General features: G+C 41.7%; 4 protein-coding genes and 1 long non-coding RNA gene across 6 annotated transcripts; 3 read left to right on the top strand and 2 right to left on the bottom strand.

Moving 5' to 3' along the window:
• The first annotated feature begins 419 nt into the window (after positions 1-419).
• On the top strand, positions 420-1,639 carry LOC127754805 (dehydrin Rab16D). The gene is made up of 2 exons (XM_052280395.1): positions 420-733; positions 1,122-1,639. The coding sequence occupies exons 1-2, from the start codon at positions 548-550 to the stop codon at positions 1,389-1,391; spliced, it is 456 nt and encodes a 151-aa protein (XP_052136355.1). The 5' UTR covers positions 420-547; the 3' UTR covers positions 1,392-1,639.
• A 15,187-nt stretch (positions 1,640-16,826) lies between these two features.
• On the top strand, positions 16,827-19,248 carry LOC127754025 (uncharacterized). Of its 2 annotated transcripts, XR_008012743.1 has the most exons (5): positions 16,827-17,525; positions 17,676-17,774; positions 18,237-18,358; positions 18,648-18,984; positions 19,170-19,248. XR_008012743.1 is itself a non-coding variant. In XM_052279477.1 (4 exons), exons 1-4 carry the CDS (start codon positions 16,959-16,961, stop codon positions 18,673-18,675), a joined length of 816 nt encoding a protein of 271 aa, XP_052135437.1. In that variant the 5' UTR covers positions 16,827-16,958; the 3' UTR covers positions 18,676-19,248. The 2 variants fall into 2 exon arrangements, 1 of the variants encoding a protein (XP_052135437.1); XM_052279477.1 differs by having other exon boundaries at positions 18,648-19,248.
• A 7,515-nt stretch (positions 19,249-26,763) lies between these two features.
• LOC127755939 (uncharacterized) lies at positions 26,764-27,372 on the top strand. The gene is made up of 2 exons (XM_052281548.1): positions 26,764-26,894; positions 26,987-27,372. Exons 1-2 carry the CDS (start codon positions 26,804-26,806, stop codon positions 27,193-27,195), a joined length of 300 nt encoding a protein of 99 aa, XP_052137508.1. The 5' UTR covers positions 26,764-26,803; the 3' UTR covers positions 27,196-27,372.
• A 3,653-nt stretch (positions 27,373-31,025) lies between these two features.
• LOC127755701 (uncharacterized) lies at positions 31,026-41,776 on the bottom strand. The gene is made up of 7 exons (XM_052281376.1): positions 41,162-41,776; positions 36,854-37,233; positions 36,009-36,739; positions 35,623-35,852; positions 35,225-35,499; positions 31,248-31,305; positions 31,026-31,160 (listed from the first exon to the last, which is right to left on the bottom strand). The coding sequence occupies exons 1-7, from the start codon at positions 41,774-41,776 to the stop codon at positions 31,026-31,028; spliced, it is 2,424 nt and encodes an 807-aa protein (XP_052137336.1).
• A 25,604-nt stretch (positions 41,777-67,380) lies between these two features.
• On the bottom strand, positions 67,381-70,007 carry LOC127753954 (uncharacterized). Its single transcript, XR_008012733.1, has 2 exons — positions 68,906-70,007; positions 67,381-67,761 (listed from the first exon to the last, which is right to left on the bottom strand). It is a non-coding gene; the product is annotated as an uncharacterized LOC127753954 (long non-coding RNA).
• Between the last annotated feature and the right edge of the window lie 2,082 nt (positions 70,008-72,089).

The raw sequence follows: 72,089 nt of genomic DNA, 5'->3' as shown, positions 1-72,089 counted from the left end.
CAACATGAAGTAAGTATCAACGAAACTAGTGGTTGCAATGCCGTCGACGCTTAGAAAAAGTACTACTAGACGCAGAATAAAGGAGGGAACGTCCGGAAATCCACGTCGCACTCCTGGACACTTGACACAGTGGCAACCATCGTTTCTATTATTGTAATCCAGATCCCACACACTATTAATTACTCGTACATCATATTATCTATCCATTACTTCCGTTGTGTCTCATCCCTTCCAGAGAATTCGCATGCTGGCCGTGTACGTACGTGGCGCCGCGCTGATCGACATGCATCCTCTCGCTGATCATGCTCGATCAGCATTGTTTAGCTTTACGCCCACCTGGATCACAGTGTGCCGTGCTGTCCTCCTCTCTGACATGATCCGGTTGCAATATTTTATCCCTCGCCGGAGCAGCATAAATACCCAGCAAAACCTTGCAGTAATCGGAATCCATTCAGTGCCAATCAGGTAATCAGTGTGAGAGTCTTTTCAAAGCGAAGGAGCAAATTAGCTTTTGTGTTGTAGATCGAGCAGGCTAGGTATAGCGAGAATGGAGTACCAGGGGCAGCATGGTGGCCACGCCAGCAGCCGCGCCGACGAGCACGGCAACCCTGCAGTGACCACCGGACACGCACCCACCGGGATGGGCGCCGGCCACATCCAGGAGCCGGCGAGGGAGGACAAGAAGACCGACGGCGTCCTCCGCCGCTCCGGCAGCTCCAGCTCCAGCTCATCCGTACGTCGTCTTCCTCCCAAGTTTATTGTATTTTTTCGGTTTGATTTCAGAACTGTTCGGATTGTAGCCACTTTTTATCCATTTCAATATTTGATAATGTCAAATTTTGACATATTTTGGTACTACCAAATTTTAGTAATCTTGGCTGTATTTAGTTTAATATCTTACCAAAAGATAATAGAATTTTAATTTAAGAATGAAAAATTCTAAAATTACCAAAGTTTGGCAGGATAGCATTAGCACGAAGGTATTTGGTTTAGTGTCTTTCCAAAATTTAACAATGCTAAAATTTTATATGGTTAAAATTGGTAACAAAGTGAACAAACCTTTCGTACTCATGGTCTGAATAATGAAACATATATACTGCCAATTGCTGACCAATTTGCAGTCTGAGGACGATGGGATGGGAGGAAGGAGGAAGAAGGGGATCAAGGAGAAGATCAAGGAGAAGCTCCCCGGCGGCAACAAGGGCAACAACCAGCAGCAGCAGCAGAAGCACACCACAACAACGACCGGCGGCGCGTACGGGCCGCAGGGCCACGACACCAAGATCGCCACCGGCGCACACGGCGGCACCGCCGCCACCACCGCGGACGCCGGCGGCGAGAAGAAGGGCATCGTGGACAAGATTAAGGAGAAGCTCCCCGGCCAGCACTGATCTGCTGCATGCCATGTGTGTGATCGGTGTTTCGATCCGACGATCGACTTCGATCACAAACAACGAAGGATCTCCCTCCTGAAGAATAATAATATTGTGTGTCCTGTATATCTGTGTGTGTGTTCCGGGTAAACAATAAAGTCGTGATGCAGCCACGGCATGTGTGCGTACGTGTACGTAGCACTGTATGTAAGTGCGCGTGTGGTATATGGCGTGTTGGTTAATTTTCGTATATTATTTGGCTCAAATTATATATTTTAAACATCTATGTGAAATCAGTTTATCGTGACAAACGGGACTACCTATAGATTTATAGTTTCGAATCTAGAACATTTTTCAATCAATGAATGTAGCCTATTTTAAATGAAAAAAAACAATCATGTCAAAAATCATCAATCTAGAGAAAGAAACGGTTGTCAAATTTAGTTTTGTTGACGGAGTGTAAATGAGTGTAACTATAAATTGAAAATATATAATAACACGAATCTTGCTGTAAGATCTCGTAGACGAAAAATTAAGTGATAAAAACGTAGAAATTTATCGCAAGTGAAACAGAAAAACCGCTTACATATTAAGCAGCACCTCCCCGTGATCGTAAAATACTACTCCTTTCTCATAAAAACCAGGACTGAAATGCTTCCTATCCCTCCGTTTCATATTATAGGACTTTCTAGCATTGCCCACATTCACTTTAAATCTCTCATTTATCGAAGAGTCTAAATTAGTCCATAACCGTTACTACCAGATATAATGCGTTTTTAAGTCCCAAAATCAGTAGAAATAAGGTCTTAAAATAGTTTGGACAGTGGTTTTGATTGACATGACGCTTACGTCACAATAACAGGACACTTAAAATCATAAAAAAACAGTGTGACCCACATGTCAATGAGTGTTATGTTAAAAATAAAAAAAATTGCACTGGGGACCCATATCACCCCCTTCCCCTCTTCTCTCCTTTCCTCATAAATCTTTCTTTACTTGTCGTCTACGATGCACTCCGATTCTGTGGCACTGGCGGTATTGGTGGGAGGCAGGGCGTCAGCATGGGAGGGGGGGGAGGGGTTGCTAGTGGCGCACGGTGCCACAGGACGTAGGTGGCGGCGGTGTGGACAAGTGTGTCATCATCGGCGCAGAAGGAGAGTGTTGGCAGCACGGGAGCATTTCCTGTGGCCACGTGCCTCATTCCCATTTCTTCCCCCCGTGCCTGTGTCAGAGTTGTAGGTGGACAACGATGGCGCGGGGGAGCATCTCCTCACTCCCGCTCACCGGCTGGCCAGATCCTTCTCGTGTGCTCAGCCGTCTGATGAGCTTCTCGCCCCGCGCGTCGGGCGCCGACTAAGTCCTCCTCGCATGGATGACTCCTTTCGTCTTTGTCCTAGTGCTGCGGCACGCTGAGCAGGCCATGCTCTCAGAGAAACAATGGTAATAAAATGTGGTCTAAAGTGAGATTTACTCATTTAAAAACAAAACTTCACAAATAGACGTAATACTACTGATTTACATATACAACTTCTAAGAATATTGAATGATATTTGTTCGGTGGTGTGCACAGTGTGTGCAAGTGAAGGCTTCATTGTATAGGATATTTCTATTTGACATTAATAACTCCACAAATTGTTCATAATGTCCTATGATGATCAACATTATCATCATTAATTACTATTACTATTATTATTATTATTATTATTATTATTATTATTATTATTATCATTATTATCATTATTTTCTGAACAATTTAAATTATAGTAGAGTTGTCCTCCTCCCACACTATCGTTGATCCTCCACGGCCCACACTAAGAAAATAACCTTTTCCCTATTGATCACTAAAAAAACCATTGTTTTACGCGAAAATCAATCCTCAGAAAAAATGGATACAAAAAACTGAACCCCATAATTTCCGAACCAATATCCTACAGTATGAAACTAGCCACAACTCATTTTCTCAAGGATTAATCTCAACAACCTGAAGTCATATTTCAATTTGGGTTTTATCCTACTCAGCACGAAGATTTTCTAGCAGTATTGTCTTACTCAATCTCATCTCTGAATTGACTACACGAGTCCTAAACCACCAAATTACAAGATCCCACCGAATAAACCAACTTGCACAATCTTGTCCAAGAAAATGTAAGGCGCTGTCATTTGAGTCAAAATGAGCAGTTGAATCGATGCACTGAACAATAAAACAAATGAGCAGTGAGTGATTAATCACCTCAAACAAATTCAATACCAAGTACACGTTGTTGAGGCAGTGAGCTGGACGGAGTGGCAGAGAACGGCGATGATGCAGATGAGGTGAACGACGACGGCCGCGGCAGCACCAAGGACGGCCGGCCGGCCGGCAATGCCCTCAACGGAGGACCGGCGGCGCCCTAGATCAACAGGATGCCGCAGCCTGGACGGAGGTGGTGGCGGAGGCGGAGCAGGACGACGTCTTCGACCGAAGCAGCTGGGGAACCCGCAGCCCCACACCCTAGAATAGCGGCACCCAGGCGAGGATTCCAAGCGTGGCGTTGTGGCGAGTGGGGAGAAAAAGAAGACGACAGTGTGAGTGTGGAGTGGGAAAAAAAAAGCGCGGATGAAGAAAAAAAATGGCGCGAGGTTGCCGAGATTGGCGCGAGGCTGCTGAGTTTCCCAAAACCTGATTCGGATTGACACCGTTTTTGGGCAAAGAGTTATTTTTAGGTTCACTTTGGGCTATCTGTTGGAGGGCTTCTTTTTTTTTTCAAATTACCAAAATTTGTCTTTTGGGAATCCTTTTGGCCTTCTCTTGGAGATGCTCTTACAACGCACGGGCTTGGCACACTAAGGAGTTTTACATACTAAGGAGAGAGAGCAAAAATCTGAAAACGCTTGGTTAAACGCAAGAGCTACTCCCTCCTTTTCATATATATATATATATATATATATATATATATATATATATATATATATATATATGTTAAATGTGGGCAATATTAAAAAGTCTTATAATATGAAACGGAGGAAGTAGTACATACGTGGCAAATGGCAGATTCCCTCTAGCGCACTATATAAACCAATCACTGAGATAGAGGTAGATGCACTTGAGCACTGTTCTCTTTCTCTTCCTCGGACAAAACCCTCTCTATTCCTGAGCTACCCACTATTTCTCCAGTTCTGTTCACCTGCGCGCACGGGTGACGGGATGAGCAGCAGGCCTTCGGAACTCCATCCGCTTGCGTACCTGTACGGGTAGGCGGGCGATCAAATTTTCATGGAGCGTCTCGGCGTGACTACATTGCGACTCTTCTTTCTCTGCATCGTGATGGCTTCCATTGGAGAGAACAGTGGCATAGCAGGAGCTGGAGGGAACGACGGCGCTTCAGGAGGAGGAGGGAACGGCAGCGCTCCAGGAGATAACACCAATGGAGGCAATACTAATGCCTCAACCTCCTCTGCACCATTTTCCTGGTATATAGCTCTATCTCTAATTGATGTTCTTTCAGTTATTTATATGTTCACCATGCTATCCTCAGGATTACAATCCTATGTGAATGTTGATGATATTTGTGCTTATGTTGCCAAAAGCATGCTATTGTGAATGTCATGTTTATTATCTTGTTATTATGCCGAATTATGGCCAAATTTCCAACATTATCTATTCTGTCTTGATCCAACAAATGCAATGGCGCCTGGCCTGGCAAAGATGGAGGCCTGCTTGAGGCATGACACTGGCTGGCCTAGTGGATAACTATGCCGAAGCCCATTAGCTTAAAAGCAGTGTTTGGAGGCAGCGGTCACCTCCCTCACTACATTTCCCTCTCCCTGATGGCTAGCTTGCCGGGTCAAGCTAACTGGAGGCCGAGGAACACGGGACCGGCCGCCTCCAACCCCACCACCCCACATATCTCTGCTGCCAATTGCCCCCTCAATGTCCACGCCAAGAAGAAGCTCTCAATCGCCTACACCACTCTCAGGGGCCACCACAAGCTCCCCATGCCCAGACCTGGCCACTCGGTGTTCGGGGCCACCATGAGCTTGGGCGTGGTGGCATCTGGCCAGTGTGGCTTGAAGGAGATGATGGATCCGGCAGCAACTTGAGGGAGATCAATGACAACGTCGGTGTCTCTGCTGGGACGGCAGTGGTGAATCCAATATGGTGTTGGTGTTCTTGTTCTGTTGAATGTGTAGCTTTTGTCCATGGCAGCATGATTTTGATCTGTGATGTGGTTGTTCCAGTAGTGTTGATGATATTTGTTGTATAATTGAATGAATGTGAGTAGCTTGTTCTTGGTCTGTGTTGACGGTCGTTAGCGATCAGTTTCGACCGTCAATATTACCAAAATAGAGGAGAACTAGTTATGCTTGCGATGCATATTTGTGTTAGAATAATAATATTCCACTAGTATTTGGTTCACTAACCTTTTCCAGAGAATAACTATAAAGTGGAGAAGAATCAATATCAAATCAGACGATAAATCAATCGGATGATGTCGAGAATCAGACTTGTGTATGAAAGGGCCAAGAACATAGAAATGACACGACCAATTGGGCCAAAATTCACAAGTCTGCGGAGAGGAGAAGTCCAGGAGGCCACCAACCAACTTGTGGGATGGTTGGGCCAGCCTAGGGTCCGGCCAAACCAGGGGGTTTGGCCGAACCAATGGCAGTGCCGATGGATGCAGGGTTTTGGGGGAACGGTGGAGATTCACTCCCTATGGCGGTTGGAGGGTATTTTCGACCATTCCAACCACCATAACCGTCATTACCTGCCTATTTAAGGAGCTCACTCTCTCCATTTCAACACACACCTCAAGCAAAGCTCTTTCATATTCTCTCAAGTTTAGTTTAGTAGTCTTAAGCTAATGGAGTAGGAATAGAGTAGAAATCAGAGTCCGGAAGCCTTCGGAAGAGTTCGGGTATGGCTCTAGTAGCTCTCCTTTCCTCTTTTGTAAGCTTTGTACTTTTGTTAGAATACTCTTCTTTATACATTTATGGTATTGAAATACTTTCCGAGTGTATGAATGCCAACTTTACAGTATGATCATGTTATACTGATTATACCGCTAGCTTATTTGGGAGATGCATCGGTACGAGTATAATGTTTACTTATGCAATTACTCTATGTCATGACGATGATATTAGATTAGTATCTCGTAGTTTATGCGTGGTGTCTAGATTACGGGATATCATTATTTGGGGTTATATGCTGTGGATGAGAGGTGGGCCACTGATGGTGACAGCTCAGTACAGGTATTCCTTCGTGCGTGTATATAGTCCTAAGTTAATTTCTTGGGGAGGGTACTCCTCCGTATTTAGCCCCGGTTGTATGGTCATGACGGGCTGTTGTAAGAAACTTGGCAGGCAGGGGTGGCTTCTCGAAGTACTAGGAGGGCATCAGAAAGAGGGTATTAGCTAGTTAATTAGATAAGTAGAATGTATGTACTATGTATACTAGAAGTATAGGAATATATTCTCTTTCTATTTTCTTTCCACTTAGCTTAGATGTTTTAGTATGAGAATGAGTAGCCCGCTGCTTGTGTGTCAATCTACCCTTTGATTTATCTTAACCCCTGCTTAGACTATGATTATGACAAGTAATATATAAATTATTAGTCCGGTTCTCTCTACTATGATCTTTCCACAGGATTAAACAAATATGATACCCTTCGAATACTCTCGGGTGAAATGCTACAATGGTATATCCGTGCGCTTGCGGATGAACTCTGTAACCATAATATATCAGGAGTATTTCTGCGCCATTGTTGGGAATTATATTTCTAGTAATATCGTTAGGAAATTCCAACAGTCTGTGATGTGTTGGTTCTTATTCTAGATGTCCGGCTGAACTTGCTACATCTGAAGGTCAATTCTTGATTCCAGGTTATTTGTTCCTTAATCCATATCCACTATCATCTTTGCCTAGAAATATTTGTTTGAAAGAATCTTTTCAGAGTTGAGATTATTGAAAAACTATATGAGATCAGCAATGTCACAAGAAAGATTCAATAGCCTAGCCACCATTTTGTATAGAAAAGGCTATGTTGGATCCAATTTATATGCCTATGTTATCAATGATTTTGCATCGAGAAATATAAGCACTATCATAAACCAGAAAATTACCTCACAAATCTCTTTAGCGTACTCATGTTCTTAGCTCTGTTTTTTTTTAGCTATGTGAGTTGTGCCATGCCGGATTAGCTACAGTAGGCCATCAAGGTGTTTGATTGAGAACCTACGCCAAGAAGTGGTATCAAAGCTATATCGATCGTGACATCGGACGTGGCTAGTGGGAGCACAGGGAGTGCCTTCCACTATCCTCATCTGATGACAGTGTACTAGACTAGCAGGGTACTTTTTAGGTGCACGTGATGATGGAAGATAAAGGCATCTTGGAGGCGATCAAACCGGTGGCAAGGTGAATGGTAGGAGGGCGTCGCCGCACAAAGAAGTACAAGTTCCATCTTTTTCAGATGCTCCTAGAGGTTCTCCACATGTAGGTTGCGACCAGGGAGGTTTGGGATTGCCTCAAGAAAAGGTTCATCGGCGCAGACCGAGTGCGCAACATGCGCTTGCAGACATTGAAGAGCAACATTAACAGCCACCGCATGGTTAACATCGAGACCCTTGACCACTATACGAGGAAGCTTATGGCCATGTCAGTGTGCTAGTCCATCTTGGGGGTACCCTGAGTGACACTTCACTAGTGAGGAAGCTATTCGATACCAAGGTGATGATCGGTAGCACCTGAAGATGTTCGAGGAGAACGCACGTGAGAAGAGTATCACCATCGGCATGAGTGCGGACATCCAGGTGCTCCTCACTCTGCCACTCTGGCCCAGTAGGAGGTGTGCTTCAAGAACAACATCCACTTACTATCAACCTGAAAGAAAAAAGCTCCTACAGAAAGTGGGATCCGTGACCAAGGCAGTCGAGGGCGTGGCATGGTCCATGCAAAGGGTGGTGTAGCGACCAACCACGCAAAGATTATGCAGGCTTTTAGGTGGTGGTGGCCGTGGCAAGATCCATATCTGCTATTTTAACTATAATGAATTTGGTCACTACTCTACAAAATGAAGAGCACCCAAGAGGCCAAGAAGAAGGAAGAAGCAAACCTTGCGGGTACAGGGATGTCAAGGTGCCCTGTTGCTGACTGTGTCAGATTAGGCAATGCAAATTGACACGCCGCGTCAAGAAACTATCTTTCTCAATGAGGAGAAACTCAGCCTTGGTTTATCATGGTTGATGCCGTGGGCATAGGTAGGGACACCTGGTTTCTAGCATGAACTTGCTAAGAAAATACACAAGTTTCGACTTATCAAGGCAACTTTAAAAGTACAAACAACAATGATACTAGAAATGCTGCTTTCATAAAAATGTTCCGCAAGCGCACGCAATTAGTGATTTAGCACTTTACCTCGGATTATTCCGGGGTATCATATTTATATTCTCCACACGGACCCATGGATGGCTTATAATGTTACCTTCTTTCTACCTTGCTTGTCTAAGGATGTTTATACTATCCACACGTGGGGGTACGATCCTTTATAATACATACATGATATATAACACGGGAGTTTCAAATGAGTTTATAAGGGGCGAACGTACATATCTAGTTCAGGAGTTTCATAGGAGTCTTCTGACTCCCAGGTATTTTGGCTCAAGTAATCTCAGCATGACTGGTATTACAGGGGACATGTTCCAACAATCGGTGAGCTGGGAGCCCTGATCTCTAATGCCAACGTACTTGACCTACCATGGACAACCACAAAGGATGATGGGGCTGTCACCACCCTGCCGACTACGTACGTCTGTTTGTCTAGTTAACCTTCCTTGGAACTATATGGCCAGGCCACTATGCCTTGGTCATACACGAAAGTACTCCCAACGATCAAAACAGAAGACTCCAAGACTTAGCTAGGTGAACTAAGAATGAGCAAGAAGCTTGTAAACTCTAAACACAGATTCCTACTCTAATACACATGGTGAACAACCAATTTTTCGATCGAAGAATAATTCAGCACACAATATACACAGAGAAAGTAAAGATACATGGAAATATGAAATCTAGGAAATATATTGACTGAAATGTACAAACTTGGAAAGATACAAGAATCACTACAAAATTCTGAAGACACTCCTGCAGGCACAGGCTGGTTCTAAACTCGAATCGGCTCCCAACCGAACTACTCCTAGTCATCTATGAACTAGAGTTCGTTATTTCGATCACTTCTGACTAAACGACAGAAAATTTGAGTAGTTTATGTTCAGTGGGTGTTGGTTAATTTTCGTAGTTATAATATCTATCGGAGGATAATTCAGCAAGTATGACAATCGCTTGAAAAAGTAGTGTGGGCGTTTTTTTTTGAGGAGCCGCTAGCACTAATAACCCAATAATTTAATGCAGGCCGCTGTCCTGATGAACTGCCTGTACTACCTATGGAAACCTTTTTTCCACATTCTTTGATAATACCTACACTTTGATAATTCATACAAAATCGCTCCATCTCCAACTGAAGTGAACAAATCATGGTTTGGTCAATGTTTATATTGTTAGGTCAATGTTTCCCCATGGAAATATTTTTCATATGGTTCTTCACTAATGACAAGTTGTGCATAAGAAGGAAACCAAAGAATACGCAACTCGACATTAGTAAATGGTAATACCCCAAATAATATTATAGGGGAATTTGTACTTTAACAGCTAGCTAGACAGAATAAAACACTGATGTTTCCATTTTCATAAACCAGCGTGGAACATTTTGAAAACACGTGTTTGGAAGCGCAATGTACTCCCTCCATCTCAAAATGTTTGACGCCATTGACTTTTTTAAAAATGTTTGACCGTTTGTCTTATTCAAAAAATTTAAGTAATTATTAATTCTTTTTCTATCATTTGATTTATTGTTAAATATACTTTTATGTATACATATAGTTTTAAATATTTCACAAAAGTTTTTGAATAAGACGAACGGTCAAACATATTTAAAAGAGTCAACAGCGTCAAACATTTAGGGAAGGAGGGAGTAATTGATAATAGACTTTGGGATAAGACACCTGCTATGTTTAGCTCTCAAAAGTACTACAATTTAAGTAGCAATAGATACCTGATATATTTATCCATGCTATAGAAAGTAGATTTTAATTAGGATAATCTACGAGATCCAAAATGGCTTTAATAACAAATCAGACAAGGATAAGATATAGTGCATTGTCGGACGTGCTATTAGAGCTATATCTCAGGACAATCTACCAGAATCTTATAGAGTAAAATCCTCAAGATATGAAAGTAAATAATCATTAAGTTCTTCCATACATAACAGCTTGTTATTCTATATATATGTGTGACCCATGGCTCCTGAGATGCAGACTCATCTCACTGAACTTATTAGTCACAACAAGAAAAGTAGCATAATATTAGTAACTCGTCATACGCAATGGCAAAATGTATGACTTACACCCACCAAGGAGTTATGTTATTTTTCTTGGTTCTTCTGGTGTGCTCTGCTATTCCTGCACAAATAAGAGGTAATTAATTTCGAAACTTGGATTGCTTTTTCAGTTACCTGTGTGTTATTTTCCTCATTTTCTTTGCACCGGCATGATAAACATACTACTTCTTATACATCAATAGGTCAAAACACAAACAAGATCAGAAGTGATATGCCGATGGGAGTAAAAGGCAGAAACGGATTTCTGGGACTTGATTATAAACCGGATCATTGCGTTCAAACCCGTGGTGGGTTCTATTGCTGTTCGCTGGACCAGCTCTGCTATCCAACACTCGAGGGATGCATACCAAACTGCACACCACCAAAGGTGCACAGAGGTTCATAATTAACAAGTGATTGATCAGTAATAATCATATACTGCATCGAGCTTCCCCGCAAAAAAAAAAAAAAAGAGTACAGCATCGAGCAGCTGAGGACTGAAATTAATTATGATACCTGATATGTTTGTTCTAACCAATATGTGTTATCTAGAAATATCTTTATGAGATGCCAGTCTCCGGGTGCTTATGTTCAGGAGATGTGTTGTGGATCGACCAACCATAATTCCAAACATAAAAATAAAAAAAAAAAGACTTGATTGAACGGAAAAAAGAAACAACTTACCCTTTCTTCTAAAAAGTATTAATTACTATAAAGCATCCTCCATGGTTTGGCACATCATCAAAATTGTGTTAGCCGTTGGATCAACATGATCTATCTTTGATGTGAACCGCTAGATGAGTGTTCTTTTCCACCATTGGTGTAAACCAGGCCCAAAATGTGGCCGAATTAACCCAGAGGTACACTAACGAACTGCCAGCAGGAAACCAAGAATTGGCCATCTTCAGCATGCATGTATAGTCAGAAACCCAAACGTTCGTTATGCCACAAATCTAGGAAGCACAGAAACAAAACTGAAGGGTTCACCTTAATGGTAGCAACTTCTCTTGGGTCTGTGTGTTGGTGCTGTCGGTGTGTAGGTGGTGGTATACTTTTTTCGTTTTCCTGGTTATGATCTCCTCTGGTTGTAATCTTGTAATTTTTTCTTGCTCTATCGAGAGAACTTCGCTGATAAGCGAGCATCGGTATTGGCTTTTTGATAGAGGAAAAGAAGTATGCTGAAAAGGTCCACGTATATGCATTACTTTGGTAGTAAAGGAATATGCGTGAGAGGACTAGTCGTTCTAAAAGAAAAAGAAAACCTTAATGGTAGCCACCGTGCTTTAATCCCACCACATGAGGCTCATCACCTGCCGGTCGCCCTTTGGCTTGCTGCTGGTTGAAATCAGCACCCTCTCTCTCCTCTTGAGAGATGTCAAATCTGTCAAGTGCTTCACCATAGCTACTGGTACTTTGCCTCAGATCAACTTATTGTTCAGTTGGAACATTCCCTATTTCTGCAGTGTACCAGCAACGACACTAGATGGTAGAGTCATTGTTTTCTCTCACCCAAGGTAACCAATCTCTCATCCTTCTATTTTTATGAGGGAAGCTGGCTCAGATTAAGTTTCCCTTGTTTTTGCTAACAGATAGCCATGTGACTGGTTTATAGCAAAGATTTTGCGTTTTACTTCGCAAAACTGCTCGAAGCTATTGGAATTGATATGTGGATGAAGACCCTATATGAAGATTAATTTCTTTAAATATCATAAATGCCCACTTTAAAATAATGGATGCATGTAAATCTTTAGTACCACATTGCCTATTATAGGAGAGCGGTACCTCCGTCAAAGAGTGTTCTCCTCGCCACTTAGAAACTTGTAGTGGTGAGAACTAGATGAATGCACATGCCAAAATTGGCCCCTCATTGTTGCAGAGACGCAACTTCATTTTGTAATTTTGTTTTGCTGCGTAATTCGGTGTTTGAAAACACATCGGACTTTCCGGTGCATGGAATGACGTGTAGTCTGGATAGGTTAGTGTGATTTGTGCGGATTGGATTTTCTAGTGTGTGGAACGACATCTAGTTAGGATAGTTTAGAGCAACTGTTGGTATTTCTTAAGGTCCCAGATAAATCTGCAAGCGCATGGATACAAATGCAGCATTTCACCCAGGGAGTATTCCAAGGGTATCACATTTATCTTTTCACAGGAAAAGCGGCGGTGTAAAAAAATAAGTTCATGCATTCCTTAATCAAGCTATAATTACTTTACCAAGCTCTAAATAGGGGTTAATTGATAGTATGGATAAGGGTAGTGTGATACATAGGAGATTCATCTCTAAAAATGATACACTAGGTAGTGGAGAAGAACTAAAGAGATCTATGGTTTAAATGTACTTTTGTATTTATAATGTATAGTTTACACTTAACACATACATGCTTACAAGGTTAGGACTTAGTTCTAGGCACCTAGGTACTACCGAGAGACCACTCCTTGTTGGTTTGCCAGCGTGGTTATGGCATTTTACGAACTCTTACATCATACCCAGATGTGGAGGAACACAAAGGACGGACATGTTTGTCACCACCTCTCATCTACCTCACTTTCCGTGGGACATACCCGCATCCAACAACATTTTGCTGACCTAAGCACCATGCTTATGTTACTAAATAATGACACTAATTCCCCTGGCACTCCCACCTTTTGGATGGACAAGTTAGAACTAGTGCAACCCGTTAAGGTCACTGGACCATTACCATAGCATAGATCGACTAATCTAATCAAGTGAATCATATAAATGAAGTATAATCTATTCATAGAGCATATAACTAATGAATTAGCATATCAACTATGAACACAATATAATAAAGAAGATAATTCTATTAAAGCAACTATAGTCTTACAAGAAAGGTGAAGTACCAAAGACATACCGGAATCTCCGAGAAGACTATAGGCTCAAAGATTACTCATAACCTAACTCCACTGCTACTAGAGAGAATGCAAGGTATGGAGTGAGAGATTTACACCTTGAGTGTGTGCTTTGAGAGTGAAGAGGTGATCTCTGTTTATAGCTGGCTTATGATGGTTGAGGAGGTCGGTAACTCCACAACCGCCATCAGGAGCCAATAAGGGATCACCACATAGAAGGGAGGAAATGGGGGCACCACGATTGGTTCAGCCGAACCAGGGTTCGAACGTACCAGACCCAACGCCAATTGGCACCGCCTTTGGTGAGTGGCTAACAGGTGGGCTCCTTGGTTTGTTCCTGGTGGTTAGGCCCAACTTTAGGTCAGTTTGATCTGACTTGTGAGCCCCTCGATACGTGTGTTCGCTAGAGGTGTGTTTCTTTGCATGCCGGCTCAATTCTCCTTCACTTTAGTGCATAATCCCTGCATCATAGTATTTCTACAATATAAGTGGAACTACATTATTTGTAAATGATATATATGTAAGAAATGTTAGTTCTCCCTTTGTTTATTGTGATAGTTGGTGGTCGAAATTTGTATTTAACGGTTATCAACATCCACTTATGCAAAGAAACGTATTTTCGAGATCATGTAGATGTCCTATTATCTCTATAGATACGGAGTTGCTTCCTGCACGTAGCACACACAAAAAACAATCAGGGTTTGCCACTTTCTCTATACCGCGCCACCAGGAGAGAAAGTCTCTGGAACCATTGCCTTTGATGACTTACAGTAGGAAAAAGGCACCAATATGGTTTCTTGGAAGCGCTCTATGTGACTGCTAGCTGGTTTGCCCCTTCAAGCTGATCCTCTTCCACAACCGAAACAGAACCATCGGTAAATCTCAATCATGTTTCGTATGTTTGATTTGTTATTCGTAGCTATCTTGTATATAAGTCCAGATCAACTGAGTTGGTTCAGCTAGTTTACCTCTTTTAACCTCATGATTTATTTATGGAATAAATTAAATCTACATGCAATTATGTTTTCAATAGTCCAAAAACCTTACTATAGGCACTATGGTTTTACTAGAGCTTAATTTGCCGATGCACTAAAGCCGCATAAATTCACTGATATGCACTTCACGAGATGGCACATAAGGGTTACTCATTGGTTGATGGCTATGAAATGCTTTTGGGTTAGTACTAGCAACCAGAAGAAATTTGAGGAAGTCACTACTATCTTCGTGGGATGTATTCTTAGCATTCATTGTAATTGTTTGGTTGGGGTGTATATGTACATGACCGAAACAAAGGAGTTGCGGGATGTAATGAATATCAAATTCGGTGCTATTGATGCTAGTAATGATCTGTATGTCTTAGCGCAATTTCATGATATCAGGATGGTTGACAACCATTCTGTTATCGAGCAGGCTCGTGACATATAGACCATATATGGTTGCTAAGGAATTTGAATACCTTAAGTGTGTATTATCGGACAAATTTAGGTCCGTCATTTCATTTCTACTACTGTGCTTGGCTCAATGGAGCTGAGTGGCCAGCCGTGCTATGGAAGGGGGTTGGCTGGATTACTCTGGCCTGTTGGACCAGGTAATTAGGTCACTCGGGCTGTGGAGGCCGGCTGAACCATGTCTTGGTCCGGTTGATGTAATGCCTGCCTAGAATTAGCTCTAAGCAGCCGAAATTATCTTTCTTTAACATGCATGTTCCTACAAAATGTATTGGGGACATCAAAACTTGTGGAACCTATCTTTTATTTGCATTCTTATTAGAATATTACTGGTATATTTATTGTTTAAAGACTGCCAATAGTTGGTGACTGGTGGTGGCCAGCAGAAGCAGACAGAGCTCAAACACGGATGCGATGGTAAGCAATTTTTGTAGCCTTAAGATGTGGGTGGAAACTCGTAGGACTTACTTATGGTATTGCGAGGTTGGGTCCATTCTTTGTACAGTAACATTTCCACACGAAGCTGGCATAAAAAAGTGCATTAGAAAATTATTACTGCAAACAGTTTAATACATGCAAAATAAAAATCTTGAAATATAAACACACTTCTATAGTATGTAAGGAGGCTACTTAAAAAAATATATTTGTTTGGAACATCTAATAGATCAATCAATTGTAACCTTTTGTAGGTCTTGAATGACATTTTGAGTATTTTTTAAAAAGTATCCGTTCCAATAGCATATTGTAGAAAAAAACAGATAAAGTCAATGATGCATTATAGAGGAAGACAAAGCTAATGGCAAATCGTTGAACTAGAGTAAACTCGGTGGCATAGAAAAGGTTTTCTCAATAGTTTAATGCAGGTGATTGTCCCAAGGAACCGCCTACACTAATAACAGTTTAGTGCAAGCTACTCCCTATGAGAAGAATATATCCAAATATTTTCGCCACATTCATTGACAATATATTAGTGCCTAAACTTTAAAATTTTAAAAATTGCTCTATGTCCTATTGAAGTGAACAAAGTATGGTTAGATCAATATTTCCCTATAGAAATATTTTTCGGATGGTTCTTTGCCAATGTCAAGTTGTGAAAGAAAGAAGACCAAAAGATTTAAAAACTGACATTAGTAGAAAAACATATCTCAAATGTACCTCAACAGCTAGCTAGACAAAGAATGAAACGTTGATGTGTCCATTTCCATAAGCCCAACTGAACACAAAACTAAATACGGGATACAATCACCTTAGGTCCTTCTCCATGGGTTTCAACTAAAGAGAGTGGCATGTTATAGTTGAGAATATATCATGAAATTAAATTGACAACATGAGAGAAAGAAAGGGTTCAAAACAATATAATTTCATAAGTATAGTTTAAGAAAGAATGCCATGGAACTATGCGATTTAGCATGAAACATTTTGAAAACCCATGTTTAATTGGAAGTGCAATGCAATTGATATCACAATAGATGTTGGGATAACACACTTGCTATTCTTAGCTGTGCTATTGAAAGTACAATTTAAGTAGCATATGACACTTGAAATATTTAGCTAATATAAAAGTAGGAGTTACTTCCCCTCCAATAATACAGGCCAAATCATCCGGACTAATCTGGACCGTCTATCCGTGCACAAGTTTTCTCCACCGCACGATTTCACAGCCGAGGATTCCACGCGCGAAGACATCGCTCCTTCTCCACCCGCGGCCGCGGAGACCGCGCGCCTCTCTTCCTCGCTCACTACCCCCCGCGTCCTCGCAGGAGCGACACCCCACTGCCGCCGCTCCTCCGCGTCCTTGCCGGACCCGCCGCGGCCGTCCTCCTCGCTCGATCCTCCTGCTCCCCACTGCCGCCGCTATGCCGCGTCCTAGCCGGAGCCGCCGCGGCCGTCCTCCTTCTTCCCCACCGCCACGCCCCGCTGCCGGCGCTACGCTGCGTCCTCACCGGAGACGCGGCCAGATCGTGCTTCTCCCACTCGGATCAGCCGCCGGAGCCGACTTCGGCCCCTTCTCCGCCGCCGGAACCGACATCGACCTCAGCCCGCGGCCGTCCTTCTTCTTCCCCACCGCCGCGGTTGTCCTCCTCACGGGCTTCTCCTCCGCCCCGCTGCCGGCGCTACGCCGCGTCCTCGCCGGAGCCGCCTCCGTATCGTGCTTCTCCCACTCGGATCAGCCGCCGGAGCCACCGCCGGAGCCGACTTCGGCCCCTTCTCCGCTGCCGGAACCGAACTCGACCTCGGCCTCCGACGGCGCCGGGTTGGTCTGCCCTTCCGCCAGACCCACTGCCTCACCCATATCATCGTCGATCTCGGCTCGCCGGATTCCTTCGCGACTGTGCAACCATGACTCCGGATTGGCCTCTTCCGTTTACCACGCTCCTCCTCCGCCTCGCTCAACACCCATGGATCTCCTTTCAGTGATGCAGGTACAAATACCTTCCTCCCTCCCTCCCAAATTCCTTGATAATCACTACATCGATTACCACCAGCTGTTGATTCTGATTGCTCTGGTGATTTTGTGCACGAATTAGTGTTTTTTTTTATATCCGATGCTTGTGTCAAAATGATGTGTGCAGTCACAAAGCATGGAGGGAACTGACGCCTCTTGTCACCACTCACCAACAACAGCAGCAGGAGAAGCGTTGGTCCAACAATCAGGAGGGCAGACAAAAAAGGTTCGTTAGCTCTAATCCAAGAACACAGCTCCTCAATGCACAGCTTTTCTCTATATGTGAAGACCCTTACTCCTGAAGACAACAGGTTTCTGTACTTTCACCTGTTCATCTAGCGATTCCAAAATGTGGCAGTGGCAATGCGGTTTGCCTTGATTTGGTTTGTTTTGTTGTGCTCCACGATTATCAGTTCAGAATTTCAGATAAATGAAGGTTGGTTGGTTAGGAAGCAGGAAATTCACTGCTAATCTGTTATTTGTCAAAATGTGACAAGCATACTGATCTCTTTGTTTTGTAGAGTAGTGCTGACTGCACGCTAAGGAACCATCAACCCACCTTATACGATTTTAATGGAAATTTATACATTTATAGCTTCTAATGCATTAAGTTCATTTATCTGCACACTTTGTCCTCGGAAGTCATATATGTAAATTCACCTAAAGTCTGAATCATCTTTGTTGATAGGCACCATCAACTTCCAATCAAGAGGATTGCCATTTAGTTGCAAAGATCATTGTGACACAATTATGTCCGTGGATTCTGTTTTGGCCTGTCTTGCTTCTGAAGCACTTGATTTGGAGAAAAAGGTATAAGTTCCTTGTTTTTTTTTGCCTTTTTGAAGAATTCCCTTCAATATTTTACGCTTTCTGCTTAGAATTTTGTTGGATCATGTAGTGCCACATAATTCATCGCAACTCCAGTTTATCCCTTCTATATAATTTATTTTTGATGCATTTTGATCTGCAATTGGCGGATGCAGCTACCCTGCTGTCTAGCTTCATGTTAGGACATAAAAGACTGGTTTTATGCACATAGTTCTTCTTGAAATCACACTATGATTTTCCGAACTTTATGTGTGCTTAAACATTCTCTCAGAGTATGTTACTGGACTCCAATGACGTAGCTGCTATCTGCTGATGTTCATGCTCCATAGTCCTCTGGGCACTATTGTTGGCAGATGCACTTCTGTCCTCTCCAGACAAGAATCAGTATCAGACTTATCTGCAATTCTGCATGTTAATGTGTTATTATTATTTTGTGTGTCAACATGATGCCAATGTTTATCAGTGTAAACTCAGCTAACTTCCCTCTCCCTGTTTTTTTCGAGATAAAGGCAGTCCTCATGGATTAACTAGCATCATAAATGAGTACTTCCCTCTCTTTGAGCTAATACCATGACACAAGAATGGCTTGGTCTCTTCCTCTCTGCTAGGTACACCAGATATCCGATGAAATGCCTTTTATGGTAAAATTTGGTGATGGATTTCTAGGTTCTTCGCACTATTATGCTGTGAATATTGAATGCTCTTCTTTGCACATTAAGTTGTGTTTAGCTTAAGTAAATAATGGTAGCAATTTCCAAAATATGTGTAATTAAGAATGTCTTTTGCAGTGTAGAAACCAATGGGAGCTCTATAAAAATCTGCAGCGTAGTAACCTGCACTTTGCTACCAGTAGAAATCAGTCGGAATCAAAACGAAGGCAGAGGACCAGCACTTTGGGCAATTAGAGACTTCATGACAATAAATTTTAATTTCAAGCTGATTAATTCCATATCGTAGTAACCTGCTGTTTTTTTCTCAAAAAAAATTCCTGGCTACACTTGGGAAACTGAAATGGAGGGAAATCATCCATGTTTGGAAGCTAAACTGCCATTATTTGCTTATGGAAAGTTGGAAACCAATGACTGAATATTCTATTATCTCAACGGACATCACCAGCAATTGCAAAGCTTTGGAATGCAACAGCTTGAGAGGTACAGTGTTAATTATCTTTCTAATGCTAAACAGTGTTTTGCTGTACTAGATGCTAGGTATTTGGTTCTTGATCTGTTTGGAAAATTTTCACATGTACATGAAACAAATGTCATTCAATATTCATATAGCTACCTACTTTGCTTTCCAAGGGAGATGAAAAAAGGGAAGCAGAGGAAAGAAGGAATATGCTTCATGCATGTGACTCCTGTTGTTTATCTGATTATTTGTATTCTATTTTATCCAATGATTATATGTTTGTTAAAATGCTTTGACTGGATGGAGCGTTTATAATCTCCTGATCATTTGTTTGCTAAAATGCTTCATATTTATCATTAATATATTTTCTATTAATATGATTAGCTTCCCTGCAAATGTAAGCCTGTAAGGATATTACTGAGATGATTAAGTGGAAAAATCCCTAATCATTTGGTGTCATAGTATCTTTTTACATGCATATGTTAGAATTCTTTTTCATTCTGATGTTTCAATATTGGTTGCAGCTGGTTTTGCATATATTAAATGAGAAATTGACCTTTCTACATGTTTACTATATTCGAGACACGCCATTCATTTTTATATCATTGTTAAATTAAATTTGATTCATGGTATAGAAATTCATGATTTCAGGTTGTTTACCTGGGATAACCAAAGGTTCTTTTTGTTTGTCATAGTCGGTCTCATTTTTGTACCCATGTCAACGATATAATAAAATCTTGCTTGTGAATCTATTCTCTCGATGCTTAAATATATGTTTGCTCTGGAAATAGTCATATTATATATTTTTTTAAAAAATTCATATTGGGTTTAAGAAGATGTTAAGCATGGCCATAGACTGCCATCTATGGGGGTATGGCTTAAATTGACCTCAAATGTTACCTCTAATCATTTTCATCAGTTCTAACCAATTACTATGAAGTTTCTCTAATAGTTGAAGCTGCACACTTTGGTGCTTGGATGGAACATCAAATCTCCAAGATGTGTTGGTTGGGTCGATGGCCCTTGTGTCCTAGGGAGGTCGTTTTGTTTGTTTTTTCCTTCTTTTTCATTTAAGAGTTAGGGTGTGTTAATGAAATGATACACTTATCTTCGGCGTGTTCTAACAAAAAGTATATATATCAGAGTATATATGCTGTGGGGGTTCATATACAACATGTCTTCACATTGGCATGCTTATAAGCTAATAACAATATGTCTATTTCTAACTATCTGCACCACTAATTTGTTTTAGTCCACCCTTTAGTGCCATATTGTTTTTCTTCGATCCACTCCTAACTATCTGCACCACTAATTTGTTTAATCCATACCAATTGTTAATTTGTTTAATCCACACCAATTGTTTACATCACTGATTTTGGTATGTCATAAATTTTTATATTACTATGGATGTCCTTTATATTTTGATGTTATTGTATGCTTGGCCTTTTAATGTGGCACTAAGGGGTGGAAAACGTGCTTTGCATGTGCACGATGTTTTTTAATGATCTCTATAAAAACATGCTTTGCACTCATATGGAGCTTTGGAATTTCTGTTAATATAGGCGGATGGTGCATTGCATCTTATATTGTCACTCTAGGAATAGACGTTGCAAGTTTTTATAGAGATCATTCAAATTATCATCCCACTATGGTCTATGGAGTGCTGCATAAAAAAGTATCATTTAATGTTCTATTTTGTGTATATAATGTCAAAACGTGCCTTGCACGTGCACGATAACTAGTTATATTTTAAGTAGGAAAATCTGCCAGATCCGAAGTGGCTTTAATAACATATCACATAAGGGTAAGATATATGTATGCTCTGATGTGCTATTAAAACCATATCTCAGTATATAATCTACCAGATTCTGTTAGAGTAAAATCCTCAAGATATGAAAGTAAATAATCGTTAAACTCTTCCATATATAACATCTACTATGTTCTACGTATATATATGTGAACCATATATAACATCTACACCATATATAAGGTGTTCAAGAAAAGGTTCCTTTAGTTTTTAGCTTCAATTCTAGATATACTATAAGTTTTGTCCCTTATAAACCATGATTTGTGGAAGTAGTTTATTTGTTCTAATATAAAATTTCTTAGAAGAATATTTTATTTATGCATAAAGTTATTGAGTATAATGATTCTAAGACATGCAAGGGTCCATTGATTAACAGTAAGGCATGCATGCATAAGCCTGCCTGTATGTAGTCACGAAGTTATGTGACTTTAGTATGGCGGTGATTCTAGCATGATGGAATGGTAAGAACTGTCACTGCGGAAGTCATTGATGCAGATATAGTCAGCAGCGGTGAAGACAGGGTACTGTTGTCGCAAACAGCAGTGATGGATGAGAAATATGCTGATGGAGGCAGCTAGCAAGTCGAAGATCGTCACTGCCAGTGGCAATCCTAGGATAGCATGAGAATGATGTTGACTGTGGTGATGAGCAGGTGAGGATGATACCGGCGGCAGCGACGAGTTCGAGGTCACCGCCAGCGGCCGTCCGCAGCGCGGGAGCAAGAATACAAAGACGTCTTAAACGGCAATCATGATGGTCATGACTCACGCCAGCAAGGGTGAGGACTCAAGCATGACACTACCACATAACATCAAATAGATGCCTGCATTATAAATGCCGGAGTATGTAAACCGGTACCTATATCACTTTTCCCGCCCACGTGTCCGTTCACGCGCCAAAATCCAAAGAACCGGCACCTATTACTGGTGTCAGAGAAAGATGTCAGTTTTTATTGAAAATCTGGTACCTTTTAGTACCCATTCCATCGGAGTAGTTGGCATGGGGCCCACCTAAGAACACGCATCTTTGTGGTAAAAGGAATATATGTCAGTTCATAGTCAAGAACCGACAACTATATGTATATTATAGGTGCCGGTTTTTTTAAAAACCGACACCCTATAAAACGAGTCGAGCCGAGCCGACGGAGAGCCGTTTTTTTCTTTTAGCGCTGGGATAACACCACGTGGGATCCCGTCTCTCCTCCCCTCTCCGCCTTATCCACTCACCCGTTTATCTCTCCCTCTCCCCCCCATCCCCTCTTCTGACTCACCGGTAACATAGGAGGCGGCAACTCTCGCGGGCCGGATCCGGTAGAAGCGCCAGTGGCCCAGTTGCGGCGCCCTCCCTCCGCTAGATCTGGAGGGAGGGCAGATGGTGGCCAGGCGACAGCCGATCCTCAGGCAACGGCAGTAGCGGTGGCAAACTGCCAAATCTACGAGCGACGGCAGCGACAGATACTCAGGCAACAGAGGGAGTGTAGGAGGCGGCGGTGCCCTCCCTCTGCCAGATCTGGAGGGAGGGCAGGTGGCGGGAAGGAACGCTTCCGCGGGCGGATCTAGCAGTGGCGATGGCGTCGGCTTCTCCAGCGGCGGATCTGGCATATGGCGAAGGTGAGCAGCGGTGGAGTTGGCCTTCTCTCTTTCCGCGTTGGTCTTATTCTTCAATGTTTGTTGATCTGTGACTAATGTTGGTTGATTCGGGTGTTCGTTGTTCTGTGATGTTGTGGATTAATATTTCGGGGCAATGCAGGGTGGATGCCCTCGATGCATCGGCTCGATTTGAGCTGGTGCATGCAGCCTTTTTTTTTTGGCTCGCGTATATCTCAAAGGTGCCGGTTTTGAAAACTACAAACCGGCATCTCTTACCCATATAGATGCCGGTTTTGAAACCGACACCAATGACCGAAGTCATCAGTGCCACCTCCATGGTGCCGGTTGGGACTAACGGCATCTAAAGAGGGTTCCCAACTGGCACCAAAGTGCTTTTCTATAGTAGTGTGACATCGGCGGCAGTGACGAGTACAACGACGAGGTCGGCAAAGCGTCATTGATGCCAGTAGCAGTGACAAGCTCCTACACGTCACCAGCGGCAGCCACCAAGCCAACGTTATTAGGAGTACAAATGAGCTTGATTGTGCCGCCAAGCTCGAGCACATCCTCGGCGGCAGCCAAGGAGATGGTGTTAGGGGGTGAATGCATGATGCCAGTGGTGGTGTCGACCTCGAGTACAGTGTTGGCAGCACTGGAGAATGATGCCATCGGATTGTTGATCATCTATTCCGTGGAGTAATCATTTGCCTCGCTGTAGAGGTACGGATTTGTGTACTTGTGCATCAACCAACACATTGGCACTCAAGGTAGTATCGCCCTGCTGGTCTCCACAAGTACTGGCTAACGATCATCGTGGTACGAGATAGAGTCGGCCTTCTCATCATTACAACAAACTCTTAGGATTAGGTGGTTTTAGGGAATGCTAGGACGTAGCATAACCTACGAGCGACGGGGTAACACTCCAGGTAAACGTGGCCATATTTTATATGCACGATATGATAGGGGTTCAAACCAATTCTGATGAGAGTGCCTCGATTCTATTGGGAATGCCCCCGAACATAGCGGGCATGAATTGGTTCGTGAGTCGCACATCATTGGGTAGCTTCATTGGGCGTCTCTCCCATTACTACCCTCAGTTAGTTATGCTTAATTTGAAATTTAGTCCAATAGTCTATCCCATTACTGCCCTCAGTTAGTTATGCTTAATCTGAAATTAATCCATTAGAGGTAGAGGTCGGTAGCAATGTCGAGCTCAGACATGTCATCAGAAAATGCATGTTGAGTCCGGCAGGCTATAGCTCACCCTGCTCGAGCATGTCATCAACAGTAGCCACCTGAAGATGAAGCCAGCGCCATATGGGCGAGGCCGGCGGTGGCACCAAGCTCGAGTACGTCTTTGGTGGCAACCACTTGAAGACAATGTCGGTGAATGTACGGATGACGCTGCCAACAGTGATCAGCTCGATCGTGTCAGCATCAGCACCATCTACTTATCCACCCACCCAGTTCAGCACGAACGGACAAAGCACACCGAGATCAATCTTCACTTCGTCCGTGAGTCCATGACCATGTCACATTGGGGAGGTCCATGTCCTATACGTTCCAACTTTATCCCAATACGCCGACATATTCACGAAGAGTCTCCCTACTACTACTACTGTATTTACAAAGTTCCAGTCCAGTCTCAATGCCTTTTCCGCTGCTGTGATTGCGGGGGTTGTCAGATATTTTCGCGTAAAATCTAAACCGAGAGGCTTATCGCTTTAGTCGTATCACGCGACGCGCCTCATAGCCGTCTGATCGCGCATGTCATCCTGACGTCATCCGCGTGGTCACGCTCTAATGGCGCAATGAGAAGGATCAACATAGTGCGTGCCTTTTTTAATAGATATATATGTCTTTTTCCTCTTCAAATAAAGTTTTCTCTCAAATTACTTATCCGATTTATAATTTGATTACACCATTATATTCGTTACAATTAAATCTTCACAACAAGATCTTACATGATTATATTATGATAAAAAAATATTTATATTTGTAAATTACTTTTATTATATACGTAAGTTACTTTTATCATATATATAAGTTACTTTTAGATTTGACTAAATTACTTCTTAGACATATAAAAGTAAATTCAATAAAGTCTAAAAGTAATTTACATATATTATAAAAGTAACTTAAAACAAAACGGAAGTAACTTTGTCACGAAATTAGAAGTAAATTCATCGTAGGGATAAAAATATGACTTTATCTAGAAATTAAATTTAATCAGCACAGATCAACACACGAAAGTTTAATAATTTTTAAAAGTAACTTCAATGTTAATTGGAAGTAACTTTTGCATGGTTCAGAAGTAACTCTCTGTAAATCTGTTTAATCACCGATTGTTTTTTTTCTTTTCATTTCTGTTTTTCATGTAGAATGAGAAAAGAAGATAAAACCTTTTATGGATTGTAAATCACATTGATGGAATAACTAATAAGAATTAACCATGTATAAGATGTAATAGTTACTTCCTGATAATATGGAAGTTACTTTCTAACATGTAATAAATTACTTTTAAATTAATAAAATGTTTGAATATATTCAATACGAATCTTATTTTGTCACATATTTTGAGTGGAGTACAATGATGCAAATAGATCTTAAAAACAATATTTTGTCACATACTATTGTATTTTTCAAGTTGAAAGGAGACACTAGATGGAGTACTACTAGCTATCACTAGATGTGTAGTTACGTCCGATGAAAAAAAGGCATGTATTAAAGTTACTTTCCTTTTGTTATAAGTTACTTCTATAATACATGTAAATTATTTTTAGGCTTTATTAAATTTACTTTTATGTCTAAGAAGTAATTTAGTGAAATTTAAAAGTAATTTAGATATATTATAAAAGTAATTTATAATTTTTCATCAAAATATAATCATGTGAGATCTTGTTATAAAGATTTAATTGTTACGAACACAATGGTGTAATCGGATTGTAAATCGGATGAGTAGTTTAAGAGAAAATTTTATTTAAAGTATATGTAGACAAAATCTCTCATAGATGAAGTGGTAGCTACCACTAGCTGTGTAGTCACGTCCGTATTTTCGGGCACTGCCGGGCTTCCCTGCCCATTGCCATGCGCCACTGTAGCGCGTCCGAAACGCCACAATTGGTGTTGCTGTTGCGATCCCAAACCCACCGCCTCGCCGATCTCCTGATCCCAGTTTCTATTAATCGGTTACAAAGATAAATAAGACAGAGGCTAGCTATATATTGTAATCCCTACTTCCATCAATATTCGTGTGTTGATCAGTCCGCTAACAAGTTCATTTCTTCTACTGTGCTTAAATCAATGGAGCTGAGGGTGCCATAGCCTGCACTATAGCTTAGTGCAAGCTGTTCCCTATGATAACTGAGTACGGAAAGCTTTTTGCCACATTCTTTGATAATGCCTAAACATTGAAAATTGTTTAAAAGAACCGCACTACGCCTGATTGAAGTGAACAAAATCAAGGTTTGATAAATTGAGCACTAAACTAACCCGAGGTACAAGTACAATTCACGTTAGGTCCTTCTCCACGGGTTTCTACTTAAAAGAGTGGAATATTGTAGTTGAGAAAATATCATGAAATCAAATTGTTTTTGCATGTGTTTGTATAGAAATTATATTTTAATGAGGACAATCTCCCAGATCAGTAGTGGCATTAATAGCAGATCACACAAGGATCCGATATAAATGCATGCTTTGATGTGCTATTAAAACTATTTTCAGGACAATCCACCAGATTCTTTGAGTAAAATCTCCAAGATATGAAAGTAAATAGTCATTAAATTCATCCATACATATCTGTTCTATATATATGTGAACCATGGTTCTTGGAGTGCAGACTCATCCTCATTCAACTAGTTAGTTACAGCAAGAAAAGTAAAGCATAGTAAGTCATCTTTCGCAATGGGGAAATGTTTAAGGCCGACCCACCAAGAAGTCATGTTGTTTTGCTTGGTTCTTCTGCTGTGCTCTGCCATTCCTGCACAAACAAGAGGTAATTTAAAAAATAGGTTCCTTTTTATGTTATTTGGCACCATTTTCATCATTCTATTTGCACTGGCATGATAAACATACTACTTCTTGCAGATATAGGTCAAACCACAAATGAGATCCAAAAAGATATGTCGACCGGTGTGAAAAACAAGAATAGCTTTGGAGAACTTTATTATAAACCTGATCACTGTGTTCAAACCCCCGGTGGGTTCTATTGCTGTGCACTGGACCAGCTGTGCTATCCAACTATTGGGCTGTGCATACCAGAATGCACACCATCAAAGGTGCGCAGAGGATCATGATGAGCAAGTGATTAATTACGAATAATCATGTACTCCACCCAGCAGTTGGGATTAGTTATGGATGCCTGATTTCTATGTTCAAAACGATATGCAGTTTCTTCAAATATCTTGAGTATGAGACAGTCTCTTGGTGCCTATGATCCGGAAATGTGTCTTGGACCAACCATAATTTCAAACATAAAAAAAAAAAAAACTTGATTGGACAAAAAAACCCAGCAACTTATCGTTTATATAAGTGTAACCCACTAGACGTATTAATTAGTATAAGGCAGGTTCAATGTTTTTACACATCATCAAAATGATGTTAGCTGTTGGAACGACATGTATCTCTGATGTGAACCGTTAATCAGATGAGTGTTCTTCTCCACCGTTTATGTATTCCATGCCCGTATTGTGGTCTCGTTTGGCTGCCCGTGTATATTATACATGTGTGAATAGTTCCACCTGTGTATTGAGTGAATCCACACCACCCACCCAATACACAGCATGATTCAATACACAGGGTGGGCTGGTGGTTCGACCGGTGATGCCCAGGTTTGACTCCACAGCAAGTACGTAGTGCTAGCTAAGCTAGTGGTATGCATGGAGAGTTGGGCAGAGTTAGGTTTACCTTTTACCTTTTAGGTCTCGTTTGTTAAGTAAAAAGTTAATATAAAAAATACTGAAAAATCTAAGAAATAAAATACCAGAATAGAAAATCTAGCATGTATATCCATCTGTAATTCTAAAAATCCTGCTTTAAAAATTTAAAAAAAACACAAGAGTAGAATTTCACATAGAAAATAGAGAAATTAACATGCATGCACATGGATGAACATATTACTGATCCATGAAATATTTATAGGTAAACTAGAATAATTGATTCAACATAAACCTTCCAGGTAGAAACAGCACACACCAGACATACACATCCAAGCATATATGACAGTAATAAATAACTTTGATAGCTAAGTCTACCACATAGGTTTAATTTGAAGTCTACTAGGTGTTTCATCTACGAATAATTTCTTTGACATGAAACATCCAAGCAAAAGACAGACAACTCCAACAACAGCATATCTCCCTACTTTCCATTGCATCTTTTTTTCCATGCATCACCTGAAACAAAGTACAAGGCAAAAGATTAATTGGCTTCATATCTGCCGTGGCAAACTGACTGCTAGCAACACAGAGAAACTAGAGAACAGAGCTAATAAGGAAGCTTGCAAATTCCTAGGACAAGAGCACTAGGGGACTAAGAAAAGTTGGAGCAAGATGAAATTAATTGTGCATTTTACAAGCTATATCTTGATAAATAAGTAGAAATGCTTATATTTAGAACGGATGTAATACATTTAAACAAATTCACTCTATGCATATTCAAATTTGAATAGATAAGCTCACTCCAAGTATCAGCGTTATCATTCATTCAGCAAATTCAAATCATACTTTCAGAGCCCAGTACTGCTCACCCGGAGAGAGCAACAATAATATTTTAGAATATATGTATATAAAAGTTTACACTTCCCAAAAAAACAAAAGAGCATGAATAATATGTAAGGCATAATGAACATCATTTTTGGCATAAATAGTATACCTGCATCTCAGGTGATGCTACAATGTGAAAACTACAAATGTATCATCTGCCAATCTGCACAACATTTACCCCCAAAAATAATTTTGCTGAGCATCACTGAATTGAAGTTTTAGGTGATACAACAAACAAAATCCAACTGTTTAATATGACTAAAGTGTAGTACTAATTAATATATTCATCAGTTTCATAGAGGCAATAACAAGACGGAAGGAGCAATACCAGATTTACGCAATTGTAATCTTCCTCCTTAACCACTTGAGTCATGTAGAGTCTTTTGCAGTCATGAAAATGGCCCAGTTTTGTGGATCTTTGAAGACATCATAAGCCAGGACCTTCTCATCATCTGACATATCTTCCATGCTGTCCACAACAACAATGCATACTGGGATCGGGAACTCATCCTCATGCACATTACTTCTTGCCCTCTCGAAGATATGTCGCTATTGCTCTAAATATGTTAGGCTCCATGCGGAATGCAACAAGGCAATTCTTTTCATGTCCCTCAAAAATATTTCTGGGTTTTTCTTCACCGTACTAACTTGAAGTATGCTTACTCTTTTCTCTATCCCTCCATTACTAGTTAAAAGATATAGGGCAGGCAACCAGAACATAATAATCTCCTCATCCTCCTCATCTTTTCTCTTCCTAATTAGCGAATTCATACCTTCTAACTAGAAGGAATACTGAATATTTAAGATGACTGCAGTTAGCAAAAGAAAAAAGGTTTCAGCACTCTAGTTTTTAGTTTCAACACTATATATGTTCATAAATAATTAAAGCTAATTATGCATGTGTATGAACTGAACACTCACTTTGTTTAATAGAAGTGCTATACTACTATGCTAGCATGCTGTTTTGTGCATTCAATGGTGTTAGTGTAAAATACTGTAATGTGTATTGCTTGCTATACATTGGTATATCATGCAGTGGTGGTGGTACAGTCTCAGCAGTGTGTAGAGGAGTACTACTAGCTGTAGTTTATTTCTGCTCAAAATCTCTTTGCACTGATACAAGATCGAAGCTAGTGATTCCCTACTGTGATTTGTTCCCTTCAGGATGGCTGTACTTTGCATATCTCCAAGCATTGACATACCTCGTCTCCAATATTTCTCTTGCAGATCGTCAAACCCTAGCAGGATGGCTGTACTTTCCGGATCTTGAAGGTCCTAGCAGCAAAACAAGTGGATGAAAGAAGATGAGCAAAGAAAATGAGATGAGATGAAGGAGGAGATGGAGGAGAGGACTTTGAACCTTGATCAAGCGAGTAGGCTGCCCAGGCGACGCCGGCGATGAGGCGACAGACGACGGCGGCCGGCGAGGAGGCGGTGGATGGCTCGGAGAAGGCAGCGGCGCCGGCGGCACAGGAGGATGGCGAGGACGTGGTGGATAGCTCGGAGAAGGCGGCGGCGTCGGCAGCGCAGTAGGACGGCGAGGAGGCGGTGGACGGCTTGGAAAAAGCGGCGACGGTGCAGGAGGAGTCGCGAGCTGCGGCGTGCACGCGAGAGAGTTCCAAGCCTCGGGTGAGGATTATTCTCTCACCCGTGGGTCGGCATGTATCGAGCCGCAATACACAGCAATACACGAACAGCCAAATGCACATTTGGGCCAGATGCGGGAATTGATCTAGGCGTGGGCTGCATTCCACGGAAGGGCGGGTTTGGGGCCTGTTCCACATCGAAACACAAACAGCCAAATGAGGCCTAACCCAGAGATACACTGAGGAATTGCAAGGAACCAAGAGTTGGCCGTGATCAGCATGCACGAACAGCATGCACGAAGTCAGAAACCCAAACGTTCATTGTGCCACAACTCTAGGACTGGAGGGCTCAATTCTGGTAGCCACCAGCTGGTCGCTCTTTTGGCTTGCTGCTGGTTGAAATCAACGCACACTCTCTCACCTTGATCGATGCCAAATCTGCTCAAATGCTCCACCGTAGGTACTGGTGCTTTGCCTTAGATCAACTTTATTGTTGAATTGGAAAATTCCCTGTGTCTACAGTGAATCGGCACGGACACTAGATGGCAGATTAATTGTTAGCTCTCACCTAAGGTAATCAATATCTCATCCTTCTATTTTTCTTATGGTGCAGCTAGTTCAGATTAAACTTTCCTCACTACTAGATATTCGATTATTAACCACCAAGAGTAATTAAGTGTTGGTCGTTCTCTGTGATTGCAAGCAGTCCAGCAGAGTTGGTTTGTAACGCCGACGACCACATATATATGAGGAGGCCCACGAGACATGGCAGCCCAATCACCGCCTGCTTTGCCCGTCGCCACCAGAAGGAATAAGTTCACTTTCACTCACTGCTACGAAAACCATCACCGCCTGAATGTTCTGAATGGATGAATCATTGAGCTCTCTTGCAGACCTGGGGAATTTTGGAAGCTGCATCAGATCATGACAGAATTAAGGAAATTAACTATTCACAATAATACAAGTTAGCGACTAATTTAACAAGTGTGTATTACTTACCTCGTTGTAATTGGCACAATATTTCCCATTAACCCTTAGGAACTCACAACAGTAATATCTGCATAGTACTGTTCCCACCAGTTACTTGTGACACTTTCAACATCAAAATAATTATAAGGTATAATAGGTGATTACATGGAAACACACAAGCATTTATGAAAATTAAGTAGTACTGTTTGGCATCCATATATATGTACTTACCGGCCACTTATTGCGGACGGATATGCGTTCTCTTGAGTTTTTGTGTTGTTCGCCTCGCTGGTAATACCTTTTAAATGCACTGTTTTGCACTTTAATTAAAATCCATAGTTTGCAGTTAATATGATTGGAACTAAACATATATTATATGCTACGTACCACCGGTTCGGGGGGAACGTAGCCAGAGTTAACTTCATTATTGCTACCGCCCTTTCTCTTCTTTGCCGGAGAAGGATGGGGGTCACTCGGCGAGTGATACGATCCACTGCCTGGTTCACTTGAGCTAGACGACGAAGATTCCTCCGCGACTACTTGAGTGCAAATATCTTCCTCCATGACTAGCTGAGTTTCCTTGCCCTTATCACCCGTGGGTTGCTCTTGGATGGGTTTGTCCATTGATATCGCTTGAATGTGAATTAATGTTAGTTGCGAAATGGAATCATTTTCTTATTGTAAATCCAAAAAGAAGGCAAAATTTAGATACTAATTTTGTACTACAACTATAAATATTGTTACCAATCAATGAGATTGGCAACGACATCAATATTACAATCTACCAACCCTGACCATTTCAAACTACCTAATTAAGTTCCTTAATTATCAAAGAATGACAGAATACAAAATGCATGGAGAATTATGGTGTCTAGGTCGGTTCCGTCCATGGACTACACTGACCAATCCACCATAATTCCCCATGCATTTTATATTCTGTGATGGTTTGATAACCTAAGAACTACATTAAATCTGCGGCCAATCTATCAATTCTTCCATTTGAACTAAATTTCAAACCCTAAACCTAATTAAGTTCCTTAATTATCAAAGAATGACATAATACAAAATGCATGGAGAATTTTGGTGTCTAGGTCGGTTCCGTCCATGGACTACACTGACCAATTCACCAAAATTCCCCATGCATTTTTGTATTCTGTGATGGTTTGATAACCTCGGAACTACATTAAATCTGCGGCCAATCTATCAATTCTTCCATTTGAACTAAATTTCAAACCTTAAACCTAATTAAGTTCCTTAATTATCAAAGAATGACAGAATACAAAATGCATGGAGAATTTTGGTGTCTAGGTCGGTTCCGTCCATGGACTACACTGACCAATCCACCAAAATTCCCCATGCATATTGTATTCTGTGATAGTTTGATAACCTAGGAACTACATTAAATCTGCGGCCAATCTATCAATTATTCCATTTGAACTAAATTTCAAACAACACATTTTGATCGCCATAGTATCAAACTAACAAATTACTCAATTTCAGTCAAACTAACAAATTTGTGCATCTAAATATTCACCCAACAGTCATCTCAATGCATCATATTCAGATCAAAGAAAGTGCATTTCATTTTGGAAAAAAAGTGCAGCAGCAAAACAATTCCTTTTCTTAATATGTTGAGCACAAGATCAATTTTGATTGTACAATTTAAATCACATTTGCAACAAGAAAACAAAGGACAGTACTCATACATGCCTCTATCATCGATAAAATTCAGTGGCTGCACATCTATTTTAGTTGGTGCACAAAAAATTCAGAGGCTGCACAAACTCATACATGCCTCTATCAACACAAAAAAAACTACATCCACCCAAATTTTCACCACCAATTAACATTCATCAAAAATTCATCCCAATTCAGCCATCAATTCATCTCACATCACATTCATCATCCATCAATTTTCATCACATTCATCATGCATCAATTCATCTCACATCACATTCATCATGCATCAATTCATCATTTCAATTTTACAGAATGGGGAGGAGGAGCAGAGGAGGGGGTGTACCTCGGCTTCTCGGCACGGCTCACCGTGGAGTCCCGGCGCGGCGGTGACGGCGGCGGCGCGGAGGAGGAAGAGGCGGCGGAACTGGTCCCGGCGTCGACGACGAGTCCCGGTGGCGGCGGCGTCGACGACGAGGACCCGGCGGCGGCGATGACTCCCGAGGTGGAGGCGGCATCGACGACGAGGAACCGGTGGAGGAAGAGGTGGTCCCGATGGCGGTCTTGGCAGTGGCGGCGATGACTCCCGAGGTGGAGGCGGCGTCGACGACGAGGAACCGGCGGAGCAAGAGGAGGTCCCGGCGGTGTTCTTGGCGGCGGCGGTGGGAGGAGGAGGCGGCGGTGGCGGCGGAGAAGAGGAGCCGGCGGACGAGTCCCGGTGGCGGCGACAACTCCCGAGGTGGAGGAAGGAGGAGCCGGGGGAGAGGTGGAGCTCGATTTGGCAGCGGCGGTGGTGGAGACGGCGGGCCGATCGAGGAGGAGGCGGCGGAGAGGAGGAGGATGCGGCGGCCGTCGGTCGGAGAGGAGCTGGATCTAACGGCGGCGGTGGAGAGGAGGCGTTAATGGATCTAGCGGCGGCGGCGGCGGGCCGAGAAGAGGAGGAGCCGGCGGCGGCGGTGGAGGCGCGAATGGAGGAGCTGTGTCCGAATGGAGGATGGCGCAAATGGAGGAGGCGGCGGCAGTGGCGGGCGCTGCGGTTATCGCTGGAAGCGGCGCTCGAAATTTTGGCAGCCTGGTGGCACAAATTTTAGGGTTCGCGCGCCTCCGGGACTTAGGAAATTTTCAGCCGCGCGCTAGCTACTTATAGGCGAAGACATCTTCGCTAGCGGAGGAACGCGCCGACCGCTAGCGAAAACATTTTCGCTGGCGGAGGATTCCGTGGGCCGCTAGCGAAAAGGGTTTTCGCTGGCGGCAAGCTTATGTGGGCCGCTAGCGAAAACAGTTTTCGCTAGCGGTGGGCAAAGCCGGCCGCCAGCGAAAACCCTTTGGCCCCACATGTCATTCTCAACTGAAAAAATAATTTTATTTATTTTTACACAAATATGATTAATTTATCAAAAAAATAAAATATGATTTTTTAATGTTTGCGCCTGATATTTTTTTAATGCATGCATACAAATAAATTTATACCAAACAATTTCTTGATCCAACAATTATCATGTCACCATATTCCATATACAAAAATTCATCTCATCCATCATTGTCACGCATTATAGTACATTAAAATTCATCGAGACGTCCAACATGATACATGTATAATGAATTAGCATCTAACACTTTTCCCTACACCTTCATTTCTCATGTATGGCTTTGGCGATTCACCAATTGATTCTTCGACGCGTAATATCTTGTTTCGAAAATCTGTGAATAGTATCATGTTCTCATATTGATTGTATGCCTCGACATCTTCGACATCATCAACTCCCAAAATCCTTTGTTTTCCCGAAATAACTATGTCTTTCTTCAAATGAGATGGATCTGTCACATAGAAAACTTGAGCGACCCGATCGGCAAGCACCCATGGGTCATCCTTGTGGCCTACGTTGTCAAAGTCAACTATTGTCGGCCCAAAGTTGTCTACAGACACGCTGGCTGGGTGTTTCACCCATTGGCATAGAAACATTGGAATCTGCATATTTGGCCCGTAGTCTAGTTCGCAGATTTCTTCTATGAATCCGTAGTATGTGCTCTTTTGCCCAGTTGTGTCGATTGCTTCTACTCGAACGCCACTGTTTTGGCATGCACTCCTTTTGTCTTTCGCTTTTGTTTAAAACGTGTATCCATTCAGATCGTATGCTTGCCACGAGGTATACACACTTGATGGCCCGTCAGCTAGCATTTTAATTGTTCTTTCTTCTATGGTATGGCCATCTGGTAGATCGAGGTTCTTGAACCATTCAGTAAAGTGATGCTTGTGTTTCTTCATGATCCATCTATTAGATCGACCCACATTTGTTGCTTGTAATTCATGCAGGTGTTGCTCTATGTACGGCTCCACTATTGCGAGTTGCTGCAGCACAGTGAAATGAGCATCTTTCACTTTTTTGTAGTCATTGTCGTGGATTCTTTTCTTCCCTTTTGTTCCTTTCCCAGATAATCTACCTTCATGTCGAGGTACCGGTAAACCAATTGCTTTTCCATCCTTTAGGTAATCAATGCAACACTCAACGACCTCCTCGGTTGTGTATCCCTCTATCATGGATCCCTCTGGGTGGGCGCGGTTCCATACGCAGCCTTTTAGAATGGACATGTATCGTTCGAAAGGCTACATATGATGCAGGTATAGGGGCCCAAGTGCAATTATCTGAGGCACGATATGAACTATGAGGTGTTGAAGAAAAATATCGAACTATGAGGCATGATATGAACTATGAGGCACGATATGAACCATCATATCGAAAAATGATGGAGGGAAACACATCTCAAGCTCGCACACTGTCTGTATAGCGAAAGTTCGGAGAGGACCTAACTCTTCAGGATCAATTAGTTTCTGAGATATGGAATTGAAGAAATAACAGAGCTTTGTGATGACCAGCTTTACGTGAACTGGTTCGACTGCTCTAATTGCAATGGCGAGGAATACTGTGAGCATTACATGACAGTCATGGGAATTGTAGCCTGAAAGTGACAGATCTTTCATCGACACTAGTCGTTTAATGTTTGAGGAGAAGCCAGTAGGCACTCTCACCCGATGTAGGGATTTGCACAATGCCATTTTCTCCTCTCTTGTCAAGGTGTAGTATGCAGGCGGTAGGTACACTTTTCCATTATTACCTTTATCCACAGGATGAAGCTCTTTCCTTATTTGCATATCCACGAGGTACTTACGTGATTTCAGTCCATCCTTGGTCTTAGTTAGTATATCCAGTATAGTCCCAATGGTGTTATCGAAGACATTTTTCTCTAGGTGCATGACATCGATAGAATGGCGTATGTCTAAATCTTTCCAGTACGGAAGGTACTTAAAGAAAATGGAGTGCTTCTTGAATGGAACGCTAGGGCTTGCTGGTACTTCGGCATCATTTCTCTTCCGCTTATTTGTTTCCTTCTTTTTTACCTTCCCAAAACCAACCTTCAGGTTTTTGGTCATTCTAAACACTTTATCACCCTTCCATGGTTCTGGTGCCACACCTTTCTCAACAGTACTGTCGAAATATTTTGCTTGGGAGCGGTACGAGTGATTCTTTCTTAAGAAACGCCGGTGTCGCATGTATACTAGCTTCTTCGATCCCTTCAGATACCTGTACACAGTACCATCTACACAAATAACGCAACCCGTCTTTCCCTTGATCTGTCCCAATAGGGAAAACAGTGCGGTCAAGTCGTTGACGGTGACAAAGATAATTGCATGTAGCGTGAAGTACTCCCGCAGGAATTCGTCCCAAACTCGGATCCCGTGTTCCCACAAATCGCGCATATCCTCCAGCAAAGGCTCCAGAAACACATCCATGTCATTGCTAGGTTGTCGTGGTCCTTGTACAAGGATGGTCAACAAGATATACTTCCTTTTTTAACACAGCCACGTTGGGAGGTTGTACATGGTTAGGAGTACTGGCCACGTGCTGTGTGAGCTGCTCAAGTCACCGAATGGATTCATTCCATTGGTGCTCAATGCAAACCTTACGTTTCTTGGGTCCTCTGCAAACTTATGATACTCTCTGTCAAATTCCTTCCACTGTCTTGCATCTGCAGGATGTCGAATCATCCCATCCTTTTTTCGCTTTTCATGATGCCAGCGCATCAATTCGGCATCCCTCGGGTTTGAGAACAAACGCTTCAAATGATCTTTCACCGGAAGGTACCACATGACAAGCTGGGGAATCTTCTTTTTGTTACTGTCTTTGCATGGATCGGACTCTTCTACATCGTCAAGGGCAACATCCAGACTCTCGGACTGGCTACGGCTTGTTTTGTATCGACTACTCTTGCATGTTCGACATCTGTCCAAATCCTCGTACTCTTTACGGAATAGGATACAGTGGTTAACACACGCGTGTATCTTTCGCACACCCAGTGACAAAGGGCATATAAGCTTCTTCGCTTCATAGGTGCTTGTTGGCAGGGAGTTGGGTTGCGGAAAAAGTTTTTTCAACAGAACCAACAAGTCGTTAAAACTACTATTGGACCAACCATTTCTGGCCTTCAATCTCATAAGCTCAAGCACTGTCCATCTGGACCCCCGTTTTTATAACAGGAATCATTCGTGTAAACAGTACCATTTCCCTGGATCAAGTAGTCTGGTACACACGAGTTCATAGCTGAAATACCAAAAGCACATACACGAGAGTCTAGTGCTAATTATTACATCATAAGCCCGCAGGCATTCTCTTAAATCATCGAACCGAGCGGTCCGGAATACATCCAAAAGCAGAAATAGATGAGGCAGCGGAATTCAGGCAGCGGCATGCCATTGCCACAGGCAACGACCGTAACTAAGACCTACTGAGCGCCATCGTCTTCTTCTCCCTCCTGGTAGTAGGCATAGGGATCCTCCGAAGCTTCATCTCCCGCTTCTGATTAATTTTATATTTGCAAGGGTGAGTACCAACCGTACTCAGCAAGCCACCACAGCAAGAAATGCACATGATAGGGGTATTCAAAGGATAGCTATGGTTCCTTTGCGCAAAGCCAGTTTTGTAATTCTTTTCGCAAGCCTAAGACCTAGCACAGACTAATCAAATTTTAGTACCAGTGTTCATATTAAACAATGACGGTTCTGTCCACCATCCATTGTGATCCCAAGGATAGCTTCCCGCCATCGAGTCGTTATGGTTTTCTGAGGACGTCCACATTCCCACCTCTCAGGAAGTGGCTCCATCAGCATAAAAATCATCATGCAATATCTCATCCCACACAAGTTAAGAATTTAGAGTCTAGCCAAGTGTAATACATGTCCCGGTGCTCAATAACCGCGAGCACGGCTATTCGAATAGATTTGGTTTACTCACACTGCAGTGGATGTACACTTTACCCGCACTCCGCAACTGCCCAACACATGAGCCTCGTCCCAACACATGAGACGCGTCACGGCAAAGCTTTTCGATAACCTCGCATTGGCAGTACCCGCTCCATGAACTTAAATCCTCATGCACTCTAGGTGTCCATGTTTCTAGCAGTGAGAGGAGTTCTGGCGCTCCCGGGAAAGAGAAGTCTCACACACATATTAAATTATAGTTCAAATTAAGTTCTCTCTCACACACACTCTTGGCAGTCCTACCAATGGCGACACCGATGTAGGGCACGCCTCTCGGCCCTACCTCAACGGCTGTCCCATCGTAGCGCACCTGCCTCACTCAGGGGTGAACCATCTATGCAGGGATACTGCCTCCGCTCGGCTATCTAATCCGCTAGGTCTATACCCATTCGAGAAGTACGGTTGTACGGGGGTCGTTTCATGCTTAACTTCATGGCTCGGTCCTTAATTGACCGGGGACGGTACTAGCCTTTTCCAGATACCACCCAAATCCTCCGTCCGCCCCAGTCGAAAATAGTTGTTTAGTTTTATTTTTTTTTTCTTTCACAAATCATGTCATCAATATCATGGCAATGTGGCGCTCCTGTCTCCACATGCCGCATCTCAATTACCTTCCCAAAGGTAATTGCCCAAGCATATAGCATTTGATAAATATGAGTATGCATAATTCTAGAATAGCATTTCTAAGCAATTGTCATAATTGACTAGGGACTCATACGTAAACATGGTTACGAAGGAATAAGGGCAAACAATAATCAAGGCATGGCATAATCACAAGTGGGATGTTCATCATTGCATGCAATTTTATTTGTAAACAAAACAGTTTCGCAATTGGGATCAACGTGTTCAAAGAATAGTGATGACTTGCCTTGCTCAAGGTCTTGCGGGTCTTGGTCCTCGCTTGGATCCGCAACTCCCTCGGGCTCTACAAGTACGTGCGAAGAATCGATTTTGAATTCGGTTAGAATTCAAGTAAAATCCAAATAAATCCAAGTGGGAGTCGAACGCGTAAGTCAATTCTTTTATATTAACTTTACTATTCGCGAACTAAGGCAAACCCAATTTCAATTTTTATATCCTAAACTATTTTGCGGGTATAAATATTTTGTTGTCATAAGTTTTTAATTTAATCTAACCGAGCATTATATCCATATAATAGGTTAGAAATTTCTATCGCGAGCTAAATATCGGACGGAATCCTAGAAATATTATATGATTTAATTTAGCCTATGACTAAATGATTAAATATAATACACGGGTAAAATCCCTAGTAGTTAAATCCGAATTTCTACCGTGAATCGATTACTTATAGGGATTACCCAAAAATAATCTATAATAATCTATAAGAATTCATCTATTTGTTTAGTTATTATCTACATCTAAATTATTACCGTGAATTGATTTCTTATAGAAATTGCCAAGAATAATCCATAATTTATATTAAATTTTGCAATTCTACGACTATAATTAATCTATAATTAAATTCTAATTATTTTAAATTTTCTAAACTTCCCTAATCTCCCTCTAATTTCCTATTTATTTCCTTTTCTTTTTTTTTTCTTTCTTTTTTTTTCTCTTTTTCTCTCTTCCCCCTTTTCCTTTTCTTTTCTTTCTCTCCTCCCTCCCGGCTTCTCTCTCTCTTCCTCGGCTCCCTGCTACCCGGGGCGGCGACGGCGACCGGGCAAGGGGAGGAGGCGGCGGCTTACCGACGGCGGTAGCGGCGACGACGGCGCGACGACGACACACGGCGCGGCGGCACGAAGGCGACGGTGCGGCGGCGCGAGGGCGGCACGACGGCGACGGCGGCGCAAGGCGGCGACGCACGGCGCGGCTGCTCCGGGGCGACGGCGCGGCGGCTGCGAAGGTGGCGGCGCGGCGGCACGACAACGGCGGCGCGGCGGCGCGACGACAGCGGCGTGTGGAGAAGGGGAAAAGGGAGGGGAAGGGGGAGATGGAGTGGGGAAAATGGGGAGAGGGTGGAGTTTTTATAGGGGAGAGGAGGGGAAAGAAAGAGAAGGGAAGGGGCGACGCGACGGCGGCGCGGCGGCGCGGGGCGCGAGGCGGCGACGGGACGCACGGCTACGGGACGTCGACGGCGGCGGCGACAGCGGCGGCGCGCGGCTCGGGGCGGGACGCGACGGGCGGTGACGCGACGGTAGCGCGGCGCGGCGGCGACGGGGCGAGACGACGGGCGAGCGGCGATGGGACGGGCGGGCGGCTCGGGGCGCGAGGCAGCACGGCACGGGGTGCATCGCGGGGCGATGGGGCGGCGCGCGGCGCGGGGTGCAAGGTCGGCTAGGGCGGCGCGGCAGCGATGGCGACGGCGACAGGCGGCGATGGCGACGTCGGCGCGGCGGCAGGCGACGGGACGGTGACAGCAACGGCGCGGCAGCGGCGGCGCGGGGCTCGGGGCATGGCCGGGCGCGTGGCAGAGAAGGGTCTAGGGCTAGGGACCGAAATCGAACACCTATGAGGCAATGAACAGTCATTTTTCCTATTTATCCCGATTTTAGTGTATTTTCCATATAAATTTGATTCAACAATTCCTAATTTTTGCATATATGCATTTTACTCAATATTTGTGTTATCTCAACTAATGAATTCACCGTAGATTAATATTACTCATATTTTATTTTTATTTAATCTATTTGAATTTGTAATTAGGGTTAACTCTTATTCCATCGTATTTTAATTGATCCAAATATGGTCGCGATAATGTTTTATTTATTCCTATCCACACCTAATCTTTATTTTAGTTTATATTTATTTTACCAACTTGTTTTTATGGTTTATTCCTAATTAACTATTCTTTACTCACGGTTAATAAACTTCGAGATCAAATCCAAATAAAATAAGCGAATAGGATCGGCATGATGCAATTAATTTTTAAAGTTTTTGAAAATCCGTATTTTTAGAGTTTAGATTTTTGTCGGTCGAATTTTCAGGGTGTTACAGTCCACAACAATGTGAAATCCTTCTCACAGCCCTTTGCGTCATCGTACAAAAGATCATTCGCTGCCTTTTTCAATGCATCAAAGTTATCCAACCCACGAGCGGACCCAGCAACAACCTCAGGTTCAGCATGACGCAACATCTCTTCCAAATCTGCAAAATTACCATCATCTACGCTGACATTACCATCATCGGCATCATCAACTGTACTGTGCTGACCATTGCCACCAACAACATCATCATCATCAACGGGTTCTACTGCATGCACTTGTTCTTCTTCTTCTTCTTCTTCTTCTTTAGCTACTACAATGACATCCTCGTCCCAGCTCAAAACTTCGTCGTGTACTGTAGCCTGGTTCGGAACTTGCTTGCTTGGGATCTCTCCATGATGTGACCAGTTTGTGTATCCCTCAACAAATCCATGTGTCACCAAGTGTTGCTCGATTACAGATGGATCGTTCCAACTTTTCTGATTTTTGCAGTGCACGCATGGACATCTAATATATTTGGTCTTCTTAGATGCAACATTCTTCTTAGCTGCTTTCATGAATATGTCGATTCCTTCAATGTATGATGCACGATATCTCTCTTTATTCACCCATGCCCTGTCCGCCATCTATGTATTAATTAATTAATTGCGGAAAAAATAATACAACTTTAGTTAGTTCAAATATTTTGAACAAGATAATTAAACCTAACCAAAAATCTGCATATATAAAACATACATCTATCCCTCGGACGAATTACCAAACTACCCTTCTTTCTCTTCTTCTCTTCCTAGCTAGCTCATTCTTTTGCAGTTAACTAATAAATAAATCTGCTAAAAATAAACCTATCGAAAACTGTGAGGACCCAAAATAGGACCTCCTGTGTATAAGTGCTAGTCCAGGATCAAGCTAGCACACACAGACTCAAAGATAATATCACAGCCAACATCACGAAGGAATCCTAATATTTAACAATAATAATGACTGTGTTAAGCCTTATGGCTAAAGTTTACAATTATTCTGCCACAAAGGGCCTAAGGACAATATTAAAGTAGCAGCAGAAATATGATAAATGTGTAGTAGCTCCATTCAACTTGCCAAGGCAGTCAACTGGGACTCACGACCTATTCCTCATCTTCAGCAACAAACTCCTCAGGAAACAGCGGGAACCTTTCTTCTGGAATTGGGGGAATTGCAAGGTGAGTACATGGAATACTCAGCAAGCACACAGAAATATGCATATGCAAAGCTAACAACAAAGGCAATGGCTATTTTGCATAACATAGCAATTTGCAGTTATAATCAATTTATAAATAGGTTTAAAACAATAGTTATAAATAATGGGTATTACCAACTATCCATCCACGCAGGATTCGTCCACACAGGACCACATAGCTATATTCATTAACCTGCACACAGTTCATTTCCAGTTTTCACAAACTACCCCTCATGAGATATCACCGAGCATGTCCATGACCGCGGATGCGGCTATTCGAATAGATTAATTAACACTAGGTTGTACAGCTTGACCCACAAGATACATCGTCCTTTTAATGCCTATGCGCAAGTGTCACACTTCAGGTTGTGTGCGGCCAAGGAGTCTGTAACAAGGCTTTTTAGAAACTCCGTCCCAACACTGCCTTCCCCCATGAGACACCTTTCCCTCACACAGACAAGAAAGTCCCCATGGCGAACCTAAACTCCTATCATCTAGCCACCTGGGCCCGACAGTGCCAAGACTCAGAATCCTACTAGGCCAGGTTCTTCCCATGAGAACATGTGGTTGCACGTTAGGCTCAGATCCATGACTTATGAAGTGAAGTCCTTAATTGACCAAGGCAACTTGCCAAACTACAATAGCACACAGCTCAACAGTAGGCTCACACAGAGACCATACCCGGCAACAATCACACAGATACATTACCACCTAACCAGGTTCACACAGAACCACCCATCACCCTGGTCAAAAATGTTTTATCCGCCCGTTGTTTTACACGGTGCAACACATGCTACCGAAAAGATAGCACATAGCCACACAGTTCATATAAAAGTGATTATAAGTATATGATTAATCAAAATTATATTTTTCTTGTAGAACAACCTTGAGCGGCTAAGCATAACTACTCTACCTTGAGTTGAGCCCAATGTTCAACTCACAAAGACTAGGGTGACAAGGTATCATGGGCAATCAATAATTACCAAAGGTAGGATAATAATAACAATTAGGTCACGCTACCCATCGATAGTTTATAAACAAAACAATGCATGTATTCAACACAAAATATTTCACAAATGGGTTCAATATGTTCAAAGAGTGCACTTGCCTTGATCCCAGTACTGTCCTTGCACAGCGTCTTCTGAAGCGAAATGCTCTTCAGCTCCAACGTCTACACGATTGCAAACGAAAAACAAATAAACACAAAGAAAAACTAACTAAATAACATCAAATGAAATAACCAATTAGACCAGGAGGTAAAGCTCGATTTTAGAAGAATTTAGGAAGAAGAATGGATCGAATCGGAGTTCAAACGGAAAAGTTATGGCCTCCGGAAGTTTGAATTCAGGGAAAATCCGAAGGTAAAAGAAAAAGGAATATTCCGAGAATATTCTCTGGATATTTAATTTCTGAAATTGAATTAATTTTGGATAGGAGAATATATGTGGGCCCATTGTCAGTGACATAGAGTGTATGGGTGGACTCGGTGTATGTGGACTCGATGACGTGGAACGACACGTGTCGACACAAGGCGATGAGGTGGCACTGACATGGATGGATCTAGGGCTAAGGTGGCATATGTTAGGGATTATGTAGATCCAACGGTTGGGATTTGATCTAGGGATTTGGACGGCTGTGATTATTTTGAGTTTTTGGATGGCAGGTCCCACACGTCAGTGTCACAGGGAAGAGGACAAGGAGCAGCTGCTCCACCACAGGCCTGGGCGTGCTCTGGCCATGGCGCCATGGCGGCTCCAGCGCGGCGGCGTTCGTCGGCGACGGCGCACGGCGGCTGCGGCAAACAGCGGCGGAGGCAGAGGAGGTCGAGGCCAACGCGGTGGCGCAGCACCGAGCTCCGGGACGGCGTGGAGATGGCGCACGGCGACGAGAGGCGGACGCCGGAGTTGAGGTGGAGAGAGAAACGGCGGCGCGAAAGGGAGAGAGGGCTCAGCCTCGGGGCTTTACCAGCGGCGGCGGCACGGGAAGGAGATGGTGACGACGACGGCGTGGCTCCCGGCGGCGGCACGGAGCAACGGCGGCGGCAGCTGCTCACGGTGGAGATGGCGGCGGCTTTGGAAAAAGGGGGAAAAAGGGGCGGTGGCCAGCGCTATTTATAGAGGAGGGAGTAGCTAGGGTTAGGGCGCACGGCGCAAACTTTGGAAAGGCAACGGCTCCGAATTTGGCGGCGCGGCTTGCGGGATTTGGCGGCGCCAGATTGGGCTTGTGGCGCGGCCGGCGCGGGCTCGGTTGGCGGCGGCTTGGGCCGGCGATGTAGAGAGGAGGAGGAGGCCGGGCCGAGGCGGCACGTGAGCTCGGGGCTTGGCCTCCCCGGGCCTGCAGCTCAAGAAGGAGAGAGAGAGCTGGAGGTAGAAGGTGGGGGAAAAAGAAAAAAGAAAGAAGAATAAGGGCTAAACTGCAAAAGGGTAGAATAGAGAAAAAGAGAGGAAGGAAAAAGGGAAAAAGACAGGGACTTCTCTGGAAAATTCCAAATTTAAAGTATTTGGAATTTTTGGGAAGGATTTAGGATTTGAAAAGGAATATTGGATTTGGATGGAATTTGAATTAGGGATTGAGCTCCACTTCCGAAATACAAATTAAATCCAACTAACTCCAATTAAGAATCACAAAACGAACAACGAAATTAACTAATTAATCACTTTAAAGCCTTTTGATTTAACGAATTTTTCATTAAGCTATTTTAGACGAATAAACCAAATGTGAATTTTCGCAAATGTGAATCAGGACGTGACAAACCTTCCCCCCTTAAACAGAATCTCGACCCCGAGATTCGGACTGGCTTGGAAACAACTCTGGGAACTCTGCCTTCAGATCATCCTCACGCTCCCATGTGGCTTCAGCTTCGGTGTGATGACTCCAATGAACTTTGCATAAACGAATGGTCTTACTCCTTGTAGTCCGCTCTGCTGTCTCAAGAATTTTGATTGGAACCTCTCGATAGGTCAAGTCTGGTTGCAACTCCACTGACTGCAGCGGTGTTTCCTCTTCTGGCACACGAAGACATTTCTTCAATTGAGATACGTGGAACACATCATGAACACCGGACATTGAAGGCGGCAACTCCAACTGATATGCGACTTCTCCTCGACGAGCAATGATCCGGAATGGACCAACATATCTGGGGGCTAGCTTTCCTTTCACCTGAAACCTCTTGGTTCCTCTCATTGGGGTTACCTTTAAATACACATAATCTTCCTTCTCAAAAGTTAAATCCCTTCGGCGATTATCTGCATAACTCTTCTGACGAGATTGAGCTACCTTTAATCTATCCCTGATTAGAGCAACTCTTTCTTCGGCTTCACGAATTACATCTGGTCCAAAAACCATCTTTCACCAGTCTCATTCCAATTCAACGGTGTTCTACAAGGTCTTCCATACAAAGCTTCGAACGGCGACATCTGCAAACTTGCTTGGTAACTATTGTTGTAGGAGAACTCGGCATAGGGTAAATTCTTGTCCCAATTAGAAGTATAAGCTAAAGCACAAGCTCGAAGCATATCCTCCAAAATTTGATTAACTCTTTTGGTCTGACCATCCGTCTGTGGATGATATGCTATACTGAAATTAAGACGAGTTCCCATTGCCTCATGAAGAGCCTGCTAGAAACGTGAGGTAAACTGAGTTCCTCGATCTGAGACTATCTTCCGTGGTACTCCATGCAAACATACTATCCGGTTCACATAAAGTTCGGCAAGCTTGTCACCTAAATAAGTTATCTTGACTGGAATAAAGTGAGCTACCTTGGTGAGATGATCAACTATAACCCAAATGGAATCATACCCTAACTGAGTCTTGGGCAAACCGGTGATGAAATCCATACTAATCTCATCCCACTTCCATTCTGGTACCTTCAATGGTTGTAGAAGTCCGGCAAGTCGTTGGTGCTCTGCCTTGACTCACTGGCAAACATCACAAAGTGCCACATATTCTGCGATCTCACGCCTCATACTAGGCCACCATAGTCTGTTCCTGAGATCCTGGTACTTCTTTGTACTTCCCGGATGAATAGAATAACGAGATTCATGTGCCTCTGACAATATGAGCTTCTTGAGTTCTGGTTGATCTGGTACAACCAACTTCTCATGTAACCATATAACACCATTCTCATCCTCAGTGAATCCTATGGCTTTTCCTTTCTTCATGTTGAGCTTGATTTCTTTGACATTGGCATCATCTTTTTGAGCTTCTTTGATTTGATCTTCCAATGTGGGTTTGACTTCAAGATTAGCCACAAACCCTTTAGGTACTATCTCTAAATTCAGCCTTTCAAACTCCCGGTAGAGTGACAACTGGCTCTCCTTGATCTCCACATTGTTGCAGTATGCTTTCCTGCTCAAGGCGTCGGCGACAACGTTAGCCTTGCCTGGATGGTAGTGGATCCCCATGTCATAATCCTTGGTCACCTCTAACCATCTTCTTTGTCTCAAGTTCAAATCATGTTGAGTGAAAATATATTTCAGACTCTTGTGATCAGTGTAGACCTCGCATCGATTGCCTATCAGGTAATGTCTCCATATTTTCAATGCGTGTACTACTACGGCAAGCTCCAAATCATGAGTTGGATAATTCTCCTCATGTGGACGTAGTTGTCTCGAAGCATAAGCAACAACCTTGCCTTCTTGCATCAGAACACATCCAAGTCCTGTACGAGAGGCGTCACAATAGATATCAAACCCCTTGTGGATATCTGGCAAAACCAACACTGGTGCTGATGTCAAACTCTTCTTCAAGGCTTCAAAACTACGCTGGCACTCTGATGTCCACATAAACTTCTTCTCTTTTTTCAACAACTGTGTCAAAGGACGAGCAACTTTGGAGAAACCTTCTATGAACCTTCTATAATATCCTGCCATACCTAGGAAACTACGAACTTGTGTCACGGTCTTGGGCGGCTGCCAGTTGATAACTGTACTTACTTTCTTTGGATCGACTGCAACTCCAGCGGCGGTCACAACATGTCCAAGGAATTCAACTTCTTTCATCCAAAACTCACACTTACTGAACTTAGCATATAACTGATGCTCCCTTAAATGAAAAAAGAAAGAAGAATAAGGGTTAAACTGCAAAAGGGCAGAATAGAGAAAAAGAGAGGAAGGAAAAAGGGAAAAGGACAGGGACTTCTCTAGAAAATTCCAAATATAAAGTATTTGGAATTTTTGGGAAGGATTTAGGATTTGAAAAGGAATATTAGATTTGGATGGAATTTGAATTAGGGATTGAGCTCCACTTTCGAAATACAAATTAAATCCAACTAACTCCAATTAAGAATCACAAAGCGAACAACGTAATTAACTAATTAATCACTTTAAAACCTTTTGATTTAATGAATTTTTCATTAAGCTATTTTAGACGAATAAACAAAATGTGAATTTTCGTAAATAGGCGAGAAGAACAGAAAGCGAAAAATCAGGACGTGACAAAAACTAGATATATATATGGAACATCGATCATGCACAATATTTCTTGCAAAGTTTGCCATTTTGAGCTCCAAATAACAAATAAAAAATGTTTTTCTTCCCCCATGTCATGTATTTTTTGCGATGAAAAATCTCAACATACAACCAATAAAAATGAAAAAAAAAAGTTGACAAAAAGAGTAAGACAAAGTATAACTAACCTCTGGTACAATAAATCTTTCAAAAGATTCGAGATCAAAACCTTCCCCCCTATGTATGTGTTCTTAAGAGAGAGAAAATCGTGCTCCTAATGGTGCTCGAGGTTACTGTAGCTGGTTCATATAGTTCAGCGCATTTTCCCTGGCGGTCGTCATATGTCGGTTTGTTCGAACCGCCATTGAAAATTATTTGAGATGGTGGAGGGTTAAGGACGCCGCCAGAGAAGATGCAGGTATTTTCGCTGTTGGTCCATGTCATCACACCGCCAGCGAAGATATGGTATCTTCGCTGGCGTTAAGTTAAGAGGCCCGCCAGCGAAGACACCTACATCTTCGCTGGCGAGCCGCATCCCCTTACCGCCAGCGAAGATACAATACCTTCACTGGCGTGAGCTTAAGAGAGCCGCCAGAGAAGATATCCTATCTTCGCTGGCGGCCTTCTTAAGTAGACTGCTAGTGAAGATGTGTTTCCACTGGCGGCCCTTGACCCCCCACCCCCACGATTTTCTGCGCTTGCGGTTTTTCCACGTGGCCGCCATGAAAAATATTTTCCAAATGCCATGAAAAATCGATTTTCTAGTAGTGACTCCCTTAACTAGTGACCGAATATGATTCACATCCCATAACAATACCGGATATTTCAACCCCCAAACTATTAAAACTAGTTAAATTTGACTCCCTTAGCGGTTTTGGAGGATGGTTTCGCTGATGTGGCGATGTTGACTTGGTCTTTGTTATACGTGGAGCTAACATGGCATTTATTTGGGGCCCACATGTCATCCCCTTTCCTTCTTCCTCCCTCTCTCTCCCCGTTTCTCTTCGGTCTTCACAGTAGAGGGGCCAGATCGGCGGAGCAACGACAGGGGCAGCGACCGGCGCCTCCTCCATCCCCATCAGTGCCGGTGGTGGCAGGCTCCTCCCCAATGGTGGTGCCGAGTGCCGACGGGCTCCTCCCTAGCGGCGGGGGTGTCTGAGTGAGGGCGACAGGGCACGTCTTGCGTTCGGCTTGGAGGAGGGCTCCTTCTCCGTTCCCTCCCTTCCACTCCCCTTCTCGCCCTCCGCCTCCTCCTCATCCTGCTGCAGCCACCTCACGGTCGACGACACGTCGTCGCTTCCCCCGCCCCGGCTCCTACTCGGCATGCGCCATCTGAGGAGGCGGCATTCTCTATGATGATTTGGTGGCGACGAGCGTGAACACGTTGCTTGTCGAAGGAGAGTACCGCATAGCCGGCGAGATGGGTTGGAGGAGGCGCCATCAGCTGCCGCTCCAGCCCTCATCTGCCACCGCCGTCGATGATCCGGCCCTCCCGTGAAGACTGGAGAGAAATGGGGAGAGAGAGATATAAGGGAGAGAGAGAAAAGAGGAAGAAGGAGGGAAAGTGGATGACATGTGGCCCCCAAATGTTAGTGGGTCTCACAATTTTTTTTGTGTGAATGACAAATGTGTCCCGCACATACTATTTTTAATTCTAGTGCACCTAAACGCCACGTCAGGTCCACGTGTAATAAAGACCGAGTCAACACCGCCACGTAGGCGCCACGTCGGTGAAACCGCCTTCCAAAACCACCGAGGGAGTCAAATTGAATTAGTTTTAAATTAATAGTTTAGCGGTTAAATTATCCGGTATTGTGGTTCAGGGATACGAATCAGATTCGGTCACTAGTTAAGGGAGTCAAAGTAAACTTATTCCCCACCAGAATCCCCTCCTGTGCGATCCGGTCACCACATGCTAGCAAGGCCAGATACCGTAGGGGCACACATCACCGGGGATCGGAGCTGGGAAGGAGGTGGACAAGGCAGACGACGAGGATGGGACGCTTACAATGTGAGGCTTTCCGCTCTGCAACTCAAAGGTATGGTATACTCAAGACCTCAGATCCCTAATCACTGATTCGATTTTGCATTTATTCGAATGATTCAATTTGTGCCCAATGTCAATCCCTAACCCTAGATCCCAAATCAGTGATTCGATTTGCGCTGGTGGGTGGTGAACTGTGATTGGAGGAATGTGCTAGACTACACAATGGGAGCCCTAACGCCAGAGGTGAGGCTGGCAATGATAGTATGCACAGCGTTCACGCGGAGGGCAAGGCGCCGGCACTGGCACCAATAGCACACACACTTGAAGAATTGACTGGTTAGCATTTCTTTGAAGTTAAGTATTCCAGACAAGTTATTGGAGTGAATTAGCTTGAATACTTGAACTTGGCCTGACATGTTGATTTTTTCAAATACTACTGAAATTTTATTATCATACTTAAATAGTTTATCTTCGGCAGGAATAAAATTATGGATGATACCACCAGGTTCGAGCAGTAAAGCTAAAGCTCAATAAAGTCCACATAATTATTCTTGGGCTAAATTCCCTCCATATGGACATTTTGTTCTCAGCCCATTTACAGCCCAAAATGTCCAACAATTGTGAGCCACTGATTCATGCCTTGATCAACGGTTGAGATTGCCTCATCCTTTATGGTGGGAAGAAAAACCCTAGTTTCCATTGGAGGGAGAGTGAGCAGAGCAGCCTTTGAGGTGAAGAAACAACCAACAAACACAAGAGAGGGAGAGGAGAGTGGAGAAGAAGAAGTGCAGCTTGTTCAGCTTGGGGCACTACTACAAAACATCAAATAGGTGTTAGCATCTATAGTGTCGGCACTATAGATGCTAAAACCGGCACCTATAAGTCTTTTCCCACCTCCGTGGTCCGAAAACACAGAAAACCGACACCTTTAAGCTATTATACGTGTCGGTTCTATAAAAAAACCGACACCTTTAATTTATTATAGGTGTCGGTTATTTACTTAAAGATGTCGTTTTTTAAAAAAAAACGGCACCTTTCAGATCGAGCCGTGAGCCGAGCCGCCTGAGGAGCGGATAAGGGAGAGTGCCCCGGTCTCATCAAGCGGATAAGGGAGACCGAATCTTTTTCACGTGTCTCTCTCTCTCGGTCTCTTCTCTTCCTTTCTCTTCTCCACCGCACACCTCCTCTTCTCTTCTCTTCCTTTCTCTTCTCCTCTCCTGGCGGCAGGAAGAGTGGTGGGAGGAGCGGAGGCATCGGTGTCGGCGTCGTTAGCAGCGTGCGTCGGTGCCGGCGTCGGCGTCGTCGGTGTGTGGCCGGACAGCGCCATCCCCTCCACTAGATCCGGCGGGAGGAAGGAGGGCGGCGGCCCGACAGCGCAGTCCCTTCCGCTGTAGCGGCGTGGGGCAGCTGCGGCGTTTGGCGGGAGAAGCAGCGGCCTCCGGAGGCGCTCTTCCTCCGCCAAATCTGGCGGGAGAAAGGACAGCAGCGGCCCGAGATCATCCTCCCATCTACGGCAGCGGCATCGTCATCGGCGGCTGATTTTTGATTTTTGATTTGTTGATATTTTGATGTGATGATTTGTTCATATTTGTTGATGTGATGATTTGTTGATATTTGTTGATGTGTTGATTTGTGATTTGTTTGATCTAGATGTGTTCATGGATTTGGAGTATTTTTGGGTATTCTAGGGATCGGCTCGACAGTTCGATGCATTGAGCCGATTTTTTTTTGGCTCATATGCACCTAAAATGTGCCGGTTTTGAAATCGGCACCTTTAGGCTTATGTGATCTGTGCCGCACCTAAGAGGGTTTCCCAACCAGCACCATTTAGGGGTTCTGTAGTAGTGGGGGCTCTTACCCGATCTTCATCAAGCCAGCGTTTGGAGGCTCAAACGTGGTTGGATTGGCACCAAACTTGGTGAGTTTGTTCCTCACTTTGAGCACTTCAATCTGGTCAGTATGGATGAGGATTGGTTAAGTAGAGCACTAGATTTGAGTGGTGGTTTTTCAGCTCGAGTTATTGAAATTATAGATTGTGCAGCAGTTAGTAAAGTGTCAGTTTGTGGGGTCAAATGATGTCTGATTGGGCTGTTTTTTGGAAATAGAGGAAGGGACTCATAGACTATCATTTTTGCCAAGTTTCGTGCAATTTGCATATGTGGTTCTAATCAATGGTCAGCTGAGAACCGAAGAGGATAGAATCTGCCATTTCTTTGCTTGTTTGTTGATATACCTCTTGTGTGTAACTTGATGTTGTAGCTAATTGATGGTTGATGTTGATGATACCAAGTGTGTAACTTGATGTTGTAGCTGCTATTGTGATGTACCTCTACATGTTCTAGAGAAGACTCCATTTGTACCCATTGTTGATTATTGTGGAAGCTTGGAGTGGACCGTTGGTCCCATGGTTTTTTACTCCTCACACCGAGGAGGTTTTTTCACGTAAATCACCGTGTCTTGTGTGCATGTGTTTATTGTTGTTTCGCTGCTGATTTGCTAGTTGAAACTATCCTCAAAGTTCATGGAAAGATGAGGGGTTGATTGTGTGAAATACGTTTGTCGGTTTGCGAATTGTAGTTTGCAGATTGAAAGTGTATTGGTTCAGCCCGAACAATTATTATACTCATTATTTGGAATTTTCATTAGTTTTGTCAAATATTTTAAATTAGGATATATGCAGCCTTTTGAAATTAGGAACTTAGTCTATCAAATAGGGAACTTAGCCCTTAAATAACCCAAAAATTCGCTCCTATGAAGATTTGACATTAGGACATTCAGTGCTACTCAGATTACTGCAACCTATAGGCTATATACCCTTTCATAATTTCATCAAACATAAAGCTTTCTATTTTGTGCTATACTTGAGTTGATTAATGAATTGCCATCCAAAACACAGCTTGCATTGACCTTGTTAATTTGCTGCAAAGTGTTTTTCTTCCAAATATCCTTGTCGATGGTAGGATTCATGACGAAACAAATGAGAAAGGTGCATCCAGTGACAATAATTACAGATGAAGAATTGGTTCTTTGAATAGTGGTCAGCATTCTCCCGTCTGTCTACTGCATCTTCAATCCAAGATTACAATTTTTTATCATATCTAACGTTCATGTGTTGGTGTTCAGTAAGGTTAGACATCATAACATCACAATGTGTGTGTTCTCTGTACCTTTTCTTATAATAGAGACAGAGAATGTTATTGTTACTCATTGTACTGACTGTTTATATTTATGTTGTTCAATATACGAGATTGTTAATTCCAAATGGGCACATCGCAATTATTTCCATGGAGGTGATTTCTATTGTGAATCAATAATGGCACAACCAATATATACTGGATGTTGCTTCCCTAACAGTGGCAAACAAACCAGACAATATGGTTGGTGTTTGACAATTAATGATGACACATGCTGCACCATGCTGAACTGATCCAGAAGTGTTAATGGTTATAACAAGAGGATTATATAATTTTGAGGCATTAGAGAATGCATTGAGGGATCTTCTATATAACAAATCACATAGATGTGACAATGCTTTAAATCCTAACTTTTTGCCAGCCTAACCGAATCTACCACGGGCTAAGCTACCCGAGTCAATCTTGTCCAAGTGCTTGTATTAGATTTTTTTTCATCATGTTTCATTGAACTTCTTTTGTGGATATAGCCATACTCAGTGCGACGACATTTAAGCTCTCATCAATATTTCTGTTTGTCGAATCTCCAAAAACGTGTCAAGACTATACTATATAAATATTTAATTCTGGTAAAGATCGCATTGACATCTCATAATTTATGAAAACATCTTGATGTGGTTAAGCATATGCGTACGGGATGGTTCAACAAAACTAAGTGTGTGGGTAAACATTTGCATCAAAATGACTTATAGAGTGGAATATCAAACTTCAAGTGCCGTATGGGATGTTTTTTGCAAATTCCCCTAGTTTTTAACAAAAGCTTTTAGGGGTGGGCCCGGCTGTCATTCTCTCTCTTCTCTCTCTCACTCTAGTGTGTCGGTGGTCCTGTTCTAATTTGGGCCAGGCAATTGTTCCTAGAGTGGGTGAGAAAGGTGCCGGAGTGGTGGCTTGCCATGGAATGGTCGGATTGTGATGATTGGGCGGTCGCGATCGTTATCACTGTAGGGCATAGCAGCCTGTCCACTAGTGAGCATGCATGCAGTGCTGCGGTGTTGGCCAAGAGCACAGTGGCGGCGTCACTGCACCATGGCGGCTGCGGCATCAATGAAAGGTGTCAATGAGGGGGACAGAGTGGAAGGCAATGAGTGCTCACCGGGCAGCAGCCGGCTAGCGCATGTGAGGGCGGCGAGCAGCAAAACTATGGTCATTGAGGTATGGGTCGGGAAAGTGTTAACTCACTGTTTATCCATGCGCTCTGGCGGTGGTGCGATAACAAAGCACGCATGGTTCATCCTCGTCCACGACGACCCCCTCGCTCCAGGCGTAGTGTTGTTGGTATTTATTACTGTTGGTATTTATTACGACTATAAAATAATCTGCAAGTATACAGATACCATTATAGCTTTTATCTAAGAGTATTCTAGGGTATCGTATCCACAGGGAACGTGTGTGTATAATTTAAGAACAGGATTCTTCCAAGGACAACAACTAAATTGTATAGCATATCAATGATGATGTATATAGAAGAACATTAACACAAGAGCATTATATTAGCCTATAAAACATAATTTATATTTTCTTTAAAAGTTAACACATGCAAAATAAAAATCTTGAAATATAAACATACTTCTATATTATGTAAGGAGGCTACGTAAAATAATTTAATTTTTTTTGTAACTTTAATTGTAACCTCTTGTAAGTCTTGAATGGCATTTTGGGTATTTTTTTAAAGTATCTGCCCAACTAGCATATTGTAGAAAAAATAGATAAACGCAATTGTGTTAAGGGCAAATCCTTGAACTACAGTAAACTCGGTGGCATAGAACCAATTCTCTCCGTAGTTTAATGAAGTGGTTGTCGCAAGGAACCGCCTACACTAATAACTGTTTAGTGCAAGCTATTCTCTATGAGAACAATATACCCAAATCCTTTTGTCACATTCATTGATAATACATTAATACTAAACTTTAAAATTTAAAAAATTGCTCTATGACCGATTGAAGCGAACAAACTAAAGGTTTGATCAATGTTTAATATGGTTAGATCAATATTTCCCTATATAAATATTTGTTTTCTAATGTTTCTTCGCCAATATCAAGTTGCGACAGAAGGAGAGACCAAAAGATTTCAAAACTGACATTAGTTGGCAAACATATCACAAATGTACCTCAACATCTAGCTAGACAAAGAACAAAACATTGATGTGTCCATTTGCATAAACCCCGGCTGAACACAAAACTAACACGGTGTACAATCACCTCCTTCTCCATGGGTTTCAACTAAAGAGAGCAAGTGGCATGTTATTGTTGAGAAAATATCATGAAATTAAATTGACAAAAATGAGAGAAAGAAAGGGTTCAAACCAATATTTCGAATGAAGTATATTTAAGAAAGAATGCCATGGAACTAAGCGATTTAGCATCAAATGTTTCGAAAATCCATGTTTGGAAGTGCGATGAAATTGAAATCATAATAGATGTTGGGATAATACACTTGCTATTCTTAGCTGTGCTATTGAAAGTACAATTTAAGTAGCATAGGACACTTGAAATATTTAGCTGTGCTATAGAAAGTATATTTTAATTAGGAAAATCTGCCACATCCGAAGTGGCTTTAATAACACATCACATAAGGATAAGATATACGTGCATGCTCTGACGTGCAATTAAAACTATATCTCAGCATAATCTTCCAGATTCTGTTAGAGTAAAATCCTCAAGATATGAAAGTAAATAATTATTAAATTCTTTCATATATAACATCTTCTATGTTCTATGTATATATATGTGAACCGCAGCTCCTGAAGTGCAAACTCATCATCATTCAACTAATTAGTCACAGTAAGAAAAGTAAGTCGTAGTAACTAGTCTTTCGCAAATGGCAAAATGCAGGACACACACCCACCAAGGAGTCATGTTGTTTTGCTTGGTTCTTCTAATGTGCTCTGCTATTCCTGCACAAATAACAGGTAATATCGAAAATTAGATTGGTTTTTATGTATTTTGTGTGTCATTTTCATGATTTTCTTTGCACTGGCATGATAAACATATGATTTCTTGTATCTATAGGTCAAACCACATACAAGATAAGAAGGGATATGCTGATCGGAGTAAAAAACAAGATCAGCTTTGGAGAACTTTATTATAAACCTGATCATTGTGTTCGAACCCGCGGAGGGTTCTATTGCTGTGAACTGGGCCAGCTGTGCTATCCAACCCTTGAGCTATGTATACCAGCCTGCACACCATCAAAGGTGCGCAGAGGATCATAATGAACCGCGGGTGAGCAGCGAAATGCATAGCAAAGGTTCACAGAAGATTATAATGAGCAAGTGATATATCCGTAATATCTTGTATTCCATCCATCACTTAAGATTAATTATGAATACCTGATATGTGTTCCATCCGATATGTACTGTCTAATAATATCTAGGAGTATGAGATGACAGTCTCTTGGTGCTTATGTTTAGGACACCGATGTGTTTCGGAGTGACGAACCATAAAAAAACATGATTGGATGAGAAAACCTAGCGATATATTTCATAAACTCTTATATCGTGCACAAATAGTTCAAGTTGCAGTAGATCTCTAAGAAAATATTTAGCCGATACTCTATTATTGGTGTGTGTGGTTGTATTTCTCACACGTGGGCATGCCTGCACTCACCAGCCACATTCCCAGCCCACGCACGTCCTCTCCTCTTTCTGTCCCACCTTCCATTTTCCCATTCAAACAAGGAAAAAGTTCACTTTTTTACCTAATTTTGATGTTGAATTCGAATTATATCCTCAAACCACAATATTATCTATCTATACCTATACTAATTAGGCACTTTCTACGAGCTTCCATGTTAATCAGAAAGATCTGACTATTGATTAGATTGATCATTCTATCTTAACCGTACAATTAACGTGCAATTAAAAACCCATTAATAAACGTGCAACTAAAAGCCCATTGAAACATGTAATTAAAAGCCTGTGTACTAGAAAATAAGAAAGAAAAACCCTGTGTCACTGTGTGGTACCGAATCATAACAGCGCAGACATAATGAAAAAAAACCCTACTCTGTGCTGTGCTGAAGCACGACGAGAGGCTGGTCCAGGCGGGCGCCATCGTCGCTAACTACGAGCCAGATTCGTGTTCTCGATAACCTCCCTTTCACTCCCGATGAGTTCATTGTATTCCAGGCCACTCGCCAATGTCGACATATGCTGGTACGATTGATTCATTAATCAGATTAATGATTAATCTATTATGGCAAATTGCAATAGGCAGAGTCGTTAAACTAACGATCTTAAGTCATTATTCATTATCATGTGATTTTATGATGGACTATTATGCTCTCTTCAACAATCCTGTAGCATTGATTGGTTGCCTTCGATTCTGAGGCTCCTGTATCTAAATCCGCTCGATGTTCTGTGCAGGCGGACTAGCATAAGTTGATCTATTGATGCAGCAAGCAATTCAGTGATATCATTTGAAAATTCAATTCCCCAACTGGTTAGACAAGCGCAAAAAATTCCAATGCCAGCACGTGTTAGCCGGTGGTCATTCGGTTCAAAAGAAAACATCACCTCTCACCAACTCCAACCAACTCCAGCAAGAGCAATCTCTTCATGCATACATATCATAATTTACCGAAATCCCCTTGATCGCCCCCACCAAAGACCACCAGAACTCCTAGGAAGAGAAAACAACAGGCGAGGCAAACGAAGCAGATCAAAGCCATACTAGGGTTTCGACGGAAGCACAAACCCTAGAAAAACAGCAGACGACCCAAGTCCTGCAGGGTCAAAGCTGAGTCAAAACAGACAGAAATCTGCTCCCGACTAAACGTAGCGGTGAAAGAGAGACTAAAGATTAGATCTTGATGAGACTCCCGTAGAGAAACAGGAGAGATCACGATCGAATCACGTAGATCCAATCAGGTTTTAGCCGAAACCCTAGCAATCGCCTCTCCGCCGCTTCCATGAAACCGGGCTTCCTCATTGAGCGTATGTTCAGGACCTAATCTCTTGAGCACACAAAACAAAACAACTCATTGGCGCATGATTAATTTAATATTAGCTATTTTCTTAAAAAATGGATTAATATGATTTTTAAAGGAACTTTCGTATAGATTTTTTTAAAAAAAAACATACCGTTTAGCAAAGAACACAGAAGATGTTCCCAAAATATATTAGTTAGAAATCAAATTTTGTGCAAAAAAGTTAAGCAGCTATGACATCTAAATTATATAAATAATGTTATTTTAATCAAAAGACCTCCATGCCTACGTACGCACCGCATTCTTTATATAATTTTACATTTAAGGGTCCACATTCACTATAATTCAACTTTTAAAAATATATGTAAATTTGGTTATATTTTCCGACCTTTGTGTCCGATTCAAAAAATTATAAAATTATGAGAAAAAATAATGAATAGATTTTATCACCGTATATAACTTAACAATAATTAAACTGGATATACGATGAAAAAACTAAATGAACTTAAGTCTTGGTAATGTTCCAAAAAATACTCCTCTCCTTCTGACATTATAATAAGTCAAAATAATATTATTACATTTGTAGTGTACATATTTTTAATATCTACTGTATACATATAAATATATTTATGAAAAGACAACTAAAAAGATACATCTTAATCAATCAATAAAGCATTTATTATATTTTTATACAATAAAGCAAAAGTAACTAAAACACAAGCTAGCTGTTGTCTGTAAGTCACACTTCCACGACGCTGAAAGGTTGAGAAAACCAGTTGGCTATGTGGACCCAACAAAGGTTTACCATCGGCAACATACTGTGAAGATGCATGAAGATTGTGAGGAGCTCAAGGACAAGGAACCTACGGAGAAGGAGGCGTATATCGAGAAATTGCACGATCACAAGAATTTTGAAGTAGCGACATACTCTTTCCGTTTTATGTTTTAGGTTATAAGACGTTGACTTTAGTCAAAGTCAAACTAGTTTAAGTTTGAATAAGTTTGTAGAAAAAAATAGTAATATTTTCAACCTAAGACAAATTTATTATGAAAATATATTGAATTATTGATTTGATGAAACTAATTTAGTATTATAAATATTAGTATATTTGTCTATAAACTTAGTCAAACTTGAAACAGTTTGACTTTAACTAAAATCAAAAATCTTATAACCTGAAATGGAGGTATAACTTTAGAAGAGGAGTGCTCCCTAAAAAATAAAAAATAAGGAAGTCATAATAGCCCTGTACAACTGTGTGTAAGTTTGATGTACCATTCACAGTGAATAAAAAGCGTTTACTACTACATCATTTACAACTTACGCTATCGGCTCTAATATAGCGACCATTACATTTTGCTACTAATTTATCCGGTGAACTACTTGGTCGTAGTCCTTGACCTGACAAACTATAATGCAGATAGCTACATAAAATTTCTTACTATCACGAATTTGTATATAACGGTGTGCTAAGTTCCTGAAAAAAAGTTAAAAGTTTAAAGAAAGTTGAGAGTTTAATTGAAAAAAAAGTTGAAAGTTTACGTGTGTAGGAAAATTTTTATGTGATATGATGTGATGGAAAGTTGGGAACAGGGGAAAACTAAACAAACACGGCCTAAATTCTTCTTACTGTTTTGAGTTTCTAGGTAATACATATTAATTATTGGTATTTGCTATACATCACCGGCGTGTTTTTTCTCTAACTCGCATTCGAATTTCCAGCCGTCCAATCTCTTCAAGATTAGCGCTTCTTTCATCGGGCCCGAAAGCTATTTTCGGGTTGGATCTGTTTTGTTCCACCCTTGTTCGACGGTGGGGGTCAGGTTTTTACTTTTTTTTTTTTCCATCTTCCACTGGTGGTGGTGGGTGATGCTGTCGTGGCGACGATGGGAGGAGGCAACTGCCAACTCCGGCGATTTCTTCTCGACGACGGCCTCGTTAGTCTTCTCCAGAGGATTCTTCTCTCGTGCAGCAACGCCACTCTGTACTCCGTTGACTCGACAAGGTATCCCGGCGATGCAGCAATCGTCAGGTGATGGGGAGATGAATCCTGAGGTTGCCGTTGCAGCTGTGGCTTCAGCTCTTAAAAATCAGGCAATGTGATGTTTACGGCTCAGATTGTGGGCAACAGTTTATTTCCATTTTCTAAGCTAGTACTCCTAGATCCTTGTCATCTGTCTCATGTTGTGCGTTCACTTTGGTTGATTAAGTTGGATCTAAAGTTTTATGTCATTAGGGGAGGATGTATAATGCAGTTTGTGAAGCTATATACATTTGGGGAGCAGGGGCGGATCCAGGAAAAAAAATTTGGAGGGGCTCAATTACACAATTTCTTCAACCTCCAGCCATTTAGGGACCTTTAGTTTATCATTCATGCTACAAAAATTGAAGGGGGTGCTCCGGGGGTATCCATGGGTCTTGTGGGTGGAGGGGGGACTCGAGTCCCCCCTGCACCCACGTTGGATCCGCCCCTGTTGGCGAGGATGTATTTGATCTTTTATTAGGTTACTGATTCTATTATCTTTTTTGTGCTATGCTGATTTGTATGTGTAGAAGTAACAGTACTGGCAACAGGGTTGGGGGAGGGTTAGAGCATTTTCAAGTACTGGCAATGGGGGCATATTTGTTCTGTTCGATATTCTTGAGATTATTTTATTAACAAGACCTGCTTGAATATCGATCCTTGATATATGCATTAACAATACATGGATTTTGTGGAATTAGAGCAAGGGGTGCCCTTGTTGACTACTTTATGATTTTAGGTTTTATGAACAACAATTTAATTTCTATCATTGTATCCACAATTCACTATTTTTGTTCTTGGCCTGAAGAAATTCAGGAGGGTTTTCACTATAATTATTTCAGAGTTCTGTTTAGGTCATTTTGATTCACTGAAAATATGTGCAAATGTCAACTAATCAATGCTTAGTTTTGTGTGCCTCTAACAATTTTAGGCACCAACATATCTGTATAGTTTTATCAGCACCCAGAATAATTAGTTCTGTCAGTACATTTGAGTCAACATAGGCTAGTTCTGTAATCAAATTTCAGTCAAAAAGATTAGTTTTGTTAGCAAATGTTAGTCAGTAAAGATGAGCTCAATTTTATATACAAACGTTCTAATCGATGGTTAGATCTTTCTAGATAACATGAGAGCTCCAAGAAAGTACCGAAATTTTGACAAATTGACCCTTTTAGAAAACTTATTTTAAGAATAGACCATGCCAAAAACTTATTGCAAAAATAGGCCGTCGACTCAGCGCCATAGAGATTGACGCTGAGATATAACTCTTTAGCACCATATATATTGCGCTGAAGTTTCATCCTAGGTGATAAAAATTTGCCAGGTCAGAAGGGGTCAGAGCTGGCTTGCTTGGCGCTGAGATATTGGCTATCTAAAGTAGTTTGCTGGATCAAACTAGTCAAATGTGCTCGCTTGGTGTGGCGGCTAGAAGCCTACCATCTCACCTCATGGTCCACAGTTCATGGTCCACAGTTCGAGTTCCAGGTTCTGTAATGTTTGATAATTTGTTTACTACCAATCTTATATATTACAGAATATTTAAGTATTATTAACTTATATATTTTTGAAATTATTATATTTCAACAAAAAACGAAATACAAATATCTAATATGTAGTTAATCTTTAATTACAATAATATGTATACTATATTATTAGTTTCTAATTCATAAAATATTATATTAGTCTTACAAATTAGGAACAACGAAATTTGAAAACATATATTGTATAGCATTAATACTTATATTCATCAAAGGGAAAGATCTTCATAAAATTTTGAAAGTATACGGCATTTAACATTTCATATGTTTCATGTTTAGAACAAGAACATTACGTAAACATAAGACATGATAATTTTAAAATAAACATCAGGAGGTAAATGTCAACATAAATTATATAGTACATATTTCCATACTTAGGAGTGAAAAAACCATAATAAAAATACGAGAGCATGTAGTATATAGCATTTAATACTTAAAATATATAGTTCCAGGGAAAATGTGTAGTTTCAAAAGAAAACAAGAGTTAGTACCGAGTAGGATTTGGTGAAAAATGATGAAAGAAAAAAAACATTGAAAAAAGTAAGAGCAGTAGCATCTAACCACCCCACCAGCAGTGTACATGCAGCAGAGTGTTCTGTAGATTTTTTTTATTGCCAATAACTCAGCGCCAAGTACATTGGCGCTGACCCCTTTTGACCTGGCAAATTTTTGCCACGTCGGATGGAACGTCAGCGCCAATATCTATGACGCTAAACCGTTATACCTCAGCGCCAATCTCTATGGCACTGAGCTGACGGTCTATTTTTACAATAAGTTTTTGGTATAGTTTATTCTTGAAATAAGTTTTCTAAAAAGGTCAATTTGTAAAAAAATCGGTAGAAAGTACCCAATCAATATAAGTATGAATAGACGAACGATTTAGAAGACCATTGTATAGTGCAATGGATAGAAGCAGCTTGACAGTACATGTTTGGAAGTGAAATTAAAATTAGACTTTAGGACAATTTAGCAGATTTAATACCAAAATAAAAATTAATTTATGATCATTAATCAGAAAAGTATGGATATGCCCATTTGAAAATCATTGTTAATGAATGGCATTAGTCGATAATACAAGTTAGGATAAGACACAGACATATTTAGCCGCTATTAAAATTAGACTTTAGGATAATTTCCCTTGTTTGATGCTAGAGCTATAATTTTCTTGTCATAAAACAGGCAATTAATCATAACCATTTTCAAAACCCATATTTAGAAGTGGCTTTAATAGCAGATTACTTAGGGATTCAAGGATAAGACATACACCTATTTTGACACGCTAGTCTTCTTCGATATATAACTGCTATACTTTTTCACACTCATTAGTCACAACAAGACAGATATAGAACATACTAGTAAACATATCTTTCACAATGGCAAAATGTGTGATGCACACCAATCAAGGGGTCCTGTTCTTTCTCTTGGTTCTTGTGGTGTGCTCTTCTATTCCTACACAAGCAAGAGGTAATTAGAAAATTAGATTGCATTTTTCCGTGATTCATATGCCGTTTCATCATTTTGTTTGCACTGGCAAGATAAACATAATGACTCCTTGCATCTCTAGGTCAAACTGCAAGCAAGATCGGAAGCAATATGTTGATGGGAGTAAAAAAGGCAGCCAGCATTGGAGGAGTTAAACTTAATGTTTGCGCCGTGACCGCCGGTGGGTTCTATTGCTGTTCAAAGGACCAGCTGTGCTATCCAACCCTTGAGCAATGCCTTCCAAAGTGCAACTACAAGGAAAAGGTGAGCAGAGGACTCAAAGGCTAACTGCTGCACTTTGTATGTCTCAGTGATTAGACACTGCTGCTTATACTGAGATCGAGCAGGTAATAATCATGTATCCAGAAGATTGGGAATAGCATATAAAAGAAAAATTGGGAATAGCTGATGTGCGTCCAGCCGAGATATGCACTTTCTAAAAATATATTGGAGCGTGTGTTCTGCTATTTTCATGGTTGTTATGTTCAGGGATGTGCTGCTAATCAACCAACTATGGTTCCAATTCATAAAACCATGATGGGTCGAAAAACAAAACCAAGCAATCTATCTCAGAAATGATTCTTTTATCATGCAAAAAAGGCTCAACTATTGAGTCTGGGAAAAAGAAAGTTGAGCGCGATTGGCAGGACTGCAGGATTATCCAGGATAGACGCGTCTCTCTCTCTCTCTCTCTCTCTCTCTCTCTCTCTCTCTCTATATATATATATATATATATATATATATATATATATATATATATATATATATATATACACACACACACACATATATACATATACATATATACATATATACATATACATATATACAAATATACATATATATATATATATATATATATATTTATTGAATCTATTCTACACCCCTCCCCCCTCCCATGGGTCAAACCCACCTCCCCCACCCTCCCTAGGGCCCAAAACCCCCCCTCCCACCCCGGTCAAAGGTCGGTCAAAGCATCCTCTCGCCGGTCAGACCTCGGTCAAACCCGCCCACTCACTTCCCCCCACGTCCACCTCTTTGTTGTTATCATCTCGCAGGAGCAGTAACAAGACGACCGTCGTGCAGTAACAGGATTACTTTCTTGCAGTAACAATATTATAACATTGTCAAAATATAGTGATGACGGATCTAGTTTTGTAAAGCTTTTTTTTTAAAGCATTATGGTGGAAACGGTTCAAAAATATAATATGTGATGCGAGAGATACGATTGTTTAAAGATTAGAATTTCAAATAATCCACTTGTGTTTAGTTTGCTATTATGTATCTTTTGTGTTGCTCACTTCCCTTCACGCCCACCTCTTTCGTGTCCTCGTCTCGCAGGAATTGCACAGTAACAAGACAACCATATTATAGTAACATGATTACTCGCTCGTAGTAACAACATTCGTAGTCTGTAGAAGTATCGTTACTACTATATACATGTTTCGTGTTACTACAATATCTATTATATTATTAAAACAGCTTTGAAAGGAGGCACCACGTTTCCTGTGGGGGCTAGAAATTTCCACATTAATCAGAGAAAAAGAAAAGGAGAGTCTAAGTAGAAATACAATTCAAAAATAGCTGAAATTCGGAATTAAAAATAAGGAATATTGAGAGAAGAGTCAATATAAGAACTCAATACGATTTTAGTTAATATTCGGAAGACAAATAAAAATTCGGAATTAAAAATAAGGAATATTGAGAGAAGAGTCAATATAAGAACCCAATACGATTTTAGTTAATATTCGGAAGAAAAATAAAAATAAAATCTAAAATTAGCAAAAAGAGAATAAGAGTTTAAGTAGGAATACAATTTAAAATTAGAATTAAAAATAAGCAATATTGAAAGAAGGATCCATATAAGAACCCGATACGACATTAATTAAAATTCAGAATAAAAAATAAAATAATATCAAAAATTAAAAAAAAGTAAAAGAGAGTTGAGTAGGAATACAATTTTAAAACAACTGGAATTGAAAAATAAAAATATTAAAAGAACACTATACGGTATTAGTTAAAAAATTTTAAAAAAATAAATTTTGAAATTAGAAAAAGAAAAAAAGATTTCTATTAGGAATAGATAACTAATTGGTGACAGAAAATAGGGACTATTGAAAGAAAAGACCACCTAAAACATATGACAAGATAAATTAAGTAACATGCCTATAAAGGAGTAGAGTGGTGGCGGTTGATACGATATATAACTGTTAATAAAACACCAAATAGAATCTTAATGACGATTAAAAGGAGGGACAACAGGTATGTCGTGAAGCAAACGGACAAGGCGGTTGCTAGGACTTCTAGAAAGTAAAAAAATAAACCACATTGATAATCATATTTGATTTTTAGAATCTCAATGACAATAAAAAGGAGAAGCAGCGAGCTGGGTGTATAGGAGTATAGTCGCAGAGCCACCGATGGTTGGTGGGACTTCTAGAAAATAAAAAATGAATTCCAACAGTAGTTATGTTCGAAGAATCCTAATGATAATAAAGAGTAGGCGGCGGGTGGGCCGTAGAGGAGTATAGTGGCATCGTTTAACGGGACTTCTAAAAATTATGAAAATTGAAACCCAACAAGACAATAAACTCTAAAAACTAGAAGGTCCAATTTTTAAAGGTTCGGAACTTCTAAAAAGTAAAAAAAAAACCAATGATAATCATGTTCGATTTTAAAATCTCAATGACAATAAAGAAGGGAGGCAGCAGATAAGCCATAGAGGATTTCAATGGCAAAGCCGCTAACGGTTTGGCGGGACTTCTAAAAAGTAAAAAATAAACCCGAACGATTATTATATTCGATTTTTAAAATCCCAATGACAATAAAGAGAAAAGACATTGGACGAACCGTAGAGTAGTATAATGGCAGCGTTTGATGTGACTTCTAGAAATTATAAAAAGAAACCTAACAAGACAATAGACTCTAAAGACTCTAAAAACTATAAGATCCAATTTTTAAAGGTTCCAAGAAGAATGAATAGGAAGTGGTAGAACTAGCCAGCAAATAAAGAAGGAGATGGCAGAACTAAGGGGTAGAAATTGGTGTGACTTTTAAAAACTATATAACTAGAAACACGGGGATGATAAGGTTTAGTCATTCAAAGTCTTAAGACAACGAGATAGGTATTTAATAAATTTTAAGTAAAATCATACTAAAAATATACGATTTTGTTTGGGCGCTAGCCGCGCAATTGCGCGGGCCACCTAGCTAGTTCACATGATGTTACTGCCAGAACTACAGTAACAACCTATATATTTTTGCAGTAACAGCCTATATACTTTTGCAGTAACGTGACGTGTTATTGTACTTTTACAATAATATTACTACTGGAACATAATAATAGATTATAAGTTTCACAACAATATATGTGATTTGCTCTCATAAAGCTTGAATAGAGACATAAAATTGATGCAATAAACTCTAATCACAAGATCTCATATGGTTAATTGGTTAATAGAGAATTTCTTTGAATCATAAGGTCATGGGTTCAAGTCTTGGTTTTGTCATTTTAATTTTAAATTTTCTTTCCAAGGTGAGATTAAAAAAAAAAATTAGAGGGAGAGAGGCCAACGGGCGAGAGAAAAAAAACCAGGGCGCCGAGAGAGGGAGAGGGAGAAAAAACCAGGGCGCCGGGAGAGGGAGAGGGAGAGAGATCGAAAAAAGAGAGAGGGAGAGGGGATCGGGAGAGAGAGGAGGGAGAGGCGCGACGAGAGTGGGGGGAAGGGCGGGATCACGACGAGAGAGGGGGGAAGGCGGGATCGGGTGGGAGTTGGTTGGAGAGATGGTGTAGAATAGTTATTCTAAGGGAGGGGTATATAATAAAGCTACTATATATATATATATAATAGAGCTAAACCGCACCCAGGATGCGTAATAACTAAAACGCTGACCCACTCCAGGCCATGTTTTTCTTTTTTTTCCAACCGTCCGTACACCCACCGCTCCTTTTTTTTTCGTTTTTTATTTTCTTTTCCAACCGTCCGTACTCCCTCCGCTCCCTCCTTTTTTTCCTTTTTTTTTTCTCATTCACATCTGCTATTTTTCTTCCCTCGCGGAAGCATCGGTAAAAAAAATTACTAACAGATTACTTCACCCAACCAATCTTCATTTGGTAAATAAATTATTGGCTTTTAGTCATGTTAGATCTTTTGTCAGTAAATCAGTTACTCACGAATATATCACTAGATTAATTTCTTATTATTAGTAGATTAGTTCCTTATTATTAGTAATGATATTAGTAGATAAGTTCCTTATTATTAGTAATGATTTTTTAGTTATTTTCAGTAGCTCGATGCCTTATTTGTGGTAGTAGTATTTTTACTGCCAAGTGATTTTTATTTTTAATGCTATGTATCAATCTATTAGTATTTTTATCATGAACGCTTATTAACGCATAGTAAATGTTTTACTTGATGACAATATATGAGAAGAGTTTTTTTTTCAAATTATATATCCTACACAACATGAATACAATATTACGGTGTTGGCTGGTTCCTTACCAATAAAAATTACAGATGGGAAATAGACATACACATATTCATTTTGATAAAAAAAATCAAGAAAATTGTAACCAATGACTACTCCCTCCGTCGCAATATATTACAATCTAGGATGAGATTAAACCAATCCTAGAACTACAAATCTGGAAGAGGTTGCTACATATTGAGATGAAGTACATCCCAACTCGCCAAATACCATCGCCGGTGCCGAAGACTCACGGTCGACGTCAAAATCCCACTGCCAGCTACATCCATGGTGGAGTCGGTAGCATCGGCATGCTCCACCGAGGATCCAACCTTCACCCTGGAACCCGCCAACATATGAGAGAACATGATGATGATAATTCAGATGAGAGCAGATTTCTCAGAATACTGCACACACAAATTTGCAAATGACATATTTCTAATTGACATTTAGAGCATGATTTGTCTATAAACCCCATAATTTTCATAACATTTCAGAGCTTTTGACACAACTGTAAGTATCAAATTGTCCAGCCGACCAAACTAAAAATTTATGAGAAGGGCATGTACTTGCAAACTGAGAGAACATGACACTCAGAACTCTGAATATAATTTCTCTGAACGAAAATTCTCCCATCTTTCATTCAGCAATAACCACTGCAAATCAACAGGTGAGTTGAGAGCAGCCACTGGACGGATTAAAAAATTATCACTTCTGCGCATGTCTGTGTGAACAAAAAAAATTCAGAGAACTGTATTGCCTATCAAGTAGTACTCTTCCAAGCTAGGAAATTTCAGAAGCTAATAGCCTAATAAAATATCAACTAGAAAATCTAAGAATCTACTAGCACATCAAATAGAAAATTTCAGAAACTATTGGCTTATCAATTAAATGTTGTCCGAAGACTTATGAGACGATAGCCCAAAAGCCAAGCACTAATCATATTCCCCATACCAGTCATGCCAGAATCAAATCTCTAAACTAGGAAAAGCTGAAATTGTTTGTACTGCTAGAACAAGTATGCCACCTGGAGGTTTTATGAAGCAACTCTTTGGTGCTGTTATTTGGAACCAGAACAAAAGGCATGCATCAAATTAGTGCTTTATTAGTAGCCATCTGTTAGTAGCCATCAAATTAGTGTAGGTGGGGACTGAACCAACAGATTTTTATGGTGGAGATCAATACATAGTCATCTGTTAAAATATGAACATCTCTAAATTGACAGATAATCCTAAAATATAGTTCACCTTTAATATGAGTTATTGAGAGGATTGATTTCATCCTAAAATACAGTTCACCTTCAACCTGAGTTATTGAGAGGATTGATGTTATAATTAATCCGAGCAGCATCTTTGAAATTAACAGGAGCTGGACTGCTGGCTACTACTTACTGAGTTACTGGTAACTACCATCATTTGCAAAACCACTGGTATTAGCATTTAATTTGATGAAGAAGCCATCAGAGAGGAGCTCTGTTAATTACCTTAAATGCTACATTTAGACTTGCTGATGTTCTTGATCTTGACAGCACTCCAGATCGACTTGCTTCCCAGGCTCATCTGTACCTATCAGTAGAGAGCAAAGTCAGAGACAAGCAAGGACTATGTACTGTATCCATCAATCGTGCTGATTCAATCTATTCCGTTTGCGAGCAACATAATAATCATATGCAATTCGTTTCGTTTTTATTGTTTCCAGTTTTGCAGGTTTTTGAGAAAGCCAATTTTCTTCGTGGAGACAGAAGAACAAGTGCACAAAGCGAAGACCATTCTTAACCAGGAATCAGTATGCGAAGAGAAACAAGGACAGAGCCTTGGACTATTCTGAGCCAAGCAAATCAATCAAGAACAATTGCAATCGCGCAGCAAAGCGAACTCCAATTAATCCAACCAAAACTGAAAAGGATTCCAAAGGAGGAGTAGTCTCTAGACAGAGCAACCGCCATGAGAGGGGAAAAACCAGAGCAAGAAGACAGGAAAGCAGCAGCAGCAGCAACAGTGGGCGGGGAGCAGCGACCGGATCACCGCGGCGCCGCTGCCGGATGACGTGCCGGCCCCATCCCCTCCTGTTCCTCGTCCACCGGCGCGGGAAGGCAGAGAAGACGGCCCCGCCACCGACATCCAGACTCGCCGCCTGGCTCTCCTGGAGACGCGCTTCGACGACGGGAATGTGGAGGAGATGAGGGAAGGAGGGCGGCGACGGCAGGAGCTAGGGTTTTGCTCCCGAGCCGCCCACCGCTGCCGCAGGCCGTCGCCGTCACCCGACGCTGCCGCGAGGGACGGGTGTTGCCGCCGGATCCGGGCGGGGGATGGCCTGACGAGCCCGTAGCAGGCCGTCGTCGTCCGCCCGCCGCTGCCGAGGGCTGTCGCCGTCACCCGCTGCCCCACCGCACCCTGATGCCGTCGTCACCGCCTCCTCCACGCCGCCCGTCGCCTGGACGCCGCCACTCCTTGACCATAGGGTACGGCCGCCGCCGCTGTTGAACTGCTGCATCGACCGCAACCATCGCCTCTCCTCCTCGCCTCCGTCGCGCCGCCAGAGGGAGTAATATATATATCAGGTAAAGTTGACAGTAAAAATGTTACTAATTGTTTGCTACAGGGAAAGGTTCGGTTGCAGGGTAGGTGGCTGCTGGGGTGGGGGTGGGGATGAAAACGAAGCGGATACGGATAATGCTTATACCATATTCGTTTTCATATTTTTTATCGGATACGAAAACGAATATGGATAGCTCGAATACGGAAACAAATACGGATTATCTCGAATACGAATAAGAATCGAATATGATCAGACACGAATACGGAAACAAATTTTTCTCGGAACACGAAAACCAACTCAACTTCTAATAGAAATAAATATCAACATATATAATTAGCTCATTTTATATAAAATGAGGTATAATTTATAAATATTTTTTAAAATTTAAATAATATTAATAGTATGGACTAGTGTTAAGAGATAAACTACTATTAAAATCTATAAAGGTATATTGAAGGTTATAGAGTTAGAAAGAAATGGGGTATGTCTCATGGGTCCTTCAGATATCCGAATAGCACTGTTCACCGGATATCCAAATTATTATCCGTATCCGACGGAAACCTTGATACCATATTCGTATTCGTATTCGTATCCGGGAGAAAATATCCGTATTCGTATCCGTATCCGAAATATCCGAGAATTATCCGATCCGAAAGGTATCCGTATCCATTTTTGTTCGGAGCGGACGGAAACTATCCGCTCCGTTTTCATCCCTAGGTGGGGGTAGGGTGTGAGGGGGAGTGTTTTAGTTATTACTCACAATTGGATTATTTGCAATTGGATTATTATGTCTATATATATATATATATATAGGAATTGGATTATTTGCACCCGAGTGCACATGCACTCGCAATCTACACCCTCCATTCCCCTGCACGAATCTTGGGACTGATGATAATAGGATGTACCATGCCTGCTTTCCTCCCTTTAGGCGCTGCGGAATTGCTGATGGATGGTGCACTTTGTACCGTGTCCTTCCCAAAATGCCCTTCATCCACTGACCCCTTCATCTCCATGGGGAAATTGTGGAGTGTGGACGCCCCTGTTCCTCAATCATCTCTCTACCCCTCTCCAGTTCTCAAATGCCCTTCTGCTCCCGATCCCCCACGGTCGGACGAAGCCGGTGAGGAAGTAGAAGGAACAGCCGAGGTCAACGTCGACGGGAGCCTCGTCGCCGGATCAGGCAGCCACTTTCATGGCCGCTGCACCAGTTGTCGCTCTGCAATGGCTTCATAGACATGGGGCTCGGCTCCTAGGACCTGCGGGATTGGCGGCTGGCGCGGTTGAGCTCCCAAGCCAGAAGGGAGGAGGAGCAGGCTGGCGTTTTTACCATGTAGCACTGGCACGGCAAGCAGCGAGGTGGCTGCGATGGTGAGGGCACGCGTCGAGGCGGCCATGAGGTGAGGCATGTGGTGGCCGCGTTCCTACTTTCTGCGTGAGCAGGAATCTGGAGCGACTGATTAAGATGGCAGAGCAAGTGAACTGGGATTCTTGATTCCGGATCAGTGATTAGTGATGCTAATTTCTGACCTTGTTATATTTGGAGAAAGAAAAGTTGGATTGTGTAAAAAATCTTAGTTCATGTGCATTTTTTTGGTATAATGTCAGTATGGAGATGTAACAGACATACCATTTTGTAAAAATCTCATTATGGTGAATGGAGATCCATTGTTTTTGCAATATAAATTAACTGGTACATTGGTTTTAACTGATATCATTTTCCAGAATGTCATTTTGGAGAAGAACATTTTTAATGATTTTCTGAATGGCATGCTTGAATGTACAAACTGCACACATCTGCGGAGTGACTTTTTTTTTTCAAGGATACTATACAGATATGCATGAATCTACAACTCGCCATAATGGATCTCGGGGCACTCTTGTATTGAAATCAAAATTCAAGTGAACCACATTATCTTTTTTCAATGAGATATGCATGACATACTTTTCTTCATGGCACATTCAGACCACATAAAGAAGATTGGCACTCTAGTATTGAAATAAAAAAAAGATATCAAGTGAACCACATATATGATATATACCAGAATGGTCATACGTGATGTGCGTTACCAGCTGTTATATGGGGAAAATAGGACCAGATGTTGAACATTTCAGAAAAATATTGATGC

This window comes from Oryza glaberrima, chromosome 11 (genome assembly GCF_000147395.1).
Source record: "Oryza glaberrima chromosome 11, OglaRS2, whole genome shotgun sequence".
NCBI lineage: Eukaryota > Viridiplantae > Streptophyta > Magnoliopsida > Poales > Poaceae > Oryza > Oryza glaberrima.
Note: the sequence above shows the minus strand (reverse complement) of the source record. Positions and strands in the feature narration are given on the sequence as shown.

What these genes read in the sequence shown, in the direction of transcription:
- LOC127754805 (XM_052280395.1), top strand. Translation starts at nt 548, where the DNA reads ATGGAGTACCAGGGGCAGCATGGTGGCCACGCCAGCAGCCGCGCCGAC. An exon ending in GCTCCAGCTCCAGCTCATCC is followed by an intron (nt 734 to 1,121) that starts GTACGTCGTCTT and finishes ACCAATTTGCAG; the next exon opens with TCTGAGGACGATGGGATGGG.
- LOC127754025 (XM_052279477.1), top strand. Translation starts at nt 16,959, where the DNA reads ATGCCGCGTCCTAGCCGGAGCCGCCGCGGCCGTCCTCCTTCTTCCCCA. An exon ending in ATCTCCTTTCAGTGATGCAG is followed by an intron (nt 17,526 to 17,675) that starts GTACAAATACCT and finishes TGATGTGTGCAG; the next exon opens with TCACAAAGCATGGAGGGAAC. An exon ending in CACTTGATTTGGAGAAAAAG is followed by an intron (nt 18,359 to 18,647) that starts GTATAAGTTCCT and finishes ACATTCTCTCAG; the next exon opens with AGTATGTTACTGGACTCCAA.
- LOC127755939 (XM_052281548.1), top strand. Translation starts at nt 26,804, where the DNA reads ATGGGGAAATGTTTAAGGCCGACCCACCAAGAAGTCATGTTGTTTTGC. An exon ending in CATTCCTGCACAAACAAGAG is followed by an intron (nt 26,895 to 26,986) that starts GTAATTTAAAAA and finishes TACTTCTTGCAG; the next exon opens with ATATAGGTCAAACCACAAAT.
- LOC127755701 (XM_052281376.1), bottom strand. Translation starts at nt 41,776, where the DNA reads ATGGCGGACAGGGCATGGGTGAATAAAGAGAGATATCGTGCATCATAC. An exon ending in ATTTCACATTGTTGTGGACT is followed by an intron (nt 37,234 to 41,161) that starts GTAACACCCTGA and finishes GGTGTGCGAAAG; the next exon opens with ATACACGCGTGTGTTAACCA. An exon ending in CAACTCGCAATAGTGGAGCC is followed by an intron (nt 31,306 to 35,224) that starts GTACATAGAGCA and finishes AGTACTATGCAG; the next exon opens with ATATTACTGTTGTGAGTTCC.